Genomic DNA, 65721 nt, shown 5'->3' with positions numbered 1-65721 from the left:
AAAGCTTGACCTTCGCGGGGCATATAATCTCGTCAGGATAAAGGCTAATGATGAATGGAAGACTGCTTTCCGAACAAGGTATGGCCTCTTTGAATATCTGGTGATGCCTTTTGGCCTTTGCAACGCCCCTGCAACTTTTCAACACTTCATAAATGATATCTTTAGAGACCTATTGGACGTCTGTGTCATCATTTATTTAGATGATATTCTCATATACTCCAACACTCCTGAGGAACATAGAAAACATGTCAGATGGGTGTTATCAAGACTCAGAACTCACAAATTATTCGCTAAACCTGAAAAATGTCTTTTCCATGTCAAAGAAATAACCTTCTTAGGTTATGTCATCTCCCCTCATTCAATAGGTATGGACAATGCAAAAGTCGATTGTATCATCAACTGGCCTGTTCCCTCTACAGTAAAAGAATTACAGCGATTTCTAGGATTCGCCAATTTCTACAGAAAATTTATTAAAAACTACTCTGAGATAGTTCACCCACTCAATCAACTTAACAGAAAAAAACATCCCTTCAATTGGAACGAGAAGGCTCAAACTGCCTTCACTGAATTAAAGAGAAAGTTTACAACAGCTCCTATTCTTCAACTTCCAAATCCTTCATATCTTTATGTCCTTGAAACGGATGCTTCGGAATTTGCAATTGGAGCTGTCCTCTCTCAACACAAAACTCCTCAAGACCCTCTTCATCCTGTCGCCTTCTTCTCACGATCATTATCTCCTGCTGAAAAGAATTATCCTACAGGAGAAAAAGAATTATTAAGTATCAAAGTGGCTTTAGAAACCTGGAGACACCTTCTTGAAGGCGCTCAGAATTCTTTAATCATTTATACTGACCATAAAAATCTCGAATATCTTCACTCCAATAAAACACTGTCTCTCGACAAGTAAGATGGAATCTCTTTTTTTCCCGGTTCAACTTCCAAATCGTCTTTAGACCTGGGTCTAGAAACAAAAAGGCTGATGCCCTTTCCAGGATCCATAAAGACACTAAGATTGAACCTCCTTCGCCTAAAGTCATTGGAATCTTATCTTCTCTTATTGACGACATTAAAGATCTCAGTGAAGATGCTCTCGAACTTCCTAAATCAATTAAATTATCTAAGAAAAACGGTCTCTACTATTTCAAAGACCGGATTTACGTGCCTCCATCCTTCAGAATTAAAGTACTCGAATTTATTCATGATTCTCCTCTGGCAGGTCATCCAGGTATAAAGAAGACCCTTGAATTGTCCAAAAGATACTATTGGTGGCCTCGTCAAGACCAAACTATTGAATCTTATGTCAAATCTTGTTCTGTATGCCAAAGATCAAAACATGTTCATCATCAACCATTTGGTCAATTATTGAATTTACCAATTCCTGAACGACCTTGGCAATCCATCTCTATGGATTTCTTGGTAGAATTACCTCCTTCTCATCATCACACTACCATTTTAGTGGTGGTAGACCGCTTCACGAAAATGTCTCATTTCATTCCTTTAAAGAAGTTACCTTCATCCTCTGAACTTTCGAAAACATTTCTTGACAACATAGTTAAACTTCACGGACTGCCAGACGAAATCATTTCAGACCGAGGAACTCAATTTACCTCCAAATTCTGGACTGCTTTATGTGCCACTCTTCATATCCAACGTAAACTATCATCTGCATATCATCCTCAAACAGATGGACAAACTGAAAGAGTCAACCAATGCTTAGAACAATATCTACGATGTTATTGCTCTCACTTACAAGACGATTGGATAACTTAGTTACCTATGGCAGAATTTGCATACAATAACTCTTTTCATACCAGCAGTAAAATGACTCAATTTCTATCCAATTATGGATTTCATCCTTCCTCATTTCCTGCTCAGACAAATTCTTCATCTAATCTCTCCGATTCGAATCAAATCTCTCATATGTCCTCTTTATTCAAGAAATTACATGAGAATCTTGAATTGGCCTCCTCCACTCAAAAGAAGTTTTTTGATACAAAAAGACAACCTTCACCTTCTTATCAAATCGGTGATCTTGTCTGGCTTTCCTCAAAGAACATTTCTACAAACCGTCCATCAAAGAAGTTAAGTTCTCTTTTTCTTGGTCCTTTTCCAATACTATCGATTATCAACCGTAATGTTGTTAAATTAAAACTTCCACCAACTTTAAAGCTACATCCTGTTTTTCATGTGTCCTTGCTGAAGCCTCATCATCCTGACCCTTTCCAAAGGAATGTCACTACTTCTCCTGACCCCATACTAGTCCAGGGTGAAGAAGAATATGAGATTCAAGGTATACTGGATTCAAGGATCCATCGTGGCTCCTTACAATACCTCATCAGATGGAAAGGATATGGAGTTGATGAAGATACATGGGAAAACTCCTCTGACGTTCATGCTGACAAATTAGTTTCCAAGTTTCACAAACGCTACCCTTCTAAGCCAAGTCAATAGCACCCAGGGGTTGCTCATTAAGGAGGGGATACTGTCATGCCTTAATTATAATATCCCCTTACTTCCTGGTTCCACGGAGCTTAGCCACACCTCTTCATGACCCGGTCTCCCTATTTAATCTGACCGCACCAGCTGATCGACGCTGGATTAATGAACTACGTTCCGTACTCACGAACCGGCTGCTACATCGTTGTGAAAGCCTGCTGTTACCGGACCGGACTGGAAGACTTCAAGTTCCCTTCACCTTTCCTCATCCACGGCTAAAGCTGAACTCTATCCATGCAGGATAATCCGCCTCTGAGGAAATCTCGGGAACCAGTGTTCTATGTGCCGGAAGCTAAGTAAAACTTCTCTGATAAGCGTTGCATCTAAAGCTGTTATTTCCTGTCTCCAAAGTCCTTCGTTAAAGCCAACCGTTACAGCTAACTTCAACTCATACTTGTCTCAGTTAGCTGCATCTATCTTTCTTCAGTTAAAGTCTATGGAACAGCTATTGTAACTTCTTATCATCTAATTAATTAATACTACTAAAGGACTCTTGCTGCTTCAGTTACCGTTTACTCCTTAAAGCTACAGTGCATATAATTGTGGACTTCAGTTATCGTTTACTCCTTAAAGCTACAGTGCATATAATTGTGGACTTCAGTTATCGTTTACTCCTTAAAGCTACAGTGCATATAATTGTGGACTTCAGTTATCGTTTACTCCTTAAAGCTACAGTGCATATAATTGTGGACTTCAGTTATCGTTTATTACTTAATGCTACAGTACCTGTAAATTGGAATTAAAGTCAATACCAATTACTTTCTAATAAATATTCGAACTATAAGAAATCTGCAGTTGTGTTCCTTCATAACAAATGTTTAAACGTGACAGACAAATACCAGTCCTAGGGGACCAGGCAGTCTGTCACACACTGCCCCAAAGAAGACACAGCACTGGGCACCTAAACAGTGAGGATACACTATAGTGTTTGTAGTACATGTTTGTATTCCTAACACTATAGTATTCCTTTAATATCACACTGGAATGGTTTGATATAAACTGTGACAATTGTCAGATTTCATTATTTTCAATCTAAAGACCTACTGGTCAATGCAGCTATGGAATTATCTGCTCTGCCAGCACTCTATCAAGTCATTATTTTGTTTGTGGACCTGTCAGCTACAACCATGGCCCACAGGCAAGAGTTTAAAAATGTCGCCAAAACCCTACGTAATCATAAGATTCCTTACCGGTGGGGATACCCTACAAAACTACTAATATGGTAAAACAGAACTGCACATGCAATCCTGGAGCTGGAGGATCGAACTAAGAAATTGGAAGACTGGGAAATATGATGTATGAAAGTGTGGGTGGCCTGGTTGCAACTCCAAGAGTTATTAGTAGAAAGTAGGTCCAGGCACTCAAGGTTTCTTCAAAGAGGCAGATTTATTGAAAACTAAATTCTCAACATTTCGGAAGTCACAGAGGCCTTTGTCAAGCTTGACAAAGGCCTCTGTGAATCCCCCAAAAATTGTGAATTCAGTTTTCAATAAATCTGCCTTTTTGAAGAAACCTTGAGTGTCTGGACCTACTTTCTACTAATATCTACTAAATTAAGTTTTGCCAACCCGATCATCGATGCACCTAGTTTTCACTGTGAGAGTGCGGTATCCTTTATGTTTGAAGCAACTCCAGGAGTTGGCCGCTTTAGACTCCAAAAGTAAGATAAGACCATCCAAACTAGTGTCCAAAAATGGACAAAATTTGTTATCTCTCCATGAAACAGAAAGACAAATGAGAGCATTTTTACTTATTACAAGCATAGTAAAAAGGCTGATGAAGCGTTATCCTGAAAACGGAAATCTAACTATATACAAACTAAAATCCCATACATTACTTTCAAACGGTGTGTGAAACCTTACAACCCTAACGACGTTTAGGAATTAGCCCTTTATTATACCAATCTGTACAATATGGTAAATAATCCCAATTTGCATAAACCCACACAAGAAGAAATACATCTCTTTTTAGATGAGATATCCCTACCAAACCTCTCACAGCAACAAAGCCAGATTCTAGGAACAGATAGGAAAAGCTATCCTTATCCTTTCTAGGCATAAATCCCAAGGACCTCATGGGTTTTCCAATTATTACTATATCAAGCTTTAGCCATCTCTAACCCCTTACCTCACAATTTTGTTTAACCACATTAAGCTCTCTAGCACATTACCACAGGAGATGTTAAAAGCAAACGTAGTACAGAATTCTTCTACTGTTTGTGCAAATTTGAGACCTAAAGCTCTCCAAATTCCAATATTAAACTTTACGCTAAACTATTAGCCTCACCAATAAAATCTTTAGATACATGATATTATTTCAGCTGAACAAACAGGGATTGTCCCAAATAGACAAGCAGGGGATAATACCAGACAATTCATTAATCTTGTTGACTGGGCACAAGTAAACAGCAGGGGTTAACCCCTTAAGGACACATGACATGTGTGACATGTCATGATTCCATTTTATTCCAGAAGTTTGGTCCTTAAGGGGTTAATCTTGGCACTTGACACAGGAAAAATGTTTGATCACTTAAATTGAACATATATGAGTACAACCGTAGGATAGGATTCTCCCCTTCCTTCCTGAAAAGTATTTGGGCGCTATACTCAGGTATGTGTAAAGGGTCTGTGACAATGACTTTCTATCCTAACCTTTTCGTATCACAAATTGCACCTTTCCCCCTTACTTTCTATTTTAAGTTTAGAATCTTTGGTAAGACATACTAAAACACACCCAGGCATTGGTGACCTCTCCACACCAGCTGGAGAAAAGAAAATTACTACCAATTTATTTGCACCTCAGCAAGTACACAAGTTATGATATTGTTTTGATTGAGATCACATTTGTCAGAGATGAATTAAATACCATGTTGAAGAGTCTGTATCATATTCAGAAGATAAGTCAGATATACATGTTTAAAAAAAATAGCAAATACAAAACAGAATGATAACTAATAAACCTTGTGCAGTAAAAACTTGCAGTGAAAACACATTTAATTAACATCAATTAAAAAAGGTAGGAATACAATTTTTTATTTTTATATAATAATATTTGTATATGATTTCTTTTTTGATATTTTAATGTTTTCCAAAAGAATCATTTTAAAAGTTTATGCAAAAATATTAATTTGAATAGCTTATGCCAAAAATTTTAATTGAGGTCGAAATTCGGTTCAGCCGAATGTTTGGTTTATTCGGACAAAACTAATTTTATAACATGACAGGAGGCTTCATATTTGCTTAAGTCTCTCTTTACTAGAACTCCACAGCAGCTCAGAAAAATAACCAATCAGTCATAAAAGGCCCTGAAAGGTTTCATTGATGATTGTTAGAGTGTTCTTCATAGAAATCTCACCCTATATTGATGAAATGTATTTGCTTTATCAATTCTCTTCCTGTAGCTATTTTGTTTAATAGGAATTAGGTATATTCATTACTTTCAGTAAGTGAAACTGTGTTATTCTCTAAACATTACATTTGGTGTCTGAGATTATACAAATAGTAAGACACCATTAATAAAACGTGGCCAGGCTGATTTTTTTAGACCCTATTTTGTTTTAAGAAACTATACATCCCCATAACATAATATTAATGGTATAAACAAAACTGGTTTTCTCACGCGTGGCTGTCATAACTTAACAGATTGGTCTTTCTATTTTATGGAGTGTTTTGATTTTCTGTACTTGTTTTTCCCTTTTATGTTTTAAACAAGCTATAACAGATGTCACCATTTTTTACACTGATCAGGTTTACATGCAAACGTGTTGTGTACGTTTTTTTCAGGTTACCATATTAGACGATATATATTTTCCATGACCCTGCATTGATTTTAACCAACCAGTCACTATAACACCCCTTTCTAAGTTATATGCTTAAGAAGCAAGGTTGGGATGCAGTTTGGGTTCTATTTTATCTGTTCTACACTGAGATTTTTACAACATGGCTTCCCACAGTGACTGTAGGACATTTGGAGGACTACCAAAATTCCTATTTTAGTGTCCTTAGCGCACTTTCTCACTAACATGAGGGTTTACTATATTGAGTGGCTTGTGCATCTATAACCCCAAGATTCTCTATGGATATAAAGGGGGCTCTACACACACAGATTGGCCCCCTGCTGCTGGCAGAACACAACACCTGTGAGGGGCCGACTCTGTTATGACTGTGCCCCATTGATTGGCCTGCTATGTCTGTGACCCATTGATTGGTCTGCTAGGTCTGTGCCCCATTGATTGGCTTGCTAGGTCAGTGCCCATTTGATTTGCCTGCTATTCCATGCCCTTCTGACTGGCCTACTCTATCTGTGCCCTTTGTTCGACCTGAGCTATCTGGGCCCGAAATCCCTTTTGGCCGCAGGCCTGGGAGGATATCGCTGAGTAAAGCCCAGTACCCACTATTGACATGGAGATAGGTGGGTGTCCAGGCAAGCACTACTGCCTTACTATCCAAGAGGACACCAGTATGTAGGCACCTCACTATGATTGGAAGGGTGAAGGCCCTAAACCTCATAGTCTGAGGGGCAAGGTTTTCTTACGAGGATCCCCGGGCGCGACACCACGGTTTACACCAACCCGCGCCGGCGCATCTCCTAAGAGAATTTCGCACAAGCAGGGACCAGTGCTCAGACGCCAACAGGCCTTCAGCTACTAACCATTTAGCTGCCTTCCTGGTATCCATCTTAGGTATTGGTAGTTAGTCCTACGTCACTGCTCCTGACCCTTTCAGATGGATTTACTTTACTTGCTGTTCCGATCTGCTATTTACCTGCTCTACGAGGTACGTATTTACCGTTATTTAAGTTATTTGTTGTTTCTTGTTTTGTTTCAAGCCTTCCAATTGTCCTATCGCTCGGGTCGTCGAGAGGCCTGACTTGACCTCCTCCGACCTCCCAGGCTCTCATGGATTGCGGAGAACGCCTCCAGCTTTCCTCAGGCTACCGACGGTCATCCTGGACCCCGCGCATGCGCACGGGATGCGGTTGGTCAGTTGGTAGTTTCCATCATTGTTTCCGAAGGTTGCATTTTCTCACCGTCCCTTTCTGTTATTAAGGATGGACACGGCCCGAGGCTGTATACTATTCCATCTTCCATCAGTCTGGTTTATTGCCAGTTGATTTCCACCTCAGGTGAAGGATTCAGAGAGAGGTCTCGTGGTCAGTGAGTGACCCACCTCAGGATCTCAGTCTTATGCTGATATTAGCGAATGGCGTACCCCTGCAGTTGGTCACCTAAGGGACACTAGTTTGGGTTACAAGAGGGTGCGGCCCTCCATCACCTCGATCCGAGAATGATAATTTATTTTCACGAACAGAGAGCGAACCCCTCTCATATACAGAACTGGACACTGACTTTGTTATTAGAGGGCGCGGCCCTCACTCAACCTCAGCCCGATACTGAGCTGGATACAGAGGTCATGTTTTGAGTGACACATTCTCGTAGAGAGATCCGACCACGGATGTAGACTCTACTGTTTGGTTATTAATGGGTGTGGCCCGCTCAGGCTATCAGCCGTACGCTGGCACGGATTCGGTCACATTATTAGAGAGCGTGGCTCGCTCATTGACTCAACGCACTATGGTGCCGTCCATTTGTTCATCACACAGGCTTGTGCCTGTACAGGACAATGATGACTGCATAGAGGGGCGTCCCTCCTGCATTCAATTAGATCTAATGACCGTGCTACCGATTTCGTTATTGAGGGCTGCCTGATCATGCAGTATATACATATTTAGACTGGATCCCTCTATTTCACCTTCTGTAATGGATCTACTGGATCCGGATCACTGTACCCCAGAGCGAGAAATACTCACAGAGGTATAACAGGGGGGAGACTCCCATTTATTTACACACACTCCTGGAGACGGTATGGCTAATGGATGAGCCTCAGGTATTACAAGAATGCAGGTTTTGGTATATACTGCGCTATATAAAACAGACAATTGCATTCTGTTTTAGATATCAGGACCATTGCGAACAAACTGCGCAAACAGTTTTCCCATATCAAGATGACAGGAGATATTGAGACCTTCGTGGAGCAAACGGGCACTGCCTTGCTCGGGTAACAAGACTAGGGAAGGCCCACTACCCGGTCTGCAGGTACAACCGTACGCATGGAAAGACCAGAAACCCAGGTTGACTTGAGTTCCCTGGTCATTACAATAAGATGACAGGACTGCTCTTACTCCTCTGAGCACATATCTGAAGGACATGATTCGGAGGGGGAGGGCCCTCCGTCTATACTCTATTTCCCTCACGGGAGCCGTCTTGGTTTGGGTTCTCACTAACCCACTTTTCACTACCATCAAGGAGACCTACGAAACTCTATGGAGGAACCCGGGTGCCTCGACTCCTACACGGACGTCAAAGTCGGCTCGCAACATACAGCTGGAGTACTGCTCAGGATGTGTAGCAGACTCAGATAGGGCTGCTGACATTCTCAAACAGGATACCTTGCCTGCGTATTGGAGAACGTTATGTGTTTGCGGGACTCTCACTCTGTAATACCCTATCTTGTAGGTGGCGTGTAGACCAGGAACCCCTACACAAATTTTGACAGGTCTGGCATGAAACAGGATCGTACTGCTAAGATTATTTTACTCTCTCACTACAACACGTGAGGACTCTTCGTTGTTATACAGGTCCCAATCAATATTGGATCCGTACATCTTATCACTCTTCGACAATGACATATCTGGATGGAAATCTCAACTCCGGTTTACGTTTCCCATCCCTCTGAATATTTCTGGGATTCCCAGAATAGTCGACCACCGTTCCACCACACAAGTTCAGTTTGGGAACCTGATTGGACATTCTTTTGGAGTCCTTTCTCTACCGTGGCCGGGGATGACACAGTCCATTGGGAATATTGGAATCACTTAGGATACGGCTTGTTTGCCAAACTCTTGCCTGGATAATAAATTTACTCTCGGATGAGACATGGTGGCGGTTTCGTCTTGCGGCCCTAAGTTCGCAAATGACCTTCGACATTTTACAACTACAGGAAAATGGCTAATAGGTCAGCTTGGCAGCTCGTGGACGGGCTGCTAGTGAACAGGTCGCAACCCCTTGTACGCTGGAGCTGTGTTTTTGAGTGTTTTCCATATTGGGATGTTTCGTCAGCTGGCATCCTCATCGACCCGTCTACTTACACTTCTCGCAGTTGGAAAGTCCATTTAGGATTGCTCGGATATCTCCTGGAATAGGTACCAGTGAAACAAACAGCATTGGATCTGTTGACTGAGCGTTAAAACAGCAAATACTAAGCCTCCTGTCATGTTATAAAATTGTATATTATGCTAGCTTTAGTGTAACTATAATCTTAATTTTATTAATGACAGGAGGCGAGTATTTCCCACCCGTTCTTATCCCTCCCTTGTTTAATTTTAATAGTTTGGATTAATCAGGTACGTATGCAACTCTGCTTCTTGTCTCTGCTACCTGTCACCTGTTCTTATGTCTGTTTTTCATAAGTAGGGTTGGGATATCTACATATTAAGGTAATTTTGGTTGCTACATTGGGTACTTACATGCTTATTCAGAGTACATTTAATTGGATAATCAACCTGTTCGGTTCAGTTTTTCTCCCGTTTCAGTTTACAGCATATCAACACTAACTGGTGTTTCAGTTCTTCTCAGATGGTGGACATTGTTGTATTCATCATATCTAGGACTTCGTTTCTTCCCCATTATGTTTTCTGCCTTTTATTCTGTTTTGTCGCAGCTTGAAAGAGGAAATGATGCATGGGGAGGGGAGTTTAAAGTACCTAACTTTATTTTTCAGATTGGTTGTTTTTCTGTGCTGCTGTGGCGTTCTAGTAAAGAGAGACTTAAGCAAATACTCACCTCCTGTCATTAATAAAATTAAGATTATAGGTACACTAAAGCTAGCATAATTTACAATTTTCTTTGTCTGTGTGCAAGTCTGACTACATGCTCTTATACAAAGTTATACTTTGAAACTTTGGGTTTAATCTATAAACTACCACTAGATGGCTCCATGCATAATTATATGTTTGCCCATCCCATTTTGCAAAAAGCTGGAAGCTATGCTACTTTGACCCCTTTAGGACAAGATGTTAGTCAAAACATTTGATTTCATTACAGTCCCGGCATTTGATTTGTCAGGAAGAGGTTAATGTTACTGAGCTCAGGAGGCGGTGCAGGGACAGCTAATTCCACGAATGCCATTACAGAAAGGGGGAGTTTATTTGTTTAGAAAATGATCTAAACTGTTAAGCATTAACTGCAGTGAAAAGAATCCAGAGCAGAGAGGAAAGTGATCTAGAACTTGGACAGAGAGAGAACAAAAAGCAGGATTTTTTTAAAGGAGGCACTGACTCAGAATCAACAAAACAGCGTAGATTTCAAGAAGTTCAATGTGAATACTTGAGAACAGTTTACAGTGGACATTGTAATTCAATTCAAATTTATACACTATGGGCAAAGAGGAACATTTGTTAAGTAATGCTTTCGTCCTTGGAGTTATACTTATAATATCTCTTCTGCTGCTGGACTTCATAAAACGCAGGAAGACATGGGCTCGCTTCCCCCCAGGACCTCCTTCAAAGCCATTTGTGGGTAATATGCTGCAGGTAGACTTCAGCAATGCTCACATCGCATTGTGCAAGGTATGTGTCTTGTAGGATTTACAAATCATGTAAATATCTCCAATCTCTATTCGTTGGTTTTCCAGGTTAACCATAATTAACCATGACGATAGCTCTGGTTATCACCACAGCCAGATTAACCATAAGGAGACATAAAGTGCAGAATAAAGAAGGGTACAAACGGATAACCGCCCCAGGGCCATGTGGAATGTTATGGCAAAGCTTGCCCCCCTACAATCGGAACAAATAAATCCACTGTGTTTCGTTAGTTCTACGTTTGTGTTGTAAACATTAAAATATGTGCTGCTTTTATTTATTCACATAAAACAATTGCTTTTTGAGTTATTACCGATTTAATAAAAGTCACCAAAGGTCACACAGCCACCCTACGACAACCAAAATAGAAACCACATTAAGCACTGTGACATATATATATATATATATATATATATATATATATGGTGGTAAGGAAGGAGTCAGTCTGCCTAGTCTTGGATTAGAATGAAGATTTATTTTTGTGGCAGCTGGGCGGTTACACAGGTATCTTAGCAAAAGTGGTAACCCTGCTGTTGCTGGGGACAGGAGCTGGCCTGAGATTGGGTGAAGATCGCGAGCATTAAAAGTGTAGGAAGCTGGGACAGAATAAAATTTAACAGTGTATCAAGATCCAGGAGCTTAGGGATTCCATGGGATTCTCTTTCCTTTCACTTATTTTGTCACTAGGGCACTGTTACTATGTGTAGGCAACCAACAATCTAAGTATGGTTCTACACATTAGATTACTCTAATTTTCACTTTCTTTATTTTTCACCTCATTACACTGGGCATGTTGCCTGGGAGCAGCTAACTATATACTCTTAGACTTAGTACTACAGTCCTGCAAGCTGTTCCAATTCCCCCCCCCCCCCCTGTTTTTTTCACATAATATGGGTACGATATACTGAGAGCCTTAGATATTACAAGTAGGTCTCATTACAGTTATCTAGCCCTCATATGTGTGGGTATGTTTGCAGTTTTGTCCTGTTGATTATTTGCAAGACTACTTTCTAAATCCTGTTTGCTCCATTTAGATAATTCCACAGACGTTAGCTGTGGCCTATAGAGCTTTACAACTAAGTCTGCTCCCAGCCTATAGACCAGTGTTTCTAGTCAATACTTTACTTAGCAACTTGGAGCTAAGCTTATCTGCTGTCTGTAGCTATCAGAATTGACCTACCATGATTAAAGTCTAATATCTGTAGCTTTCTTAAGACAAATCTATAAAGTACCCCATTGACGAAGATATTTTGAGGTGAGCCATTGTGGCTAGATTTTTTACCCAATTCGGGTATTTGACCACCTATTTTGTTATTTTTGCTAAGAGACTCTTTACGTTCATATCATTAATTAATTTGGTAATCCCATCTTTCCTATTCCAGTACTTACTATAGACCTCTGGACTTGGTATCCAGATGGTCTAAGTAAATTCCTTCACTATTCTCTATTTAGGGGTTAAGCCCCAGGACACTTCTGGAGTGTCCAATCTAGGTGAATTTCTGCCAGTGTTGATGAGTTCCATCAGTTGGACCCACCAACAAGGGCAGGGATACATTTCGTGTTCTTGGAGTACAACTGTGTTTTTTTGTTTTTTTTAATTCTTTATTTTCTTGGTGCTTAATTGTCAACATAGCATTGATTGGCATTTTACATAGACATCAACATTGTACATTGCGATGTCAAAAGAATTATGAAGTCATGCACCGTTTTTTTGTTTTTTTTTTCAAGGAACAAAAATAGGTCATAGGATAATCTTGCACAACAAACAAGCAAACATGTCAACTCTATATGCAGATTAACATACATCAGTAAGGCTAGCTAGGGATGAGGGGGACTCAGTAGGTGTTGTCCTTTTCTATCATGTGGGTCTTCATGTGTAAGTGTGAAGATTAATTAATACTCTGTAGGTAGGGTATATGTGCTTCCCTGTTATTTAAGAGCATCGATGGTCTCCCTGTTCTCTATGCTAGTGGGAAGTGTGAGGTATATTGGGGGTTCAAAGCGAGATCTGGGTTGCCTAGTCGCACTAATATATAATGGAGGAGACTTAGTGGTTGTACGCATCTAAGTTGGGCGATAATGGCATTCAGCGTTGTCAATAGGCGGGGGGGGGGGGGTCGGCCTTTAAGACCATTCGAGCTGAGGGTAATAGATGTTATCATGTTTATTGCCTGAACCGCCAGTCTGAATAAAATAAGTCCCAAAAGAAAACCAAAAAGGGTTGAGAATGGTGGGCAACTGTTATATGTCCGTGTGCGCTGCAGTGCGGCGAGGTATTCAGGTGGAGTGGAGTCCACTGTTGATCGCTCTTGCATGGACCGTTGTGGAACAAAGGGTCGTGCTGTAGCCGGGTTCCACTGATGAGGTACCCGCTCCTTTGCCCGGGTTCCCGTGGGAGCCTGAGAGTTCTGTGGTATGTTCAAAGTTGGCAGTAGAGCCGTAGCTTCCTCCAAGTCGCGCACGAACCATCTTTCTTCGTCCTTGAGCACCATGAGGGTGTGTGCCGTGCGCCACCTATATTTAATTCCTAATTAAACCTAAATGTCTCTTTTTCGTCATGACTGATGTGTCTGCATGCAACCACTCTGTACAAAGGGAAAGCTATGTACTTCTCCTTTTTTTAAGGTGGTACAACAGCAAGTCCTCTCCAATTTTCTACAACATTTTGTAAACATTGTCTTTTTCTGGTATTTTCATTTGTCCTTTTTTGAATGATAAGTGGTCGATGAGAAACTTGTCAACCCGTATTGGCACGGTTTCATGTTTGAGGACAGAGTGTTTTAGTTTTTTAAACTCAGCCTCAACACTAGCAGAACTCACAGTGACATTCAAAGTTTTGAAGAAAGGAACCAAAGTGGCAGATAAAGCCATATGGGGGAGTAATTTAAAGTAAAACATGTACATTTTTTCTGTCACCATTGTCAGCAACTAACAACTTGCATTCATCACGCACGTGATCATACATTAAGTTTTTCTTTCAGTTCTGGAATGTCAGTTTCATCTTGAGTGGACCAAGGCACACATACTTCAGTAATTCTTTTCTACAGGAAGATTTTGCATGACTCTGGCATTAGTGGCTTGCCCCCTTCATCACAGCATTCTAATTCACTTAAAGCACCTACAAGTATGGTCTTGAGGAGAACTTTCGCATCAGCATGGGACAGAGACAGGAGGATATTACAGCCCGTATGTAAAATTCTTTAACTCATCTGCCTTTTTTCCTCACACAGTCCCAACTGGTGATTAACTTGATGCAATGGGCAACATCCACTCTGACAAAGTATGGGTGCAGTTTGTAAGACTCCTTTTCCATCAACACTCCAAAGCAATGGTTAACATGTGTCATGATGTCTGAGTATAGTGTAAAAGCGAGGGGAGGGGGTGTGGGAATCACATACTGTTTCTTTTGGCAGAGGAGCACCAGCACATTTCCATTCTGATAGCCAAAATAAAATTGCATTGATATCATGCTTTCCCGACAGCATTTGAACTCTTGGGACATTCATGGCTTCGTCTGGACTTCCAGGAATTAGTCCACTCTCATACAAAACAACTTATCCTGACACACCTTGTGGACTTTTGACTTTTTTGACAAGGGTTCACTATTACTGTGAAACAGACAAGTGGTTAGAAGTGTGGTTTTCAATCTGGATGTCAGGATTCAAATGCTGTCTAAAAGTAAAATATTTTATTTTTATTATGATTTTGCTAATTCAGATTTTTTTTTTTTTAAAAACATCGTTTGAGATGTCACATGCAGTGAATATATTATTTTACACTGCCTAACACATATGAAAGTTAACCTATTCTTTCATGTTTTTGCATATTCATTCCACAGAAACTTGATAAACATATTAATTTTAGTTTGTCCACGTTTCATCAAGGACATTTACTAATTATATTAAGGGAATATAAATGTAATAACTACATTTCACTTGTTTAAAAAATATTAAAAAGCAGAAAAATAATGTAAATTTGCAAGTTAACCTTTTTTCCAAAGGGAAACAAAGTCAATTCACTCTCAAACACTCTTAAGCACAAAACTCTTAAGTCAATTTTTATATTATTTTATTTTTTATTTTGAGACTATCATTTGATTTGACATTGCTGGTACCGCAGGGAAACCACCGTCCAGAAAAGGGTAAGAACCTGGACGGTGGCTAAGTGTAAATATAGCATGTATGTGTGTCAATATGTCTGTGTGTTTGTTTGTGTCAGTATGTATGTCTGTTGGTGTGTGTGTCAGTATGTCTGTCAGTGTGTGTGTCAGTATGTCTATCTGTGTGTCAGTATATGTGTCTGTGTCTTTCAGTGTATGCGTCTGTATGTCTGTCAGACACAAACTGAACGACATACAGACACATACACTGTCTGTTGGTGTGTGTGTCTGTGTGAGTCAGTATGTCTGTCAATGTATGTCAGTATATGTATCTGTGTCTGTCAGTGTGTGTGTCAATATATCTGTCTGTCAGTGTGTCAGTATGTCTGTCAGTGCGTGTATCAGTATGTCTGTCAGTATGTGTGTCAGAGTGGGTCTGTGTCAGTATGTCTCTCGGTGTATATGTCAGCACATGTGTCTAATTATCTGTTTGCTGTCATTGTGTATATGTATGTTGCCAGTTTGTGTATATGTGCATGTTTGTCTCTGTTTGTGTATCTGTATGTAGTCAGTGAGTGTATCTGCATCTTTGTCTGAATGTTTTTTTAGAGTGTGTATGTGTTTGTGTGGCAGTGTATGTGTATATGTGCATACACCTCAGCAGTCAAACACTAAAACTACACACAAATACACACCTGTATTCAAACTTCAACACGTTATACAAGTACACTCCTTCATTGAAACATCAACAATACATACATAAACACCTCTGTGTTAAACATCAACACTACTCAACACCAACTCCACATACACACATACTCCTACATTCACACAAATATATCATATACAAAAACATGATTACATTCAAACACACAAACACTGTTCAGGGCTAAATACAACCCTGCAAGCATGGAAAAATGTAGAGCCACAGCTGTCAAAGCCTTGTGTTGCATGACAGATGGGGTTCTACCTTTTGGCCACCCTTGCGAAAAGAGGCACATAAACTTCTTGCACCAGGGCCCTCTCTACTTTAGTGCCGTCACTGAGATGGGATGTAGGGTGTATTTGCATGCCAGTGAGCTGGAGATGGGGGTCAGGGCCCAGGGGGCCCAAGCTAATGCTTGCCCACGGTCCATTCAATATTAAAGACGGCCCTGGAGGTAAGAAGGAGAAGACTAGCTTGCAGTAGGGATCGCTGACATGAATGTTGAGGAAGGGGATTGGCATCAAGCATGAGACATTGGCCATACATTAAAACTGGCCATACATTTTTATTAGTAGTTACACCATATTTGTTTGCTAGTCAGTCTCTGATTCACAAATTTTTATATTTCTGATTTTTTTCCCGATCTATATGACTCTGATGTTTTCATTATTATCTTTTTTAGCCACTTATTAGACTTCTTGCTTCCCTGCTAATGCTTATTCAGAAGTCTAAATTCCGCATTTTTAATGGGGATCTCTCCTTCAGGCCTATCCGAGCGCCGCTTTTGCTGTGTGCCTTATCTGACTGGTGGGGAGATTAAAGAGGAGGAGTCGGGACGGTACATTTTCCTCCCGTGAGCCCGGCAGTTTGTCTTTACATGGGTTGTTAGCACGGCCTTGGGCCATTATCTCCTAAGTGACAATTCTTCTTTACTTAATAGATTTTATCTTGTATGGCTGCTACACCTATATAAGCAGACTTAATAACTACTAAGGTATGACATAATAAGATAATATGTAATGAACTTATAACTTTGCATGCAATCTTGTTTTTTAATACGGCCTTCAGAAAACCTAAGGTGGGACAGCCATGAACTAGGGTATGGTGCAGAGAGACTACTGGAAATTATTAGTACACTGAGCTGTAGTGGTTATGTTACCAAGATTACCCATTTAAAGACTGAAATAAAAGCTGTATTAAATAAGAGAAAATGGGCGCCAAGAAATAGCACCTGGTGCTGAGAAGCTGTCTGCTTGACAGTCCAAAAAGATGAAGCAATCTTCCTGGTCAGTCCCCAAAGCTGCAAGTGACTGGGGCAAGGGCCATTTCTCAGGTCTTTACCCAGTTAATGTTTTTTCCAATCAACCTCCACACTTATTTAACCCCTTAAGGACCAAACTTCTGGAATAAAAGGGAATCATGACATGTCACACATGTCCTGTGTCCTTAAGGGGTTAATATTCACTGGTATGTGTTGGGTGAGCGGGGTGAAAACATCTCAGTTCTGTAAAACGAATGGTGGTATCTCTCTGAAAGTGTTTTAGCTATAAAAAAGGACAATCTGCAGCCCTACAAGTAAATTATCATCAAATGTCTGCAATGTTTTTTTGTTCTAGTTTTGTGCTAACCTACTACTTATGTCAGAAAAAACAACATATATTAATGATGAGTTACAATTGGAGAACAAAGGGAATTGGGAGCACTTCCAGAACATTTCTCAGAAGTGGCTCTGCTCTGAAGGCCAAAATCTAAACAAAATACAGATTAAGGAATAGCACACACACAAAAAAATTCAGCTTTAAATTTTACAAGGCTAATTAAAATCATAAGAAACAAATATGGGAATTCAGTTACACCATATGGGCCATATTGGGTAAAGCCCACCACTACTACATCATAGTACCAATAACAGTAGGTACCATGTTAATTTAACATGGGTGATAAATATGCTACTGTAATACTTAGCGCTTTACCCCTTAATGACCACATGATGGTCTATGCAGTCATGCAGTGCATGGCTTTAATGCCCCTTCATGGCATAGAATTAATTAAAATAACAAGTAGGATTAAATCCCTGCTAGTACCAAATAGCCCCAGGTATCATACCTATACTATGGATGTATACCTATGACTCCCCTCTGTCAGTTGGGGCCACAATTAGTGGCCACAGACTAACAGATGAGCAATGTGCAGCACTCAAAGTAGTGTAATAAAAATAGACAAAAGGAGACCTTCAGAGACATCTTTTAAAACCATATAATGATGAATAACAAGTTCTCAGATTGAGATGAAAGTCTGAGTTGTATTTCTAAATGATAAAGTGCCCTTTCTGCTTATCACTAGCTGAGTAAAGAATATGGCGATGTCTACAGTCTGCAGTTCCTCTGGACCAATCTTGTAGTACTCAATGGATTTGAAGTTATGAAAGAAGCTTTGCTTAACAAGTCAGAAGACATAGCTGATAGGCCTAATTTTCCCGTCTATGAGGCACTTGGATTTAAAGGCAATAGCAAAGGTAAATTCACTAAATTACAGTGTGACGTTGTCATTACAAAACATTCTGAAGTAAATGCTATTGGTTTATCACAAGATTACATCTATATACATATATGGTAATTTGGCTGAATTTTAGATTGGAAATAAATAAACAAATATGATCATGATATAATGTGCTGAGTATTTTATCCAGGTCTTGTATTAGCCAGATATGGCATATCATGGAAGGAGCATAGAAGATTCTCGCTGTTCACTCTCAGGAACTTTGGGATGGGTAAGAAGTCTCTGGAGGAAAGAGTGACTGAGGAAGCTGGATTCCTGTGTTCTAGATTCCAGTTAGAAAAAGGTCAGTTACCAAACAAACATGAAGTTGACTATCTAATGGAACTATTTTTTCATTGATTAAATGTCCTGATTTGATTAGGAATTTTAGGATATTTTTATTATACCCAAGACATCTGGAAACATAATACAAACAGATCCAAGGAGCCCGGTGAGGTGAACTTTACTTAAGTCCTCTTTCATAAACAACAAGCCCTGAAAGACCATTTTGGTTGTCATATTTTTTTTGACGCTCACCTTGGGATATAGGGAACAAGCAGCTGGTTTGCATTTACCCTCTGCACACCGCTCTGTTGCTTACTGAGTGGTGCACACCTGTATAGTACAAGGTTTTACCCCACTAATATACCAGAAGCCGCGTACCACTAGGGAAGTAAGTGAACATTTTGCAGAGATGTGCACAACATGTAGATGCACATCACTGAAGCACCAGAGAGTTGTGATTTTGATGAGAGCAGGAGGTTGTGTTACAAATTATATTCTGGACTTGCTCCTGCGAGACGAAAATCTTGTTTGTCAGATAAATAAATCTCATAATAAAATTTTGCTGACATTTTGGAAATATGCATTCCAAAAACACAACCATGAGCAGGATATATATTTTTTTAATTTACTTTAGTGTCACATCTGCTATGAGCAGTGGCATCTCTAGGATTCATTTTTAGGGGGGGCACATGGTGGGCCAGGGACAAAAGTAGGGGAGCACATTTAATCCCGCCCTCACCGCAGTTTGACCCCGCCCTTGCCACATGTTAAGCCCCGCCCCCAACACAGTGTGTTGTGGGTTTTTTTTTTTTAATCCCTGGTGGAGAATTAATTATTTTCCACCAAGGATTATTAAAAAACAAACATTTCCCTTGATACAGTCCATACACACACACACACACACAGACTGCTGAGTCCTTACACACACAGAGACGCAGACTGCTGACCATACACGCACAGACACACAGATTGCTGAGTCCATACACACATACAGACTGCTGAGTCCATACACACACACACACACACACAGACTGCAGAGTCCATACACACACACACACACACAGACTGCTGAGTCCATACACGCACAGACACACAGACTGCTGAGTCCATACACACATACAGACTGCTGAGTCCATACACACACACACACACACACACACAGACTGCAGAGTCCATATATACACACACACACACACACACACACACACACACAGAGACTGCTGAGTCCATACACACACACACACACAAACACAGACTGCTGAGTCCATACACACATAAAGACTGCTGAGTCCATACACACATACAGACTGCTGAATTCATACACACACACTGCTGAGTCCATACACACATACAGACTGCTGAGTCCATACACACACACACACACTGCTGAGTCCATACACACACACAGACTGCTGAGTCCATACACACATACACACTGCTGAGTCCATACACATACACTGCTGAGTCCATACACACATACACACTGCTGAGTCCATACACACACACTGCTGAATCCATACACACATACAGATTGCTGAATCCATACATACACACTGCTAAGTCCATACACACATACACATTGCTGAGTCCATACACACTCACTGCTGAGTCCATACACACACACATACAGACTGCTGAGTCCATACACACACACTGCTGAGTCCATACACACACATAGACTGCTGAGTCCATACACACACACAGACTGCTGAGTCCACACACACACAGACTGCTGAGTCCACGCACACACACATACAGACTGCTTAGTCCACATATACACACACACACACACATACAGACTGCTGAGTCCATACACACACACAGACTGCTGATTCCATACACACACACATAGACTGCTGAGTCCATACACACACACACACAGACACAGACTGCAGAGTCCACACACACACACAGACTGCTGAGTCCATACACACACACATACAGAATGCTGAGTCCATACACACACACAGACTGCTGAGTCCATACACACACACTGCTGAGTCCATACACACATACAGACTGCTGAGTCCATACACACATACAGACTGCTGAGTCAATACACATACACTGCTGAGTCCGTACACACATACACACTGCTGAGTCCATACACACACACTGCTGAATCCATACACACATACAGACTGCTGAATCCATACATACACACTGCTAAGTCCATACACACATACACACTGAGTCCATACACACATATACACTGCTGAGTCCATACACACACTGCTGAATCCATACACACATACAGACTGCTGAATCCATACATACACACTGCTGAGTCTATACACACATGCACACTGCTGAGTCCATACACACACACTGCTGAGTCCATACACACATACAGACTGCTAAGTCCATACACACACACACTGCTGAGTCCATACACACACACAGACTGCTAAGTCCATACACAAACACACACTGCTGAGTCCATACACACACACAGACTGCTGAGTCCATACACACATACAGACTGCTGAATCCATACATACACACTGCTAAGTCCATACACACATACACATTGCTGAGTCCATACACACAGACTGCTGAGTCCATACACACATACAGACTGCTGAGTCCATACACACACACATACAGACTGCTGAGTCCATACACACACACTGCTGAGTCCATACACACACACACTGCTGAGTCCACACACACACACACACACACAGACTGCTGAGTCCACACACACACACACACACACACACATGCAGACTGCTGAGTCCACACACACACACACACACACACAGGCAGACTGCTGAGTCCATACGCACACATACAGACTGCTGAGTCCATACACACACACATATAGACTGCTGAGTCCATACACACATACAGACTGCTGAGTCCATACACACACAGACTTCTGAGTCCATACACACACAGACTGATGAGTCCATACACACACATATAGACCGCTGAGTCCATACACACACACACAGACTGCTTAGTCCATACACACACAGACACACACACAGACTGCTGAGTACATACACACACACTGCTGAGTCCATACACACATACAGACTGCTGAGTCCATACACACACACACACACACACACACACAAGCTTCCTCACTAGCAGACAGACAGACACAGACACACACACACAAGTACATTAAGCCTACCTGTCACTGGAGCCTGTTGCTGGTGGTCAGGCAGCCATCTTCCATCCTTTCCAGCAGCATGGTCTGCTGCTTAACGGCGGGGGTGGGGATTATGTGCGGAAGGCGAGGCTTCATGTGGGGGCGGCGCCTGTGCCGGGGAAGCTGCTGGGTGCTGAAAATACCCAGCACTGTTCCAGCTGCTCGGCCCCGCATTCCTTCGGGCTGTGACACACTGTTAAAAACACATGGCCAGCAAGTTGATGGCATTTGGGGGGCACAAGGGGGGGCACAGCATCATGTAGGGGGGGGCCATGCCCCCCTCTGGCCCCCCCCTAGCAACGCCACTGGCTATGAGTAATAAAATTGAATGGTCACTTTAAAAACAAAAACCACTTCAGCTTGCTGTAGGCCCTTGTTAGCATAGATTCTTAAAAGTTCATTAAGGTTTAATGAATGGGAAGATGAATGTTATCCAACCTTTGTAACTTTTTACCCAATACGCAGAGTCAAAACCACCAGTTTAGTAGAGAAAGAAAGAAAGTCCCTAAGCCGGTCCTTAGAATGGCCGGATAAAATAGAAACTACAAGGAACGCCAGAAACAAGCCAAGGTCAAGGGAAGCCAGAAATACACAATAGCAAAGAACGAAACCGAGCCAGGGAAACCAGAATAGTCAAGAGCAAGCTGAGTCAAAACCAAAGAACTATCAAAAGGATACAGGAACACGCTGAGGGGACACTAGAGACACAAGGCACACAAGGAACCACAACAGGGCATTGTTGTAGGGGCAGACTAGGCTTTTATATAATTGGGGTCATGATTATCATAACCCAAAAGGTAAATGTGTGTTGAGCTCTGTTGTTTAGAGCTCTTCTAATCTCATGGCACCGGTACGCATGCACCGCGTCCTTAAAAGGGATGGGCGCATAATGGCCGGCGTCCCTAATTATTAATGCATCCTTTCCCAGCATGGGAGCGGCTATCCGACCGATCCCGATGTCGGCAGATCGGCGGACTGATAAGGTAAGTGGTCGGAGGCTTACAACCTAAGTGTATGGCAATCACATCATGTCACATGCACAAATAGGCAGGATCACGACTAGAGCCATGATATTAAAGTGTGGCATGGTTGCTATTATTTTTCACAACAGTACCACTCATCCTGTGTGCTGATTGGGGGATATAAACTATTTATCTCATAAATAGCTGCTGAATTGTGATTGTAAAGCCAAGTATCTTATTTTTTGTTTGTTTAATGCATTATCTAAATAACGATTTAAGAAAAAAATGGGTAATTTAGACCATATTGTTTCCCTTTAATAGTTGTATTACATTATATTTCAAAACAGAATACAAGAAAGGGGTATTGTTGTGTTTGCCTTATATCAAATGTTAGATATACATTGCATTCCTCATTGAAAATAAATGTTATACTTAAAAAAATTAATAGTGCAGCATTTAAACAAGGTCATACAGTTGCAAGAAAAAGTATGTGAACCCTTTGGAATGATATGGATTTCTGCACAAATTGGTCATAAAATGTGATCTGATCATCATCTAAGTCACAACAATAGACAATCACAGTCTGCTTAAACTAATAACACACAAAGAATGAAATGTTGTCATGTTTTTATTGAACACACCATGTAAACATTCACAGTGCAGGTGAAAAAAGTATGTGAACCCTTGGATTTAATAACTGCTTGAACCTCCTTTGGCAGCAATAACTTCAACCAAACGTTTCCTGTAGTTGCAGATCAGACGTGCACAACGGTCAGGAGTAATTCTTGACCATTCCTCTTTACAGAACTGTTTCAATTCTGCAGTATTCTTGGGATGTCTGGTGTGAATCGCTTTCTTGAGGTCATGCCACAGCATCTCAATCGGGTTGAGGTCAGGACTCTGACTGGGCCACTTCAGAAGGCGTATTTTCTTCTGGTTAAGCCATTCTGTTGTTGATTTACTTCTATGCTTTGGGTCATTGTCCTGTTGCAACACTCATCGTCTGTTGAGCTTCAGCTGGTAGACAGATGGCCTTAAGTTCTCCTGCAAAATGTCTTGATAAACTTGGGAATTCATTTTTCCTTCGATGATAGCAATCCGTCCAGGCCCTGACGCAGCAAAGCAGCCCCAAACCATGATCCCCCACCATCATAATTCACAGTTGGGATGAGGTTTTGATGTTGGTGTGCTGTGCCTCTTTTTCGCCACACATAGTGTTGTGTGTTTCTTCCAAACAACTCAACTTTGGTTTCATATGTCCTCAGAATATTTTGCCAGTACTGCTGTGGAACATCCAGGTGCTCCTGTGCAAACTGTAAACGTGCCGCAATGTTTTGTTTGGACAGCAGTGGCTGTGATATCCTCCCATGAAATCCATTCTTGTTTAGTGTTTTACGTATTGTAGATTCGCTAACAGGGATGTTAGCATTTGCCAGTGACTTTTGTAAGTCTTTAGCTGACACTCTAGGATTCTTCTTCACCTCATTGAGCAGTCTGCGCTGTGCTCTTGCAGTCATCTTTACAGGACGGCCACTCCTAGGGAGAGTAGCAGCAGTGCTGAACTTTCTCCAGTTATAGACAATTTGTCTTACCGTGGACTGATGAACAGCAAGGCTTTGGAGATACTTTTATAACCCTTTCCAGCTTTATGCAAGTCAACCATTCTTAATTGTAGGTCTTCTGAGAGCTCTTTTGTGCGAGGCATCATTCACATCAGGCAATGCTTCTTGTGAAAAGCAAACCCAGAACTGGTGTGTGTTTTTTATATGGCAGGGCAGCTGTAACCAACACCTCCAATCTCATCTCATTGATTGGACTCCAGTTGGCTGACATCTCACTCCAATTAGCTCTTGGAGATGTCCTTAGTCTAGGGGTTCACATACTTTTTCCACCTGCACTGTGAATGTTTACATGGTGTGTTCAATAAAAACATGGCAACATTTCATTCTTTGTGTGTTATTAGTTTAAGCAGAGTGTGATTGTCTATTGTTGTGACTTAGATGATGATCAGATCACATTTTATGACCAATTTGTGCAGAAATCCATATCATTTCAAAGGGTTCACATACTTTTTCTTGCAACTGTATATAAGAAAATACCAGATTTAATGTAGTGCTTTGAAGAAAGTCTTTTTTCTTTAAATCATATTTTATATTATAACGCATCATTAAAAACTGGGCATTCCTCACAAATTAAAGATTAGAATAATTTTGCCAACATGGCTTTATTATAAAATAAATTGATGTGAAACCCTTTTTGCATAGCTTCATCAGGCAGTCATAATGGACAATTTGTAATATTTTGTCTGTTACCAGGCCGTTCTTTTGATCCTCACTTCTTGATAAATAATGCTGTAAGCAATGTGATTTGCTCCATTGCATTCGGAGATCGCTTTGAATACAGTGATGCCAAATTCCAACAATTACTCCATCTCTTTATGGAAGCTTTAAAGGCAGAGTCTGGGTTCCTGGCACAGGTAGTTAAATGCTTGTTTATATTTATACATTTACCTTATTATTATTTGCCTTATTAAGAAGTACCACTGTTTTCCGATGCCTCTGGTGTGTTGGTTATAATATATTATGATACATAACAGACCTATTAAGGAAAATTAATGATGGTTTTGGACACCATATTAAACCACAAGGCTGAATGTAAAGCGATTTACACATTTCTCCAGAAATCTGAGATGCCATTATTTTTCCCTGTTACTTGGTTTGCTATGTTGTAGTTTAAGTTTTTATATTACGTAATATATATATATATAGGCTAGGGTTAGAATGTTAGGGTTGATGCAAGGTTTAGAATTACAGCTATTGTTAGGGATAGTGTTAAGTTATATAGTAATCTTATTTTGTTATGACAGACTGTGGGTACGTGTTAAGGGTTGTGTGAATTGTAATGAGAACAGGGGTGACTGGTTCCTGGCTTAGGACTGAGATCTGACCCATTACACTGTTTGTCCCTTCTCAAGAATAATAAGAAAAACAAGTATAGTAGAGGAAAACCAACAGTCTCTTATTGCACTAGAATTAGGATCTAAAACTTTAGCAAATGAACAGTTTTTGTTGCTTTATACCACTTCTCCAGAACACATAAGAAGGACACATTGGAAGGTAGATCAATGAGGTGTGGGAATATTCCATAGAGCCATGCGTAGTGATAATAATCTTGAAAAGTCCACAAAGTTAAACAACATAATGGTGGTCAGTGGCTAGCAGACTACCATACACAAAACAAATGCTAAGAAAGAAAAAATAGAGATCATGAAATTGAATAGCAAAACAAAGTCCATTGTTCATTCAATTGAGGTTTCATTCTGTCTCGGTTGGGTCACAACTGTAAGAAACGAAGTGATTTTCGAGAAATCTATCTTGTGTGGTCATTATCTGCTTTCTTTAATTGGGAAAAATAATGAATGCGGATTCAGATTTTAAAAATGGTCTGTGTTTGGCAAGAGAAGTCAGAAATGTTTCTCAATCCTTATATTTTGCAACTCAGTTGATCACTGACCAAAACCTGTTAATGACTAGATCCATTGGCATTTTGTCTTACAGATTGCAAATGAAATTCCGATCCTGATGAAAATTCCTTGGTTGGCAAACAAAATACTAGAACCAGAATACAAAATATTACCATTTTTAAATGACTTGATTTCAGAACATCGGAAAAGTTTTGATCCTAATCACATAAGAGATTTTATAGATGCCTATATGCTGGAAATGGAAAATGTAAGTCACATCATACTGTGAATACGTAATGTCAACTCTTTGTGAAAGCACAATGGACCCTTTCAACTGCAAAGGACAGCAGCTAAGTCCCGTCTTATTTTATGCACTGATTCTGCAGGCAACTGGTTATCAAATAAATAAAATGGATAAGTGTACATAAGGAAACACACTTTGGTTAGCATATGGTGATATTGTGCTCAAGAATCAGTGAGATTGTTGTGTTAGTCATTGAGAGGATATGTGTGTCAGTGTGTCTGTCACTGAATTGGGTTATTTGTTCCTATGTACTTTGGATATATAACATCATATCAAGATTCAGTTTTTGTTTTTAAGAAGAATTAATGAATAGCTCACCATTTATTGAGCTCCTTTTGCAAATTCTATTGATGACGTGACATCTCTCCTCCTCCCCACATAATGTTTGCTATAATTGTGTCAGTTGAATTTGATTTATGTGTAATTTATGTATATATATATATAAGAAAGGGAGGTTATCCCGAAAGCTTGTCATTAAAAAATTCTGTTAGTCCAATAAAAAAGGTATTACAAGATACGAATTTTATCTGTTTTTTATATCTATCTATATATATAGATAGATATAAAAAACAGATAAAATTCGTATCTTGTAATACCTTTTTTATTGGACTAACAGAATTTTTTAATGACAAGCTTTCGGGATAACCTCCCTTTCTTAAGTCTGAAGCATTATATATATATATATATATATATTACAATTTATTGGACTGCATTCACTGTTTCTGCCCAAGTTGGAGAATTAACATGATTACCCAAATTCAGTCAACAAGCTACCAATATAATATTTTGGCATAATGAAAGGTCATTTGTTAATGATTAAATTGCTATTTACTGTGGTGAACATGGTGCTGAAGCTTTGTTGCAAAGTATAAAGGCATCAAGCTAGAAAAGGTTTCTTGGAAAATTTTAATTGTTTGACTTGTCTGCACAGTTGCCCCCTATTGCTTTGTATGAACTGTCTGGCAAACCAAATGGGCATATTATAGCAGAGAGGCCTGTCTATCTGAATGGCTGCCATTACTGTAATACTGTTCTGTAACTACTAATACTATAATGTCGTGTTATAAACCATGCGCTGTTCCAGAATTATCAAGAAACAATTTCAGGTTTACATTTGCACAAACATTCGGTGTGCACAACATTTTGGATCAAAATAAAATTTCTGTACACACCAACTACGAAAGATTACAAGGAACATTGCCTGGGGCTTTGCCAAGAGTCTGCATCCAACACAGACTACTACAGCCTAGTCTGAAAGGAGAGAAACTGTTTACTGTTTTGAGTGAAATGTTTTCCAAAGTCCTTCAGTGCAATGGTATCTGAGCGGACTGGTGAATGCAGATAAGAGCAAGCTCTGGATAGCACCTAGCTAAAGGACATAGAATGTTATCTTGAAGGGCGTTTTGAAGTGGCAATGTATTTATTTATTACTGGCATTTATAAATCGGCAATATTTTCTGCAACGCTGATGGTGCAAGGTGCAAGGACCCTGTATGCTCTGTGTTTCAGTAAGAAACTGAGATACAACAGCTTGCTGCTGGACTAAGTCAACCTCCAAAAGCACCTCCAACAGCATCTTTAGACAGCCCAGAATGAGTACATACATTTTATATATTCCTTGCACAGCGGGTCATTAATTGGCTCTGCTGACATTACCAGCCAATGAATAACCAGTAGTATCTGCAATTGGCTTCTGCAGATAAAAGTAGGTTGGCATGACAGGACACTCAGCACCCAAAGGGACACAGGTTGGAGGCAAAGCATTACAAAATAGTTTTACCCCCGATTACTCGGGAATGGTACCAGGGTACTCCTAGCATCATAACCGCTAAAATGAACTGTAGAATTAGTTACTATGTTAAGGCCACCACATCACAAACTCTAAGATACAGAAAAATTACAGAGTCCTGAGATCACCTGTAAATCCTCTAGGAGCATGTGTGTCATGGAAAGTAGAGACATCTAGTTTAAGAGACTGCATCAAAACATCTAGTTTTGAAAAATTAGGGGATCGATTGAAGGTTTAACCCCTTAAGGACACATGACATGTGTGACATGTCATGATTCCCTTTTATTCCAGAAGTTTGGTCCTTAAGGGGTTAAACATACCGATAACTATTGGGGTTGTGTTCCTGACACGCATCTCGTCCAAAATGTTACTCAAGGAGGAGCATTGAATTGGATGATCAGTGTGGAAGCGATGCCTCCCAGGATGCCATTGTGGTAGGATGATCGGGAATGATTCTTGGCACTGGAAAAAGGTAAGTGAAAAGCAGTGGAGGGGCGAGGAGTCTAAATATGGACTAAGACACTCTAGCGTTATACATACATATAGAAAACTTTAGAAAAAAAAATATTTGCAATGTACAACCTTTCTAAAGACTGTTATTTTTCTCTTTATATTTAGATGAAAGAAAATAGTGATAGCAGCTTTAATGAAACAAATTTACTATTGACAACGTATGACTTATTTGGGGCTGGGACAGAAACCACGTCGACCACTCTAAGATGGGGCTTCTTGTTCATGATGATATATCCAGAGGTCCAGTGTAAGTATTATATTAAAAGATTAACTCAGCCTGTCCGTCAATGTCTTGATTGTTACAGCGGCTTCTTCATGAAATGCAATCAGGCCACAACCTCAGAGCAGCATAGATGGTGGGGTGATCAATGGTCTCCCTTACTGTAGCCTATTTAACTGCTGTGGGGCGAAGACCAACAGGGGAGATATCGACCAGCCCCTGCAGGTCCCGGGCTTAAGTAGAGATGTGGCTCTCCCTCACCAGCCAGGCCACCAGGATACTTTACTGTATCAAAGCATTGTTTTGGGTTACTACAGCAATGCTCGGATATATTCCCCTACTATTGACCAGAAATAGTTGTCTGTACCCAGCAGTAGCCAGAGAGTGTGTTTCCTTAGTGTAGACTTTTGGTATCTGACTTTGCCTTGTTTTTCGTTTATCCATTTGTGACGGACCGCCTGGTACCCCGACTGGGTGCCTCCGCAAAGCGATGCTTCCTAGCTCATGCTGAGGACCATAAGCACCATAAGAACCATAGGCACCATAAGCACCATAAGCACCGGACACCATAAGCACCATAACCCCATACTAGGCACCTGCTTAGATGGAGAGCAGGTCCCTACTCAGCCAAAATACCAGGGTGGGACAAAATATAAAGATGGCGAGGGAGCGCTAATGTTCTTCCAGTTCCTCACTGCTCTCTTGTGCCCTGATATAACGCCGAGAGCAGGAATATGTCGTAATTCCAGCTCTGGCATCACTAAACAGCGTGCAAGGGAGCAGTGGTAGGGAGGCTGGCTGGGTCTTAAAACAATAAAAGAAAAGAAATAAAATGAATTCGTAAGTGTGTGTGTAAGAATGTGTAAATCATTGAAAAAGTGTGTCAGTGTGAGTGTTTTATTGAGAGTGTGTGTCTGATATTAAGAATGTGTGACTGTCTGTCATACCTCCTCTTGGCCCACACCGCTCCTGTCCCACTGTCCATGCTGACGCCAGCTCTCCTCTTCCAAGGTGTGCGCTCTTTAGAACGAAATCGCGGGTGCACACACGCAATGACAAGCAAGGGGGAGTGCAACTTCCTTGTCTTCTTTCCCTTAAAGGGAAGTAACCTATTTTACATCTGGGCTAGCACTCAAATTCTATCCTTTCAGTTATTACCCTAATTGGTTCCCTAGTCTATCAGCTCACACTTAGCCCTATTTATACCTCCCTCTTACATTACTTCCTTGCCCTGCCATGGTCTTTTGTAGCCAGAGAGTGCGTTTCTTTAGTGTAGACTTCTGGTATCTGACTTCGGCTTGTTTCTCGTTTATCCGTTCTTCTGGTATCCTTGACCCCTGGCTTTGTAGTACGTTTATGCTTCCCTCTACATTCCTGACCTTGACCTGTCTGACTATTCTATACATTTTGCTGTAGTTATATATATGTTAAGCCCGGCCACTCTAAGGCCCGGTAAAATGTCTTGCTTTGTGTATCGATAATAGCCTTAGTTTGTGTGTTAAGGAGATTTACCTTGACTCTTAGTGAAAGTATTTTGTATTACAAAAAGAGGTTGGGCTTTGTGACGGAGTTCAGAGCATAGGCTAAGTACCTCCATCTATAGTTTTCTTCAAGCAGGAGAAAGTCGCTCTTCATGTATTATAACCCTCCCAAAAACTAGATGACACATAGTGTAGGGTACAAGAACACACTTCATTGTCTACCAAATTGTCTGTTTTTTGGTGTGGAAAAAGGGGGCTCCCCCTTGCTCTCGGGTACCTATTGTCAGCTTTTCTCTCCCCTACCTACCCTCCAAAAAGCATTCTCCTAGGTGTTAAATTGTGGCAGCAGGAACGGTAGTTAGTTTCACCAGGCAGCTGCACTGGACCAGGCCAAGTTAGGTCCCCTTGCTCCTGGAACAGTTTTACAGCTTGGAGACAGAGCGCTCCACCCTGTTTGTGCTTGGAGAGGGGAGAAGGAAGTCAGGGGGGGAAGTTGTAGTTTAGGAGTACTGCACCAGTTAATCCACAGGTATTGTGCAGGATGCGCCACATGCTTATAGTTGGAGTCGTTGCCATAGAAACAGGCACGTCTGAACTGAACATTTGCAAAGGGGAGAAGTTTGTAAAATGAACACTGCAACTGAGGGAATTTTGCACCAAGGCATCTGTGACCCTAGAATCTGCCCTGCCTATGTACACTACACTACAAGCAGCCTCATCCACAACAACCTCCCTAAAACACATGTAATGCTACATCATTCTTCCCTTCCAAAACTCCACAAGCAGCATCCCCACACACAACCTATGAGTAGCATGCCCACACACAAGCTACAAGTAGCATTCCCAGAAACTAGCTACACCACAAGCAGTCACCCCCACACCCTCTCACACTTATTCACAAAATTAGTAATAGTCTCCATTTAATCATACCGCAAACTAGTCACAATAACACATCCAATTGTATATAAACACCAGAGGATCAAAACACTGACTGTTGGCACACACGGGATTCTAAAACCACACAATGCTACACTCATGGATACTGGAATGCTTGGCCCTATACATAGTTACATAGTTACATAGCTGAAAAGAGACTTGCGTCCATCAAGTTCAGCCTTCCTCACATATGTTTTTTGCTGTTGATCCAAAAGAAGGCAAAAAAAAATCCAGTTTGAAGCACTTCCAATTTTGCAACAAGCTAGGAAAAAAATTCCTTCTTGACCCCAGAATGGCAGTCAGATTTGTCCTTGGATCAAGCAGTTATTACCCTACATTGAAAGATTATATCCTTGAATATTCTGTTTTTGCAAGTATGCATCTAGTAGCTTTTTGAACATCTGTATGGACTCTGATAAAACCACTTCTTCAGGCAGAGAATTCCACATCCTGATTGTTCTTACAGTAAAAAAACCTTTCCTTTGCCTTAGACGAAATCTTCTTTCTTCTAGTCTAAACGCATGACCTCGTGTCCTATGTAAAGTCCGGTTTGTGAATAGATTTCCACACAATGGTTTGTATTGGCCTCGAATATATTTGTATAATGTTATCATATCCCTTCTCAGGCGACGTTTTTCTAAACTAAATAGGTTTAAATTTGTAAACCATAGCTGATATGTTCCATCCCTATACAAGGTCAGCAATACACGAAGACCCTTCATCAAGCAACCTATGTTCAAGTGGAAAAGAACTCTGGAATCCCATTCCAGGACAATATCACAAGTGAACATCTAATTTGGCATATACCAATGTTATATACCAACATATACTAATGTTGTTCTGCCTGGGCCTTAACAGATTATCAGAGGAGTGGATATGAATGTAGGTTCAATGGGTGTGGTCTGGCACGCGGTGAAGATGGTGACTTAAGCTTTCTCGACACCAGCGGGACCTTGCGGGCCACACGTCCTCCCACCCTGCAAAATCAATATCCGTGCCATCGAGCCCTGGAACCTCACACACTGGGTACAACGAGGTTACCTACCCAATGTCACAGCTTCGAGATGACCTCCAGGCGATCCACCGCACTTGAAGTCTCCTGAACCACTACAATACGCATGGAGTTAGGCGGAATACGGGGAGACGTTGCGGCGCTTGAGGAGAGAGAATCACCTCCCTGGAAGCCTCTAACACTCGCTAGGAGCACCTCCATAAGACAGCCAAAATAGCTGCCACGAGGCGAGGCAAGGCAACATGCTTTTGGACCTCAGGCGTCAGGTGGAGGACCTTGATAATATGGAGCGATGCAGCAATATAAGGATCCACAACCTGTCTGAAACCTCCCAAGACAAACCTCTGGAGGCAGTCCTGAAAGTCCTCTACAATAATGGGTAATGAGGCACTCGGTGAAGTCCAGCTCAATTGAGCACACAGAGTGCTCCATGCCCCGTGGCTGGATGGGGCCCCCCCGGGACGTCATATGCTGCATCCACTCATTCAGAAAGAAAGAAAGGATCATGCAGAAAGCAAGGGACAGACAGGTCTGGCAGTTCCGAAATGCCTCAGTGAGCCTTTCAGGATCTGTCTCCGATCACTCTAGACGCCAGGAAAGCCCTACGCCCGGTTTCCTTATTTGGACCGCAGGATTGAATACAGGTGGGCATATCCCTTCCGCCTCCAGGCGAGATCAGTTGATACTTGGGCTGTGATCAAGACTTCGGAGGATGTTCTGGAGTTCCTCCGGGTCCTAAGCCTCCCACATACCTCGGTGCAGAATTGGATCCTACACCCCACAACCTTACCGCCAAGGGAGCAGAGAACCGGATCCTGCAGGCGACCGACACTGGTGCGTTCTCTCCAGAGGTGGGATGGGCTACCCCACGTAGATCAGAGAAATGACGGCACTCACAGATTCTGGTCCTGCATATATTTGCCTCAAGCCGGAGCAAGGGGCTACCACCACAGGTGACTGTGACTTGGTAAAATTGTTGGGGAGGGGTGCCAGGGGCTTGGGTTCCATGATCTGCCCTACAGGGTCTATTTTCACAGATGCCCGAATACTCTGCCTAGACTTGGACTTTTGGTCCACGCCCGGGTGTGGGGTGCCGATAATTGAGGAGATCCCTAATTGCTTCCAGGCTACTGATGAGGGGGTACCGTTGGACCAGCGGCCCTCAGGTGGGATCCCATGGTGCCATATTGGGGTGGAGGGACTAAACTGCTAACTGTGGTGACTAATGGGCAGACAGGCTGAAGGCGCAACTGGTTTACTCCTCCTAGTTAATGCCATTTGGGACACTCACTGTGAACTGCAGCTCCACACAGTCTTTTTTTTTTCTTCTGACACTGTCTTCTCTCTTCCTTGGCACCTTCTGCTCCTTTACCTTTCTGCTACTTCCTGCTTATTTTGTGCCCTTCTGCTCCTTTCTCTTTCTGATCCCTTTCTGCTCATTGCAGACCCTTCCTCCTTCTTGCTGCTCCTTCCTGCTTCTTGCTGCCCCTTCCTGCTTCTTCCTGCCCCTTCCAGCTCCTTGCAGCTCCTTGCAGCTCCTTGCTGACCTTTTCTGTACAATGTAGACCCTTCCTACTCCTTGCTGACCCCTCCTGCTTCTTGCTACCCCTTCATACTCCTTGCTGACCCATCCTGCCCCTTGCAGACCCTTCATACTCCTTGCTGACCCCTCCTGCCCCTTGCAAACCCTTCCTACTCCTGGCTGACCTTTCCTGCTTCTTGCTAACCCTTCCTGCGTCTTGTTGACCCCTCCTGCTTCTTGTTGACCCCTCCTGCTCCTTGCTGAAACCCTCCTGCTCCTTGCTGACACCCTTCTGCTCCTTGCTAACCCTTCCTGCTCCTTGCTGCCCCTTCCTACTCCTTGCTGAAACCTCCTGCCTCTTGCAGACCCTTCCTACTTCTTTCTGACCCCTCCTGCCCCTTGCTGACCCTTCCTGCTCCTTGCTAGCCCCTCCTGCTCCTTGCTGCCCCTTCCTGCTCCTTCTACTTCACCCTCCTGCTCCTTGCAAACCTTTCCTACCCCTTCCTGCTTCTTGCTGCCCCTTCCGCTCCTCCTATTACTTGCTCACCCCTCCTGCCCCTTGCAGAACCATTCTGCTCCTTCTACTTTACCTTCCTGTAGGCTGTCCCCCCCTCCCCCCCCCATGCCTCACTTACGTGATCTGTATGCTGTCTCAGCAGTTGCTGGCTGCTGCTGCCCTGCGGTTTCAGTCATGAGAGAGAAGCAGGGATAAGCTGTAGCTTCCTATCCCTGCCTTTCTCTATTCACATAGAAAGGCCAATATTGCAGTTTATTATCACACAAACAAAAAAGAGCACCACAAGCTGAAAAATCACGTGCCCCCCCTTACCCTCCTCCCCCTGCGGATGTCCATGAGTTGGGGTTGGGGTTACTGCTCTACTACATTCTTTTTGGTTACCCACTATGCTGACCATATTGGAGTTCGTTAGCCCCAAATCCCTGAACACATACTCCCTCTCTACTCCCCAACACCCCCTCCCCTCCATAGCTGCAAGGAACCCCAGAACCAAGGTCATGGGTCTTCCACCGACATAACTCACACCTGAGGTCCCCAGACACCTCCTTTACGCTGCTCCACAGCGGGCAGGTTGGAATACGATGTAGCACCATAACTACAACTGGTGGACGCTTTTACAGCCCCCCACAATTCCTTGGGATATTGCCTGGTTGGGGAATCTGTTGGGGGCCTAACAAGTGGCCCAACCTCCTGCACCTGAACGAGTACAATGACTCAATCACCTGACAGCCTCTTAGGCACCACCTCACTTCACTTCACTCATCCCCCAAACCTACATAGTCTGATGAGTAGTGGGGCGACTCACTTAAGTACACTGATCACATATAGCGGACTGTCCCTGCAGAGCTGCCCGCGGTTGTGCCTACTTATAGGAACCAACCCCTCCCCCCCTTTTCCCCCCCTTCTTTTCCCCTCCACCTTCTCTCTTCCCTAAGTGACTGGGAGGTTGGTGAAGACCATGATGCGGAGGTTCGAGGGTAGTTTTCAAGGTCTTATGTGGGAGTTTTCTGTCCTGGAAGGACAAGAGTTCCTAAAATGCCCCATCTTTCCACAATACACACATAGCCCTCCTTACATCTAAAAAGTTTATCTGCATCTGTGAGCTTAGCTAACAGCATAGGCTCAGGTGATTGCTCAGTTAGAGGTTCCAGAAGGGAACTCAAGTATTACTCAAGTGTTAAAGTAACACTTTAAAAAAAAAAATCTCGGGGGCAGGACCTGACCGCAGAGCTGAAAGAACGTTAGCCACAGCAAGTCCTGCCATTTGGGGCAGAAAAAGCTAAATTCAGCCACTGAAACGACAATACAAAAACACACAAAGGTCACCAAGCGAAAGGTAACACTGGGACGCACACGAAGATACCACCCATGCGACTCTTTAATCAATAGGCACCAGACACCCTGGAGAGGCCTACCAGCATGGCTGGCGCAGGAGAGACGGACGCTCTCCTGCCGCCAAAAACAGCTGGAAGCCGGACCCATAGCCCACGTTTCCCCCTCCTCTAGACCAGCAGGGGTCATCCTGGTTCACCCCCACACAATCCCCCTGACAAGCAGTGTTCACACGACACAACCTCGAAGCCCGGAAAACGATAGTGAGGCCTACAAAATGACAGATGGCCCACGCACCGCAGTCACGTGCAGTGCCTGGAGGGAAATGGAGCTCTGACTCGGCAGCATCTTCAGCTCCTTCTGGAAGAAGCTGGAGGCTCTCCTGCAGCCTCTGGAACTGGAGACTCCGCACGATGGTACACCACAAAGCCCGACACCGGAGGTCACAGGGAGGGATGCAGCAAACCCCCCAGACTCCATTCCTATGAAAGGTAGGCACTGGAGACGGGCCACCCCAAGAGCAGAAGCCTGGAGCCACACAGAGAGCAGAAGTAGCCAGAAAAAGGCTTTCAAGGCCAAAGGGACATCCACGATAGGGCACCCAAGACCGCGTGGTCTGCAAGCATAGACCCAGCACAGGCCCTGGAGGGGCACAGCCCACCAGGACCGACTGAGAAGACGACGGGTTTGCTAGGCCCAAAATGGCAGCAACACCAGGCCAACGCCTCCGGAACAGAAACAGCCCGCAACCAGGCCGAGCAGAGGGACCCACAACCGGAACTATGCTCTACCCACCATGCGTGCTTTCTCTCTGCAAGGAGACTATACACCCCTGCATTCCTGAGCCATCAAGACTGAACCGCAGACCAATGCATTGGGATTCCACTGCGACCTTGCATGGCATCGTCTGACTTCCAACTACACATGGGCAGCCACACAGTCAAAGGGACCGTAGCTTCCCACACAGATGCTCATGACACACAGTCTGTAGGGCCCCTCACACACACCTTTGTGAATCTACTGCCGTGTATAGGCTTACCTCATGCATCTACATCCACTAAGCCTCAGAAGAAAGACAAGTGTCCTTAGCACCCAGGGAATCCTCGGGTGGCACTACTCCTACATGAATCAATTACACATTTACACAAGATAACACACATCATTTTGCTCAATCCTGCTGTAAGTTTGCATAACCTGTGTATATGATATCGACCCGCTGAAACCCAAATAAACGCTTGTTTATATTGTTTATATAATAAAATTGTGCAAGCTATATTTATTACCCCAAATGTCGTACTGCTCTGCCTGAGGATTGCCGTTGGGGTACCTCAAGCCTTTATGTAGCAATCTCATGCACTACAAAAATACTAAATATATTTTTTTTAAATGTTCTTATGTACTTCGTGGTGATAACATCATTGTATTTCCCTTGGTACTAACTAACAGTTTCTTCAGCATGATTGTGATTGCCGACATCTAAGTGTTTAACATAAGGTTAAAGGTTACCAGATCCACCATGTATTCAGGGACACATATTACATATTGATTGATAGCAAATGAAAATTTAAATTTAACCTCTTTCAAATTCAACCTCTTCATGGCAAGCATCTTTAGTACTTAGTAGAGCACTATTTTGCTCTTATGAGCTGCGGCAAACAAGATGCATAGACACCAGCTTCTGGCAGCATTCCTAAGGAGTCTTTACCATTGCCTATGAGCAATGGCTTCCAGTTCAGTAATATTCTTGGGTTTGCATGCTGCAACCGCCTTCTTCAAATCCCACCAGAGATTTTCTATGATGCTCAGGTGAATGGGATGGCCACTGCAGAATTTTCCAGGACTTCTCAGCAACCAAGTCTTGGTGAAATTTGAGGTACGCTTGAGATCATTTTCTTGCTGGAATATCCAATGACGGCATCTCAGCATTTCACAGACGGCATGACATTTTCTCATAGAATTTCCTGATACTTCAATGAATCAATCTTGCCTTCTATCTTGGTTTCCAGTGCTAGAGCATGCAAAGCAGCCACACAGCATTACTGAGCCACGAGCATGCTTAACTGTAGGCAGAGTGTTCTTTTCAGCATATGCTTCATTCTTCTTCCTCCCACATACCGCTGATTTATTGGGCAGAAAAGTTCCAGTTTTGTTCTATCGCTCCCACAGAATAGAGTCACAAAACATCTGTGGCTTATTTATATAATTTTGAGCATATTGGCGCCTACTTTTCTTGTGCTTTGGGTCAGTAGTGGTGTATATCTTTCTGGCATGGAATCCATATTTAGTGTGCACCTTACTGTGCTCATTGAAACCCCAGTATCTGTTGCCACCAAATCTTGCTGAAGGTCTTTTGCAGCCACTTGAGTGTTTTTCTTTTCATTCAGAGGTTTTATTAAGGTCATGCAATAGTTACAGGTGGGTGTGATCACACAGATGTCCGAGTACAGTGACATGAAGTTCAGTATGGTATACAATGCAATAACAGGTTGAGAGCGTACTGTGCATACATAGTAAATTACATGTCTAACATCGGTTGCTAAGAGAGTTTTTTTCAGTTGATAAGATATTTATGAGGTTATGTTACTCAGTGGGGTCAAGTTGTGGTTCGCAGCCCTCGCGAGCAGCGGGGTTGGTCTTTCAATTAGGTTTCTGTGAGGCCGCCTGGGGCCTAGCGTTCAGGGGCAAGGTGTGAGGGCTTATGGCAGCAGGGGGGGCAGTTGTCGGGGACCTTGCTGCGTCCGGTACGTGGGGGGGGGAGGTAGGGGATTGGCAGTCTGTTCGTTAGCGTGTGGTGGGGGGGCCGTCTCTGGGGTGTTGTCACGTGTGTGTGTGTGTGTGTGTGCGTGTGTTGGGTGGCGTAGTTGTGTCTCCGGGCGTTAGTGGAGTTGTGTGTGTCCTTCCTATGTCCCGGGGGATAAGGTGTGGGGGGGGGGGGGAAGTGTGTGTATCTTGGTGCGTCGGTTATCTTGTGCAATTACTTGCCTCGGCGTTACTTCGTCCCTGGCGGGCTTTGTGTGGTCAGAGCCAGCCTGAGGAGGGCAGGGGAAAAGTAGGGGGGAAAAGGGTAAGGAGGGGTGGATGGGTTTAAGGTGAGCAGGGTAAGGAGTGGCGGGGTGGGAGTGGGCTAGGGGGGGGTCCGGGTCCCGGTCCCACTCCAGCTCTCCCCGCCCCCGGCCCGGGGTCGGCGGTCGGGGCGGAGGCCAGCCACCTTAGCCAGTGGTACCTGGTGTCGTGATATCTCTGTATACGTCCCGCCGCTGAGAGGATGAGCTCCTCAATACATCTGATGTCCTCCACTCTGGTCATCCATTCTCTCATCGTCGGGGCCGTGGTACGTTTCCAGTGTCTTGGAATGAGGCTTCAGGCCGCGTTTAGTAGGTGCGGTATCACTGATTTTTTGAATTTGTTCATGGGGATTGGGGTCAGTTGGAGGAGGTAGGTTTCAGGTGTGAGTTGTAGGTTCGCTTCCGTTACGGTCTCCAGGGTTGTGTGGATTTCTTTCCAGAAGGGTTTGATGAGTGGGCAGGTCCACCAAATATGGAAGAGTGTTCCCAATTCTCTCCCGCATCTCCAGCATTCCGGTTCGCGGGTGGCTTTCATAACCGATAGTTTCTCTGGTGTGTTGTACCAGTGTGAGAGCATTTTATATCCTGCTTCGTGGAACTTCGTGGCTATGGAGGCCTTATGTATAAGTGTGAACACAGTGGTCCATTGTTCCCCGGTGAGGTCGTGTCCTAGGTTTTTTCCCTTTTTCCCAGTATCTAGTGAAGTATGGGAGAGGTGCATCGTTGGGGGGTGTGATTTGTAGGCGGTAGAGGAAGGAGATTGCGTGTTGTGGGGACGGGGGGTTTGAGCAAATTGCCTCAAAGGTAGAGAGTGTCCGTGATGCTGAGTCCAACCCAGGTATGTTCCCAGGAATCTCGTCAATTGGTGGTGTCTGAAGTGAAATGGCCAGTTATGTGGGTTGTTCGGGACCAGAGGCGTGATCGTGCCTTGTTTGTATATGTCATTTATCCTACAAGGGTACGGCAGTCCCAGTGTCGTGGTATAGCAAGGGTTGTGTGATATGGGGCACAGAGGCGAGAGCTCTGGGGCTAGGTCTTTGTGCGGCGCTATGCGTCTCCAGACTTTCATTGTGGCACGTAGGGTTGGGTGTCGTTTGGTAGTTCGCCGGTCATGGCCTTCGGTAGCCAAGGGAGGAGAGAGAGAGGTATTTGTGAGAAACTTGCTTCTATCGGAATCCAGAGTTTGTCTTTTGGGTTGTGCGTCCATTCTATCAGGCGCTGGAGGTGGACGGCCCGTCAATATTTAGCCAGGTCTGGTAGTCCTAGTCCCCCGTGCTGCTTGGGTTTTGTGAGGGTGGCGAAGTTCAGTCTTGCTCTTTTGCGATACCAGACATAGTCTGTCATTATCTGTCTGGTTTGCGTGAAAAAGGTTTTGGGGATGTGTATTGGTAGGGTTTGTAGGAGATATAGAAGACGTGGGAGTATGTTCATTTTAAGTACGCTGATCCTCCCTAACCATGTGATGTGAGGGAGATGCCAGGAGTTTAGATCCTTTTTTATCCAGTCGAGGAGGGGCGGGAAGTTAATGCGGAAGGTGTCTGAGAGGTCCGCCGATAGCCAAGTCCCCAGGTATTTGATTGCCTCAGAGCACCAGTGGAGGGGGAAGTCTTTTTGCAGTGTGGTTACCAATGCTTGGGGGCATCCTACATTAAGGATTTCCGATTTCGTGAAGTTTATTTTTAGGTTCGACAGCGTGCCGTAAATGTTGAATTGATGCAGTAGCTCTCTGAAGGAAGATGCTGGGTTGGTGATAGTGAATAGGAGATCGTCCGCATATGCAGATACTTTGCTGTCTCCCCAGCTGCCTCTGATCCCAGTGATGTTGGGTTGGGTTCGAATGGCGTTAAGGAACGGTTCCAGGCTGATGACGAAGAGCAGAGGCGATAGTGGGCATCCCTGTCTTGTGCCGTTTCTAATCTCAAATGGATCAGAGAGGATTCCGTTTACTTGTACTCGGGCAGCTGGGTTGGTGTATAGGGACGATATCCATGCCATCATGTGTGGTCCCATCCCGAGGTGTTCAAGTGTGGTCATCAGGAAGGACCAGTCCACCCTGTCAAACGCCTTTTCCGTGTCTGTTGAAACCAGCAGGGTGGGCGATGAATCCCTCCTTTCTGCGTGTATCAGATTGAGTGCCTTGATGGTGTTGTCTCTGGATTCTCGTCCCTCAACAAATCCCACCTGGTCAGGGTGGATGAGGTCCGGCAATAAGGGTTGGATGCGCAGGGCCAGGATCTTGGCAAATAGCTTAAGATCAGCGTTTAGCAGGGATATCGGACGGTAGCTAGTGCAGGAGGATGGGTCCTTTCCTTCTTTCCGTATTACCACAACATGGGCTAGGAGCGTGTTGGGGTCCAGGGAGCTTCCGTTTTGGATGGAGTTATATAGGGTTAGCATATGGGGAGTGAGGACATCCGCAAACATCTTATAGTATTTCACCATGTATCCATCTGGTCCTGGGCTCTTTCCTTGTTTAGCCAGTTTTATGACTAAGCGTATTTCTTCGCTCATGATGTCTTCCTCCAGTTTGGATATGGCTTGAGGCGTAAGCTTGGAAGTCAAGTTCTGCGCGATATATGCTTTCTGGCGTGCTGTGAAGGTCTCCTCTGCAGTGTTCGCGCTTGAGTTGTTCGGAGGTATGCAGTACAGGGAGGAGTAGTATTGTTGGAAACCTTCGGCTATGGCTTTTGGTGTGAGCAGGGGTTTCCCCACTGTGGAGATCTTTTGTACGTGACTCTTGAGCCTCTGCGTCCTCAGTGCCCTAGCAAGCAGTTTGCCGCTTTTGTTTCCAAATTCGTAGAATGTTTTCTTTGTAAGTTGGAACTGGAATTGAATCTTTGATTGGAGGCATGAGTTGAGTTTCGCTCTGGCCTCCAGGAGTTGTTTGTGGGTGGCGTCGTGAAGGGTGTGTTTGTGTGTTGCTTTCAGTTGGGTTATCCGGGTGACAAGGTGTGTGATTTCTTGTGCGCGTGATTTTTTCAGGCGGGTGCCATGTTTGATAAGGATCCCTCTAATGACACACTTATGTGCTTCCCAGATGGTGGGTTGTGTGGATTCAGGTGGCTCATTGGTGAGGAAGAAGTGCTCTAGGGCGTTACGTATTTCTGTCTGAATTAGAGGGTCCTCTAGGAGGGATTCATTTAGCTTCCACGTCCATTGCGATCTGAAGGGTTTGGGATTTTCGATGGTAAGGATCACCGGTGCGTGGTCTGACCAAGTCATGGGCATTATGCGGGCCACTATCAGTGTGTCTAGGTCCCTGTGTTGGGTGAAAAAGTAATCCAGTCTCGAGTAGGTGTCAGGATCGGGACAGGGATCCAACACGCAGAGTACAAACAGGTGGTAGGTACGTATACCGGACCTTAGAATGGCCGGACTTAACGTAAGGAGTAAGTAGAGAATGGTCTAGGAACAAGCCGAGGTCGAGGGAACGAGAGGACAGGTAAGCGAGAGACAAGCCGAGTCAAAGGGTAACAGAGATAAACAGGGTAGTACAAACAAGCCGGGTCAGAACCAAAGAGACAACTAGAATACAAGAGCACTGAGTGACTAGACAGGCTAGAACCACGACAGGGCAATGAGCAGATGCAGAAAGCCTTACTTTATACCTTGATTCTAGAGGGTAATCACGCCCCCGTGGAGTCCTGATTAGTGCTCGGGACTTGACTGACAGGTCGACCCGGGTTGGCGTCATGACGTCGACTACTGAGCGTCGCGTCATATAAGGAAGTGGATCCCTTGCGGTCGGCTTGTAAATGGCCGAGAGAACCGCGAGGAACGGAAGAAACAACCCCTCTGGGAGGATAAATGTCTAAGTCTCTCACCTCCTCTGAGGTAGAGACTACAGGTACCCTGACAGTACCCCCCCTCTCAGAAACGCCCACCGGGCGGAAGGAACCGGGACGAGATGGAAAACGGGAGTGAAAAGCCCTGCGGAGGCGAGGAGCATGTACATCCTCCTGAGGTACCCAAGTCCTCTCCTCAGGACCATATCCCTTCCAGTCAATAAGATATTGTAACTTCCCCCGGGAGATTCGAGAATCGATGATGGAGTTGATTTCATACTCCTCCTGACCCTCAACCTGAACAGAGCGAGGAGAGGATATAGTGGAGGAAAATCTGTTACAGACTAGCGGTTTCAGTAAAGAAACATGAAAGGAGTTAGGAATGCGTAAGGCAGCTGGAAGAGCTAGGCGATACGCAACTGGGTTAATTCGAGTCAGAACCCTGTAAGGGCCAATGTAACGAGGAGCGAATTTCATAGAAGGAACCTTCAAACGAATGTTTCTAGTACTCAACCATACCCTATCACCTGGAACAAAAACCGGAGCCGCCCTTCTGTGCTTATCAGCGTGTTTCTTGAACAACATGGAATTATGTAGGAGAATTTGTCGAGTCTGATCCCACAACTTCCTCAAATTGGCAACATGAACATCAACCGACGGTACCCCTTGGGAAGGAGAAACCGAGAAATGGAAGGATGAAAGCCATAATTCATGAAGAAGGGACTGGAACGAGTAGAATCACAAACGAGATTATTGTGTGCAAACTCCGCCCAAGGAATCAAACCGACCCTATCGTCCTGGTGTTCAGAAACAAAACAACGCAAATATTGTTCAATCTTTTGATTGGTACGTTCAGCAGCTCCGTTAGACTGAGGGTGATAGGTAGAAGAAAAATTCAATTTGATGCCTAGTTGAGAACAGAAGGATCTCCAAAAACGTGAAACAAATTGGGAACCTCTATCGGAAACAATTTCGGAAGGTATCCCATGTAAGCGAAAAATCTCTCTCGCGAATATCTCCGCCAATTCAGGAGAAGTCAGGAGTTTAGTTAAGGGCATGAAATGAGCCATCTTAGTAAACCTATCAACCACCGTGAGGATCACAGTCTGTTTTTTAGAAACAGGCAAATCTACAATGAAGTCCATAGCCAAACAGGACCATGGTCTCTCAGGAATGTTCAAGGGATGTAACAACCCACATGGAAGCGTATGAGGTTGCTTAGTCTTCATACAGACCTCACATGCTCCGATGAAATCCCTAATATCCTTCCGTAAAGAAGGCCACCAGAAATCTTTAGAGATCAAGGAACATGTCTTGCGAATACCCGGATGCCCAGCCGCCTTACTGTTGTGAAAACACTGTAAGAGTTCCAGTTGGTGTTCAGGAGGAACGAAATGCCTTGCCCCAGGAGTCTGTCTAGGCGCCAGATGCTGCAACTTCATGATCTGACCAAGCAACGGAGAGTGAATCTTAAGACTCGTGTTGGCGATAATATTGCACCTGGGTACTATAGAAGACAAAACCGGCTCAGATATCGCAGAAGGTTCATATTGTCGAGACAAAGCATCGGCTTTAGAATTCTTAGAACCAGGTCTATAAGTGAGCACGTAATTGAAATGCGTGAGGAATAAAGACCAACGAGCTTGCCTGGAGGACAAGCGCTTGGCCTCCCCAATATAGGACAGGTTCTTGTGGTCTGTCAAAATAGTAACAGGATGTAAGGTGCCCTCCAATAAATGTCTCCACTCCTTTAAAGCCATGATAACTGCTAGTAGTTCCCTGTCACCAATGTCATATCTGCTCTCAGGGCCTGATAGTTTCTTGGAAAAAAAAACACATGGATGTAAGGGCTTATCCACACCTAACCTTTGGGACAGGATAGCACCTATACCTGTCTCTGAGGCGTCTACCTCGAGTAGGAAAGGCAGAGTCGTATCAGGGTGAACTAAAATTGGTGCAGAAGCAAACAGTTCCTTGAGTGTTTTGAAGGCAAGAAGGGCTTCAGTAGACCAGTTCTTAGTGTCAGCCCCCTGTCTGGTCATATTGGTAATAGGAGCTATAATTGAAGAGTAACCCTTAATGAAGCGCCTATAATAGTTGGAGAATCCAATAAACCTCTGAATGGCCTTGAGGCCCCTGGGTAAAGGCCAATCCAAAATGGACTGGAGCTTATCCGGGTCCATCTTAAACCCTTCCCCAGAAATCACATAACCAAGAAAGTTTATCTGGGATTGGTCAAAGCTGCATTTCTCCAATTTGCAGTACAGGCCATGTTGAAGAAGCTTGCGCAATACCCTTCTGACTTGTCTGTGGTGAGTCTCAATCTCTCTAGAGTGTATAAGTATATCATCCAGATATACAATAACGCAGTCATGTTGAAATTCCCTAAGAACTTCATTGATCAGGTCCTGAAATACTGCCGGTGCATTACAGAGGCCAAAAGGCATTACTGTGTATTCATAGTGCCCATAACGGGTATTGAACGCCGTCATCCACTCGTGTCCCTGCTGAATTCTCACCAAGTTATACGCCCCTCTAAGATCTAACTTGGTGAAAATCTTGGAGCCTTTTAGACGATCAAAGAGCTCGGTAATCAAAGGAATTGGGTAGGCATTTCTAATGGTTATTTTGTTCAAACCTCGATAATCAATGCAAGGTCTTAGTGTACCATCCTTCTTTTTAACAAAAAAAACCCAGCCCCGGCAGGAGAGGAGGATCTCCTAATGAATCCTTTTTCAAGGTTCTCACGAATATACTCCTCTAAGACTAAGTTCTCTTTAGTGGACAAAGGATATACATTACACCTGGGGGGCATAGTACCAGGTAGTAGATTAATTTTACAATCAAAAGACCTGTGTGGAGGTAAAGTATCAGCATTCTTTTTGTCAAATACTGCCTTTAAATCCAGGTACAGGGGCGGTATTTGTACCTCTGTAGAATAGGTAGAATTAATCGGTGTGTTAACTGCGCAAAGCGGTGACACTGTCCGTAAGCACCTGTCCTGACAACCCTGACCCCATGAGATTATCTCCCCTAATTCCCAATCAATAATAGGGTTATGTTTTTTTAACCAAGGGTACCCCAGGACTATGGGAACAGAAGGAGAAGAAATAAGCAATAAAGATATGTCTTCCTCGTGTAAGATACCAACAGTTAATTTAACGGGTATGGTTTCACGGAAAATAACAGGCTCAACTAAAGGTCTACCATCTATGGCCTCAACGGCCAAGGGTGTCTCCCTTAACTGGGATGGGATAGCGTGTTTGGTAACAAAAACTTGGTCGATAAAGCTCTCAGCAGCTCCGGAATCTATCAATGCCATAGTTTCTAGTACTCCCTTCTCCCAAGTTAAAGAAACGGGTAGCAGAAGCCTGTGATCTTTATAATTAAGATTAGAGGACAAAATAGAAACACCCAAGGCCTGTCCTCTAGAGAAACTTAGGTGCGAGCGTTTCCCGAGCGATTAGGACAATTTAGGCGTAAATGACCTCTGACTCCACAGTACATACACAACCCCTCCCTTCTCCTGTACTGTCTCTCCTCTTCTGAGAGGCGAGTATTGCCTATCTGCATAGGTTCTGGAAAAAGTGAGGTTGTGGATTCAGAACTTTGAAATGAAGGAGCTAGTTTAAAGGAAGGTCTACGGTTTCTCTCTCGAGTGTTCTGCCTCTCTCTTAAACGTTCGTCAATGCGAGAAATAAAAGAAATTAAATCCTCCAAATTTTCAGGAAGCTCTCTAGTAGCAACCTCGTCAAGGATTATGTCTGATAACCCGTTTAAAAATACATCTATATAAGCCTGTTCATTCCACTTAACCTCTGCCGCCAAGGACCTGAACTCTAGTGCATCATCCACAAGTGTTCGGTTTTCTTGTCTAAGGCGCAACAGTAATCTAGCTGCATTGACCTTTCTACCTGGAGGGTCAAAAGTTCTTCTGAAAGCAGCTACAAAGGCATTATAATTATATACTAACGGATTATCATTTTCCCACAATGGATTGGCCCATCTCAAAGCTTTCTCAACAAGTAATGTGATAATAAATCCAACCTTCACCCTATCTGTAGGATAGGAGCGGTGTTGTAATTCGAAATGGATACCTATTTGGTTTAAGAAACCACGACACTTCTCTGGAGATCCACCATAACGTACAGGTGGAGTGATACGGGAAGAAGCACCTACAGTGGCTACCTCTAGACCTGAACTCACAGGAGAGATAGAAGTATTACGCATCTCCTCTGGTTGATTACCAGAACGAGATAGTAACGCCTGTAGTGCTAGAGCCATCTGGTCCATTCTGTGATCCATGGCGTCGAACCTAGAGTCAGAAGGACCAACCTGAGTGTTTGTACCTGCAGGATCCATTGGCCCTGTCGTAATGTCAGGATCGGGACAGGGATCCAACACGCAGAGTACAAACAGGTGGTAGGTACGTATACCGGACCTTAGAATGGCCGGACTTAACGTAAGGAGTAAGTAGAGAATGGTCTAGGAACAAGCCGAGGTCGAGGGAACGAGAGGACAGGTAAGCGAGAGACAAGCCGAGTCAAAGGGTAACAGAGATAAACAGGGTAGTACAAACAAGCCGGGTCAGAACCAAAGAGACAACTAGAATACAAGAGCACTGAGTGACTAGACAGGCTAGAACCACGACAGGGCAATGAGCAGATGCCGAAAGCCTTACTTTATACCTTGATTCTAGAGGGTAATCACGCCCCCGACGAGTCCTGATTAGTGCTCGGGACTTGACTGACAGGTCGACCCGGGTTGGCGTCATGACGTCGACTACTGAGCGTCGCGTCATATAAGGAAGTGGATCCCTCGCGGTCGGCTTGTAAATGGCCGAGAGAACCGCGAGGAACGGAAGAAACAACCCCTCTGGGAGGATAAACGTCTAAGTCTCTCACCTCCTCTGAGGTAGAGACTACAGGTACCCTGACAGTAGGATCTGTGTGGTGCCGAATAATAGGTATAGTCCCTATCTGCATGGTGGATGATACGCCAGGAGTCTGCAAACTGGTGGGTTGAGAGGAGAGTCCTTATGCCCCTCAGGACATGGTCCGGTATCCTAGACGTGCCTTTCGATGTGTCCATTCTGGGGTCCAAGGGGGCATTGAAGTCCCCTTCGAGTATAACTGTGCCTTCTCCGAATGTTTCCAGAGTTATGAGGGCAGCGGCCAGGAACGTTCTTTGGCCCTTATTTGGGAGGTACAGGTTTGCGAGTGTGATTTTGGGAGTCGCCTATTACCCCTTTGAGGAAGAGGTATCTGCCTTCCGTGTCCTTTTCTTCCGCTTCCAAGTGGAACTGAATATCTGCTGAAAATAGTATGGCCACACCCTTGGATTTAGTCAAGGGGTTGTGTGCAAAGTAGCCAATGGGGTAATGTTTGTTGGAGAACTTTGGGGCCTGGGGTGTATGGAAGTGGGTTTTCTGGAAGAAGGCGATCGACACTCCCAGCGCCTTGATCTCTCGTAGCGCTCTGGCCCGTTTATGTGGGGAGTTGAGGTCCCTCGCGTTGATCGTGTAGAGGTTGAGGCCAGTCTTGTCGTATCTGCCCGCGCCAGGGGCGTGGAGAGCGGGAGGGGGCGAGCTCATTTTGTGGAGCTACGTCCGGGCCGAAGCCGTTGGCGGGGTAGGGAGGGCAGGGGGAGGTATAGGCAGGTGGAAGTATCTGGGTTCTAGGAAGGTAGGAAGGGAAGAGAGGTCCGCGGGGTTATGGAGGTAGGGAGAGGGGGAGCAGATGTCAAAGAAGTGAATGGTGTGGAGTAACTCCTATGGGTGTTGTCGGGTCGCCGGGGCGATGGTAGTTAGGGGTAATGTGCCGCTGGTAGGTGGGAGTCTAGGGACGTTTTCCCTTGTGTCCACCTCACAGGTTGCTGGCAGTAAACCCGTGGGGTTGTTGGCGCCAGGGGGAGGGTGGGTCACCCTCTAGTGACTTCTTGTTGGACGGTGTGTCACAGTTGGTCCACTTCCGAACCTAGCTGCTTCCTAGTTTTGGTGCTTAGAGGGTTGTGGCACCCATGTAGGGCGGGGCCGTGGGGGTGGTCTATGATTCGTGTGAGCGGGCTTCCATGTCTGCCCCCTCCTGGGTCGTATCATGAGGTATGCGTGGTGAGAGTATTCTAGGGGGTTTAAGGGAGAACATCATGCAAGGTAAAAACACTCTGTATATAACATCATCAAAGAGAACATTTGTAACATTCAAAACATTTTTAAAACAATGTGACCGTGCCCGTATGACGTTGGGGTCATCCTGTGGTGTATGTCGTTAGGTTGCGTTATGTGGGTCACCCGAGGTCTAGAGGTACCCATCCCGGGGAGTGAAAACGAATAAATAAATAATAATAATAAAAAAAAAGGGGGAAGAGAAAAAAAAAGGGAGGGGGAGGAGGGGGTCATAATGCTATCTGGAGTACATCCCGGGTTTAGCTGGGGTTGTCTCTTTGAAGCCGAAATGCCCTCCGTGTGGGTAGTCTTGTATCTTGCTTGGTTATGAGTAAGTCAGTGAGTGACCAGTGGTGGTTGGTGTCCTTGTGGGGCGGCAGTTTCGTACGGTCAGTCGGTGAGTTCGTTAGAGTCTGTAACTGAGTGATCCAGTTCAACTAGGGTGCTCGTCTTGGGTTCAGATTCCTAAGGCATGGCGGCAGTCTGAATGTTCATCCTGTCATGTTTAGTCTTTGTCATCTGAGTGTCCCTGTGGGTTGTGTTTAGTGCTCTCCAGTGGCTGGCAGTCTCAGTGTCTTGGGGCGAGTACTTATCACATATCACATATCGCCTATTCGAATTTAGTTTAGCATTTACAGTCCGTTTATAGGAGTATAGACAAATAGCTTCAGTCCAGTTGTAACCCAGATTTAACATTGCAATCATGTTGAAGCCCAGTGCAGGTGTCCCTGTTCCCTGTATTTCTAGTTTGTCACCAGTGTGTGGTGTGTAGCAATGTGTCGTGTAGGTGCGAGGGTGAGTGTGTCTTTGGAGATGGTGTGTGAGTGTTGTCTCTGTGTGTGCTGTCATGTGGTGTTGTATCTGAGGGGGTTGTGGTCCCCTGGGGTTTGTTTGCGCTTCTGGTCCTCTTCCCCATTGTTTTCGTTCAGGTACGGTATCATGGTGTTCAGTCTTTAATGTTTGCGGATGGGGGGGGGCTCCAAAAAAAGGGGGATGGTGGACGATGTTCAAGAAGGGGCAGTTTTCCAGACCATCGTGGGGAGGCGAATCCAGACTCGTGTCGGGCGGTTCATGTGTGAGGGGGTGAGTATGACTTAGACGTTCGGTGGGCTAGTTGGCCTTCATGGTGGTGAAGCATGTTTGCCCGTAGGGAGCTGGGTGATCCTCGTGGACGGTCATAGGTTGTCTTCCAGGCGTGTTGCTGTTGCGCTCAGTCCCTTGGTGAGCAAGTGGTGACCAGGAGGTCAGCAGGAGAGGAGGAAGAAGAGTAAAGAGAAAAAAAAACAAACACATAAAACAGTCCAACTGGGGCTGCTTCTCTGTCTTTGTTATTACCATTCTCCCCCAGTGGTAAAAGAGAAGAGGAGAGGGCCAGGGAGGGTACCCGTTTCTTATGCCCCCACTGTACAGGTGTATGTGAGGTAGTAATTAGGGTTGATGGTTTGCAGGGGTTGCGTGTGCCATCTTTGGCACCAGTAGAGTGGAGTAAAGTCTCTGGATGAGGAGTTTCTACGGTTGTGTCTCAGGCGGGCTGGGTCCTTCCAGTCACAGGTTAAAGGTAGGTGCTCGTCGACTTGGGGAGGTAGACGGGCAGTACCCTCTCTATTCCTCCGGTTCCGCTTGCTGGAGAGGAGCAAAGTCGGTGTTCGGTCCCTGCTGGATGTCGCGGCGGTTTGGTCTGCCTGTGGCACATTTGTTTACCGGGCAGTTGGTCCAGTCTAAGATGGGGGTTTGTGGGAGGTCCAGGGCCTCCTGGAACGTCTGGACATCCTGAGGTGTCCGGATTGTGGCTTCAGTGTTGCCTCGGCGGGCCGTAAGGGCAAATGGGAATTGCCAGCGGTAGCGAATTTGGGCCTCCTGCATGGCGGCGGTTATGGGTCGCAGCGCTCTTCGGGCCTGCAGGGTTAGGTGGGAGAGGTCATTGTACAGTTCGACCGTCTGCCCTTCGTGTCTCCATGACCTTTCCACCCGGGCTTTACGCATAATATCCTCTTTAATTTGGAAGTCTGGGATGTGACAGATTATGTCCCTGGGAGGGGCGCCCAGGGGTGGTCTAGGCCTTAGTGCTCTGTGTGCTCTGTTTATGGGGATGCGTGCTTCCCTAGGCCGGCCCAGGTTACGATTAAATAGTGGTACCAGGATGGCCCTCGTGTCTTCTGGGGTATCTGTTTCCCTGCAGCCCCTTACCCTTATGTTGTGTCTGCGGCTGCGGTTGTCCAGGTCCTCTATATGGAGGCGCAGATTTTGGATCTGTTTGGCGTGTTATTTTGTGGTTGTGACCGCGGGGCAGTGCAAGTCAGGGCCTTGTGATTCCAGGGCTTGCACCCTGGTCTCCAGCGCTGTGAGGGAGGTGCCCAGGGCTGAGATCTCTGTTCGCAGCGTGTTTTTAACCTCTTCCAGCAGAGAGTGAAAGTCTTCTTTTTTTGGCAGGGATGCAAAAAGGGCGTACCATACCGATGCTGGCGGGTTAGGCATGCTTTTGTCAGTGGCGGGGCTTTCTTCCAACAGCGTGGAGCTCGGTGAGGCGAGCGCCATATTGGAGGCCTCATCCTGCGTGAGGAAGTCGCCCGGAGTTTGCAGGTAACTCCTGATCGAGGGGTTGTTCCCTTGCGTTCTCGGTGTGGAGGGGGTCATTTGGGCTTGCTTGGTGCGTCCCATGGGTGCCGGTTTGCGCTGTTTAGCTGTGCTTTAATGCAGCCGGGAGCGGAGCGAGAGAATTAGGCAGCCATTCTCCTTTGGCACCAAGCTACGCCCCTCCACTTGAGTGTTTTTCATAACCATCTCATATCCTTCTCAGAAATCTGGTTGCAGCTATTGATAGCTTCCTTTTTCTACCCCAACCAGGTAGTGTAACCACTGTTCCTTTAACTTTGAACTTGATAACAATGCTTCGAACAGTGTCTCTAAGAACATTCAGTGTCTTTGCTATCTTTTTATATCCTGTTACTTGTTTCTAAACGGCAATGATCTCTTCTCTTAACTTTGTGGACCATTCTTTTGACGTAGCCATATTTCAAACATGCAGTCAATCATGACATGCAACAAACCCCTAGGCAGTTGCAACACCTGTTGCAACTAATGAAGCCCTTGATTTGTTCATTGCAAACAGCTGGAAGTCCATTTTGCCAATAAACCTGATTTTTTTTTTTTTTAAATTCTTTATTTTTGCAGTGCGTATATTGGTTACAGGCATACATATGGTACCCCAACGGCATTCCATATGCAGGTTTCAAGACATTAGTTACAGTGGGGGGTAGATAGACAATGCACTTTTTTTTGTTTTGTACATATCACGTTATTATAGCAAGCTATTAGGTGACGTTTAGTGGCATAACATGTGAGGTCAGACTTACGAGTAGGTTATATATTCTAATACAACATTAGAGTATTATGCATTTGGTGCTCCAGCTGTTTGAACCGCTAGTACAATCAGTTAATGCTGTAGGAGCATAAAGACAAGCTTGGCTAAGAATTACAATTTGCTGTACTGGAGTTAGCATGACAAAGTTAGACGTTTGCTGTCTATAGTCATATGAGTGTTTGGTCTCTGATGAGTCGTTTGGTCTAGTGAGTTACGCTCTATCTTGGTCTACCCCAGGCGCCCCCACAGAGCTTGTGGAGTTTTGTGTGGTTAGTCGCTGTCAGGTCTGGGGTCTATGAAGTTAACACTGATGGAGGTATTTGTCAGGGCTTATGTGCGGCATCTTTGTCTGAATTGGCTTGTTTATACCAGAAGTTGTCAGGTTGTGATGTCAGGTAAGTCAGAGTGTGTGTGACTCAGTGGATACCGTTTCAGTGTTTGCAGGTACATGCAACGCATTTATGAGATATACTAGTGGTAGGACAGGATTTGTGTGTATAGTAGTTTTGCTAACAGTAGCTGTCATGTGTGGTACAAAAGATGTTATTAGGCATTAAGCAGCTAAGACAAATGGTGTTAGTATGGCATAACATATCTTATAATGAGAAGAAAACATAGAAAAAAAAAAAATATATGAAAAAGCATGAAACTGTGAAGTTGATACGTGTGAGAGTCCGTTACAGCCTATGCCTGATCGATGTTGATCCCGTATCCAGGGAGAGTGTTCATGGGTTTGGGAGCGTGGGGTCGGTCTATTCCTGACCAGCGTGTGGTAGAGCCGCAATGAGGCTGGTGAGTGGGTCTGCGTTGGCACCATGCCCAGTGAGTGTGGGTGTTGGGCGGCTGCGCGGGCGCTGGTTTGCTTGCAGGCAGGTGAGTAGGTGATCGCTTTTCAAAGGTGAGAGGCTGTAGTGGGGCTTGTAGGCTTAAGTAGGGTGTTGTGCCAGGTACCTCTTTCCAAATGCAGCAGTGAGTCTGCGTTATGAGGCTAGTTCAGTGAAGTCTCACACTTCTTGCTCCCCATTCATTCTCCGCCGAGCTTTGGTTGTATGTACCTGGGTCTGCACGTTGTTGTCAGCCGGCCAAGCCCTGGGGTAGGTTGTCATGATGGTCGGTTAGTGTTAAGTGGTCTCTCCTGCGTTCGGCTTGTTCGTGCTTACTGGCCGCGCACATGGTTGACGTGCGGCGGCCATCTTGAGGGGCCCTTCCCTGTAAGCCCTCTGTGGTAGAACGGTTGTTTGGGCCCAGGCTAGCGTATCTGTCGCAGCCCATGGAGACCGGGATAACCCCCCCGGTCCAGAGGGGGGGGGGAGACGAGACGCCGGCCGGAGACCCGGGAGAGCGGCCGTCCCTGCCCGGCTCAAGCTCCAGCGAGCTTCAGGCCTCGTCGGGTTACTTTGGATGCCAGTCCAGGGTGTGAGAGGTATCTCCGTGTGCCCCATCGGTTGGAGGTCCCGGTGGGCACCAGTATGGACCTGTGGTTGCCTTTGGCTCCTAGTTGGCTCCGATTCTTCAGGCCCTGAAGCGGGAGCTCAGACAGAGCACGTCTGATCCCGCCGGCGGTCAGGCCCCGCCCCCAATAAACCTGATTTTTAATGAAGCTTGAATAATTTTGATTACAACTGTATGTGGAATTCAGAAGGTATATATGATTAAATAGTTAGGTAATAAAGAATCCTGCAGAAACTGCAGAGCAACCCTTTTCATGAGTTTTCATAAATACGAAAAAAGTATATATGTCTCTGAAAACATGATGGATATGGTAACCCTAGGTATAGGCCATATTAGGGATGTAGGTACAAGTTCACTTAGTAGATAAACCCCAGTATACACTGGTGAGTAACTACTACAGTTGAATGCTGAGACCTAGTATGGATACCTTAACCACTGTGTCACTGCAAAAAATAGCCGCCACCTGCGGTTAAAAGAATAAACATTAAGTGCCTATTGAATAAACAACAGTGAATGCAGGACTCTGTGGAAAGGTATTTTGTACTTGAATATATTATACAAAGTGGCAATATTCTGAAGAAAATGTATCAGCTAATTGTATCCTTTCTTACCATATAGTGGTATGAAAAATATAGAGTAGCTGAATAGATGATCTAGTAGAGGTATTATTAATTCAATAAACCAATACACTAGAAGATGTAGTAAGTAGAAATAACAAAGTATCCCACTGTGGTAGAAGTTAAAAGTGCTGCATTAATCATGTCATGTGACCGACAGGTTGCTTTAAAATATAGAAGATTTTATTCGCATTAATACACTGTCTAAACACATTCACATTTCAATAAAATAATAATTAAAATTCCCAATTCTGAAGAGCAGTGACTAACTGGTTAACAGCCTGAGTGTCCCAAAGATGCAAGTAACTCTCTCACCGGCCGGATGAAAATCGAGTATAGGACCTCCTCGTGCTGTGTATAAACTTGCTGCCAGCCGCGTGCGTTCCACTGCGGCTCTGGATGCGTTCCAAGCCTGCTCTCCTGGAAATCGATACACACTGCCGCCTTAGGGCAGCACGAGGAGGTCCTATACTCGATTTTCATCTGGCCGGTGAGAGAGTTACATACCTCTACTAGATCATCTATTCAGCTACTCTATATTTTTCATACTAGTATATGATAAGAAAGGATACAATTAGCTGATACATTTTCTTCAGAATATTGCCACTTTGTATAATATATTCAAGTACAAAATACCTTTCCACAGAGTCCTGCATTCACTGTTGTTTATTCAATAGGCACTTAATGTTCATATTAGGGATGTGCATGGGCAAAAAATTCGGATCGGCACTTCCGAAATTCAGGACTTTGGCACTTTGGCACTTCGGTTCGACAATCCGAAATTCGGGACTTCAGCAATTCGGTTTGGTTCTGCACTTCCGAAATTCGGGACTTTGGGGCTTCCGCACTTCAGCAATTTCCTAACCCTACCCCTAACCTAACCCTACCACTACCCCTAACCCTATCCCTAACCTATCCCATAACTTTACCCCTCACCTAACTCCTAACCCTAGTAGGGGTAGGGTTTGGAGTAGGGCTAGGGCAAGTGTAAGGGTTAGATTCCTGTCATCGTTCCCTTAATTTTCCCTCACTCTCCTGTTTTGCCACTTTTCATAAATCCGAAGCACCTCGGCACTTACGAAATTCGGCACTTCAGCAATCCACTTCGGCAATTCGGTTCGGTTCGGCACTTACGAAATTCGGCAATTCGAACATTCGGAAGCGTCCGAATTGCCAAAATTCTGACAAATTTAAATTCGGACCGAAACGAATTGCACATGTATAGGCCTTATTTTAAAATACACAGAAATTATAAAAGTAGTATTGTAAAGTATGAGGATGGTGGGATTGTGCCATGAATATTGAATGTATAATTTTAATTTCTCTTTCAGTGAAAGTCCATGAGGAAATTGACAAAGTGATTGGAAGAGAAAGAAAGCCTACAATGGGGGATGTGCTAGAAATGCCATACACCAATGCAGTGGTTCATGAAATTCAACGCTGCGGGGACATTGTGCCTCTGGGTTTTCCACATATGACCTACAGGGACACCGAGATAAAAGGATATTTCATACCAAAGGTAATTTCAGCATTAAATCTCTTCCAGAGTTTTATTAAATTTTCTTGAAATATATAAATATAAACTCTGATATTTTTGCATTTATCCGTATTGACATAGCTAGCATCTTGTATGGCTTCTGGAATGGAAGCAAACATATGGTCTATGTCTTTAACGGTATAATTTCTATTTTCCAAGTATGACATTCTGTTTATACAGCCCCAAACATGTTACACCCACATTGTGTAAAGAAAGGGTTCTGCGTTTGTATATTGTACTTATCTTCCACGTTAGGATATTTAGGTCCTCCGTAATAGCAATCAAGTTTTTTTTTTTCTTCAGCTCTCCGTGGGGTCGCCAAAGAGAGTTCAGAGTTGGGTGATCCAAAGGGCTGAAGCCTCTGGGTCCTTACATTCCGATCTCTAGGTGAAAGCATGGCAGGGTAAAGATGCCAATTTTGGACAAAAATCAGGGGCAGGTCGAGAGACTGTAAGAAAGGGGTACATCCCCTGGTACCTCGAAGGCTGACCAAGAGTCCACATATTGAGCATGGAGGTTAAAAGAGTGATCCCATCTATAGACAATACCACTTTCACAGAGAATGGTAGTCGTATGTGTGTAAGGCTCGCCTCGCCTCCAGGGTCATTACTGAGAGCTCTTGGCAGGAGTTTTGCAAAAGCCACGATGGACATTCCTGTGCCTTGAACATTGTGCACTCTTTCTGACCAAAAGAATGAACACATCAGATGACAACACTGGGTATCCCACTTTGTCAAGGTGAATTACCCAGAATTTGGTTAAATAGGGTTTGGTGGGTTGCCTCCAGGGTCTCCTTGGGATCTGTCCACAGGTAAGGATGTTGCATCTTAGCCTTTTTTCTACAAATATTTGATCTGCAGATCCAAAAGCATATTGCTTTACTGGGTAGTCAACAATTCTGCCACCAGGTGTTGCTGATCAGAGTGTTCGGAGTTTGCTTCCAGGACTGCAACTCTCTCTCCTAGGCCTCAGATGTCACTGCGGATATCTGCCATTTTTGTCATATCGCACCTTTAATCAAGGACTTTAAACTCTCTTGGTAAATATGTGTAGATGTTCCAAAACTCGTCTTTCAGCTGCTCCACTCCTAACACAGCTCCATGGGCCAGTGGGCCTATTTCTTCTGGGTTGTTGGGTGCAGGGGATGGCAGCGCCACATGGGAAGAGGCTGCATGACCGGTCAGGTCCATAGGGGTTGACAAGAAGTTGTCCATAGGACCAGACCTTGGGGTACCAGCTGAGTGGTGGGATGGATGAGAAGTGATAATCTTCCAATTACAGCCAATAGTGGCTGAGTGTAGCAGTTAATGCCCGGTCAGGCACTCACAAGTTCCGTGTTTATGCTGCCATTTTGCTTACAAGCCAGGCCATGCCCCCAGCATGGAATTTCTGTGTTCATTGAAGGTAACTTACTTAATTGCTTACAGAATGCAGATGATATTGCAAAATTTGGGAAATCTTTGTGGAGGTAACACAGGGTGCAGATGTGAATCTGGAGAAAGAACAAATGCAAAAAGCACAACGAGGAATAATGACAAAAAAAATCTATTTGTTTATTAGTATATAACAAACTTGATTTAATTTCAAGGGGAACCACTACTTTTTGGGAAATTACACCGCTGAATGAAACGTTGAGAAACACCTGTAGGATTTAGCAATTGACTTCACAATCCAATTCAGCACTGGCAGAGACAGAGCAAAAAAGGAGCTGATGGAGGAAAAACAAAAATATTGTTTATGTTTCTCCTCTTATCTTTATCATAAGTATTTTATTATTGTTTAATTATTTATATAGTGCCAGCAAATTATTTATGCTCTTTCTTTGCTGACTGTTAGGTACAAAGGACCTAATTTAATTTTTCTGACTTCACAAGCACATTTGTAAATTATGGGGAAATAATAAACATTATATTACACATCATGGTTTCTCTTTGATCTTAAACATATTGCTTGCCTTTTTTTTAAATATAAAATGTAAGCTCAATCTCAGACTAAAACAACTAACATCCCCTAATGTAGTTGACATATGGAGTTCTAGTCTGCCCACGGACGTATTAGCCGGAGGCAAACAAGGCATTTGCCTTGGGCGGCATTTTCCAGGGGGCGGCAAAAAAAGCTGCCCCCAAATGCCCAGGGCAAATGTCCTGTTAGCTAACTGCCAATCCGGGCGGGCTGCACGTCCTATAAGCTGTCTGCTCAGCTCCCTCGCGTGCCGCAGAGTGATGCTGGGAGCCTAGGGCAGCACAAAACCAGGATACACCACTGAGTCTGCCTCCCTGTGGCACAAAGAGTCGCCTGCCAGTATCTCTGGGGCCCCACTCTAATCATAGATAGGGGCCCCGGGTACATGGTGCAAAACCCCCATATTGACTCCTCCACCTGCTTTTCAGAGTGTATTTCTGGAAGGGTTTGTGAAATAGGCTACACTTGCCCCCCAAATGCTATTTAATTCATAGGAAGATTATCCTTTTGCCTTTTGTTAAGGAGAGCCCTAGTAATCACTGCCTATCGCAGGAAGATTTCAGTCCAAAATGAGTGTTAATCTTTCCACATTTAGTGGGTATGTCATACGTTTGTGTATGAAGATATAGATAAAGTGATTCATTATAATACATTCTCTGTATGCTGATGTTTATTTTAAAGGGTACCACTGTCATTACCAACCTGTCATCTGTGCTGAAGGATGAAAAGGTGTGGAAGAAACCATATCAGTTTTACCCCGAGCATTTCCTGGATGAGAATGGCAAGTTTGTGAAACAAGAAGCGTTCATGGCATTTTCTGCAGGTAATTTTAAAAAATATCTAGTGCAGGCAACCTGTGTTGTGCTCATGCTTTGCTAGTAATATGGCTGCAAGAGCATTGTGAGAGATGTAGTACACAACATATAGAGTGCCGAAAGTTGTAAACCCCAGCTCTAGTGAATGTACGCAATATTAATGTAAGATGATATTAAAAACTGTGGATATGTTCAACAGTATTTGTGTATTTATAATGGGAATAGTAACCTTCTTTATCATTGTTAAATGTAAATAAAACTGTTAAACCAAAATAAACCTGAGCGGTGGGTGGGGGCCATAAAAACAATGCAGGGGGGGGGAACCTATTGTCCTCCCCCTCCACCCCTGAGCGGCGGTTGGGGGCCCTAAATGAAAATGTCCCATCCCCCCAAGGTGCCTGTAAAAAAAATTTTACTTACCATTTGATGTCTTCTTTTTTCTAAAATCTTCATTTTTCAGCCCCAAAAAAGGCCAAATAAAAACCACAATACCTGTCGAACTTGTAAAAATGAAATAAAAAACCAGAGCGCAAACAAAATCAGACAAAAAAGAAAAAACCCAACGCAAAAAAATGAATCCATCTTCACCCGGCGAGGGCACGGCGCAGACTGAGCTCTGCAGGGCGGGGAAAGGCTTATAAAGCCTTCCCATGCACTGCAATTTGACTCAGAACACTCTGATTGGTTGGATTTCAAGCCAACCAATCAGAGTTCTCTGTGTCATTTTACACAGCGTGGGGGCCGGGGGGGAGGACAATAGGTCCCCCCACCTGCCGCTCAGGGGTGGGGACCAGGGTGAGGACAATAAGTCCCCCCCCTCATTGTTATAGGGCCCCCACCTGCCGCTCAGGGGGGAGGGGCCTTCAGTTTAATAGCCCTCACTCACCTGGTACAGGTGGGGGCTCAGGAGGGGGGACACTAGGGGGCTTTTTTTTTTTTTTTTTTTAACAGTGAGCAGCCAAGGGCTGCTCACAGTTTAGTAGACATGCTCCTCCTCGCGGTATAGCAAGTAGGGGCAGAATTTACTAATACTAAGTAATTTTTACTTAGTATTAGTAAATTTGGCTGAAAGACCAATTTAGGCCTTTTGGTAGATAGCTCCCTAACACCGTGAGAATTAGGGAGTTATCTACTAAGCGGCTGCTTCATTCGAATGAAATTCCAATACGAACAAAGTCCCAAATTGCGTCCTAACACGAATGGAGAAACTGTTCTCATTCTGTTAGGACGCAATTCGGCAGTTTTGCTGGCGTTCTGTCTAAATGACAGGACGTTCGGGAAAAGTGAAAGGAAGCGTTGTGGGAACACGGAGGAAATTAAGAATTATGGGAAAGTTTCTCTGACATCCCGGAAATGAAGCACACTTTGCTCCTCCGCTGGTCAGAGATGGTCAGGAGTAGAAAACTTCCATAAGACAAGTAGTCCAAACTTTGTCTTATGTTTTAAAGAAAACTAGAGCAGACAGGAAGAAATTAAGAACAGATCCTGACAAGTGGAAGAGAAGAGGAATCGATTAAAGGACCACTCTAGGCACCCAGACCACTTCAGCTTAATGAAGTGGTCTGGGTGCCAGGTCCTTCTAGGGTTAACCCATTTTCTCATAAACATAGCAGTTTCAGAGAAACTGCTATGTTTGTGAATGGGTTAAGCCTTCCCCTATTTCCTCTAGTGGCTGTCTCATTGACAGCCGCTAGAGGCGCTTGCGTGATTCTCACTGTGAAAATCACAGTGAGAGCACGCAAGCGTCCATAGGAAAGCATTATGAATGCTTTCCTATGTGACCGGCTGAATGGCACGCAGCTCTTGCCGCGCGTGCGCATTCAGCCGACGGGGAGGAGAAGAGGAGGATCGGAGGAGGAGAGCTCCCCGCCCAGTGCTGGAAAAAGGTAAGTTTTAACCCCTTTCCCCTTTCCAGAGCCGGTCGGGAGGGGGTCCCTGAGGGTGGGGGCACCCTCAGGGCACTCTAGTGCCAGGAAAACGAGTATGTTTTCCTGGCACTAGAGTGGTCCTTTAAAGAGAGATAAGTTCGGCATGACAGTGCCACTTTAAGACAATAAGAGCCCTATTACAAATCAAATATAAGTAAGAAAAATACATTACAGTAAATACTGGGGAGATTAATAGAACAATAACATGGCATGAGAAGGAATCCATATCCTACTACAATGTGAACTAAAAGTGCAATAATAATACTATGCACAAAATAAATAGAGAGATCTCCCTAACAAGTGTGGAACAAAGTTAGGGTAAAGAACAGGAGTAAATGAAGCTCATTGTGTATCAAAGACTGATGTAAACACAGGATTGAAAGAGACAGGAACACTGCCAAAGAGGGAAGCACTAAATTAAATCCCCTAACAGGATATCAATGTGAATTTTGCACTCTAAGTCCTCACACTAGCATTCAAGCTCCCTGTATCAGCTGTACATTCGAGGTTGATGCAGATAGTCCTCTTTCATGGTGACACAATAGTCTGAGGTTCCATGGTGTTTACTTTGCTCTTTCTATGAAAGTGTTTCACTTTGTTGGGCTTCGCCAAGATAGAGGCTTTTTTATGAATTAGACTAAAGGATCAGGTGCCACATACTCCCAAAATATAAGTGCTGATTCTTCTAAAAAGAAAAATAATAAACACTAATAACAAAAATAAGAATATATAAGAAAATACAATTCCTTTAATAATAGTTATAGACTTGACACCAATATCCGTCCAAATGTAAAGTCCCAATTGGAAGTGTCTAAAGGCCACCATGAGCTATAGTAAGTCACAACTTGAGGAATATAAATTAGAGGCCCCAGTCAAACTGTATCAACCACTATAAGGAAACTCCTCTTACAGAATAAACTGGAGTCACTCCAAATGGTGTTGTCACTGATCTGGTACTCAAATAGGTTATTGCAAATAAGCCAAAGATGTTCCAGTCCCGAAGGGTATCCGTGCCCACTCTACAAGGTCCAATTCTATCTCTTGGGCTGCAGAGGCTGGTGTTCTGGCAGGGAGCATTTGTAAAGCCGCAAATTGGTCTTTGCTTAAAGGACCACTATAGGCACCCAGACCACTTAAGCTCAATGAAGTGGTCTGAGTGCCAGGTCCTCCTGGTTTTAACCCTGCAACTGAAAACAAAGCAGTTTCAGAGAAACTGCTATGTTTTCATTGAGTGTTAATACAGCCTCTAGTTGCTGGCTACCTGACAATTTATACCGCAATTCTCAGTGTGAAAATCCCACTAAGATGACGCTGACATCCATAGGAAAGCATTGACAAATGCTTTCCTATGGGCGGTTTGAATGCGCGCGCCGCGCATGCGCATTCGGAGCTGACGTCTGCAAGGGGAGGAGAGGTCACCAGCACCAAGGGAGCCCGGCGCTGGATTAAGGTAAGTGGTTGAAGGGATTTTAACCCCTTTAGCCCAGCGGGAGCAGGGCCACAAGGAATGGGGGGACCTAATAACCCTTTAGTGCAAGGAAAACGCGTTTGTTTTCCTGACACTATAGTGCTCCTTTAAGGCATTTGTCCCTACAAGGTGGGTAGCTTAAAATAAATCATTCAAGTTAAGTTAAATCAATATAGTGTGGTGAAAGCAATTACTAATAACATATACACTGAAGAAAAGTATAAACGCAACACTTGTTTTTGCCCCCATTTTTCATGAGCTGAACTCAAAGCTCTAAGACTTTTTCTATGTACACAAAAGGCCTATATCTCTCAAATATTGTTCACAAATCTGTCTAAATCTGTGTTAGTGTGAACACTTCGCCTTTGCCGAGATAATCCATCCACCTCACAGCTATAGCATATCAAGATGCTGATTACGGTTACAGCATCTAATCATTGGGACTTTGTATCCATTTCTCTCCCTCTCGGCTTCATTAATTGCTACGTTTAGCCCTTTGTACTAACTTCTCAGAATAGCACTACCTAGCAATATTCTGGCTCTTGTACTTAGAGGTGAGAATTTAGTTCATGTATGTTATGAGTCATTGTTTTTATTACATTATATTTATTTTACTTAATATATTCACTTGAGTGATTTCTTTTAAGAAGATTTCAATTAAAAGTTGATTTATTAAAAGAGGCTGCTTTTGTCTGTAGGGGTTTTCTTGTTTTCCCTGGCATTTTTTCTTTGGTAAATCTGTTAATGTTTAGGGGTAACCCCCCAGTTTGTCGCAGCGGCCTGACATACTCTCCTTGACTTATCTCTTTTTCCAGAGCAGCAATTGTGCCTAAATTTTGTGATTGGATTTCATTTGCTAAAATGTGTTGATTAGTGAATAACCCTCTGCAGTGTGACTTGCCGAGAATTCACAGTGAATTTCAAATTTGCGGACGATATATCTACATTGGGGAAAAAATCTCCCCAAATTTTTGGCTTACAATTTGAAATCCCCTTATTGAATAACCCTGGCAGGCTAATGCTGGTTATAAATACATGCCAACTGCAGCAACAAATTCTCGGCTTCCTCAGCCAGACAGACAGTTTTACCCAGCTGAGGAAGCTGAGAATTTCGGCAAAACGCATCTTGGGAATAGTTAAGATTACCCTAGCTAGATATTTTTAAACGGACCTATTGGCATTTTACCCCTGAGCTAAGCATATAGCTCGGGTAAATGTGAGTGGTTCCATATATATACGTTCACTCTCACTTTATACCTACTATTTTACACTATTGGAGTCCTTCGTTCTTTTTTCTTTTCCTAGGTTTTATGTGAAATTTTAAGAATAACTACTCGTATTGTAGTAGTTAAGTATAGTCTACTTATTTACCGGAGATCTTAATAAGCGCTACACCGTTCCGTTTTTCTTGATATATATTGAAAGTTCTGTTTAGTTTATATTTAGGTGCCAATTGTGCTTGAAAGCTAATATGAAGAATGTATATGGGATTATGTGAACCACTGAAAATCAATATTACAATCAAAAACAATGTATTTATTTTTAAAGGTCGGCGGGTCTGCCTGGGAGAGAGTCTTGCAAGAATGGAACTTTTCTTATTCTTTACATCACTCATGCAGCAGTTTAAATTCGAGATGCCCGACAACGAACCTCGTCCAAGGGAGGATGGCCAACTTGCATTTACACTCAGCCCACATCCTTACAAAATGTGCGCTGTATCAAGAATGTAGCTTGATAAAGTAAAAATCCTTATAATTCTCTATAAATGTGGCTACATATTTTGCAATAATTAATGTAACAACACAATTGTTTGATTATATAGGACATCTAGCTCATAGGAACTTCTAAAAAAAAAACTGGTTAACTGTTTTAAATGCTGCACTTTTGAGACCATTTTTTAATTATATGGTTACAATGTACTAATTAAATTAACATTTGGATTTGTAATTGTATGAATGAGTGTAGGACTGCGCTTTAGAAAACGGGTAGGACTATGAAAGACAGAATAAAGAAAATGAAGATGTAGGTAGGCAAAATATGCTGCACAAGTCTATGAATTTATCGATATGATATTATCCATAACCAAATGAATCTACCTATATACACACTTTGCTTCTAAACATTATTAAAGTAAAGGGTATCATATTGTAATATCCTTTCCACATTATATATCAGTGCTAAAAATTGTGTTACAGTTTGACATAAATAAAGAATAAAAAAATGTATCTATCACATTAAATAGAGGAAACGATTTTTAAAAGAGTGTTTAAAGATCCATAGGAAAGTGTTAATTCAATGTTTCCTTATGGAGTAACTGCAACAAACCTACAAAGATGTATTTTGGAGCAGGCACTGTTTACAGTCATGTATCATTCATCTGCAATGTTAACCTCACAATGTACATCCACAAGTGCCAAGATTATACAAAGCCAATCTGTACTTTCAATCACAAGATATGAACTGACTGAATTGAGATGAATTGTTGCAATGCTGACTTCAGTGGCTGGATTCTGTACTGGTGACATCACAATGTATATCCACACACAGGAGATCATTCACAAGATTGTTGTTCTGCTTATTTCACAGTGCATGAAGTTGTTAAGGTAACTGGAGGCCCCCAGCACTGCTCGGGTAGCAGTGAGCAGGCATCAGTGATCTGCTGAGAGCATCAGCTGACACTATCAGCCTTTCACAAGCTTCACATTGAGAGAAAATATACATACATTTCATGCCTTTACGTGCAGTGGATGGCCAGTGATAGGCCGACAGCGTCAACTAATGCTCGAGCGAGTCACTGTCCCTGCTCACTGCTTGCGCTCTCTCTTCCGAATTTGCCAAAGCAAATTGGGAGAAGGAGGGACTGGCACCCAGGGATGCATTCAAGAATGGTTCAACTCTTAAAAGATAAGATATTATAGATTAAATTGTTATGGTGCCCAGAGGAGTGAGCTATTTGTGCATTGACTCACAGTGGCCATATTTGAACATTTTTATCTAATAATACATTTTCACTTAATGAAGCTGAAAGCTGTTATTCTGTAATGTGGACATCAGGACAGATTAATTTACACGAGGTCAGTGGTATGTGTCTGTAATGGTGACCTAACAGTGCACATTTACTCACAGGAGTTCAATGGTAGGATTCTGTCATTATGACCTCATTATACATGTCCTCTAGCAGAAATTAAAAACTGTTATTTTGTAATAATGGTGTTGCAATACATATGCACTTGGGCAGTGGCAGAATTACAAAATGCTGGCCTCACAATGTACATCAACAACCTTAAAGAGCACCATTGAAACAAAAACTAAATCTGCATCCTATTAAAGCATCCCTGTGTCCCTGGGTGGAAGATCTGCCATCATTTAGGATGCGCAATAGTTTGATGATCTCAGCTAAAGTGAAGAGCACACTCATAGGACTTAAAAATAAACCAGATGCACCATTTTAGCATACATTCTCCATTTCAGTCCCATTACCAAATATTTCTTAATATGTTGAGGTAGTTGGACAAAATCATTGATTATATGCAAATGCATAGATATCCAAATGCTTAAAATAAATTCACTCTTTTGTTTATTTTTAAGCCATA

At 43.6% G+C, this 65721-nt stretch overlaps 1 protein-coding gene across 1 annotated transcript; it reads left to right on the top strand.

Moving 5' to 3' along the window:
- Positions 1-10706: 10706 nt before the first annotated feature.
- On the top strand, positions 10707-64731 carry LOC134568077 (cytochrome P450 2D15-like). The gene is made up of 9 exons (XM_063426362.1): positions 10707-11121; positions 18285-18456; positions 18631-18783; positions 25202-25362; positions 26444-26617; positions 29061-29202; positions 55750-55937; positions 58599-58740; positions 63677-64731. The coding sequence occupies exons 1-9, from the start codon at positions 10930-10932 to the stop codon at positions 63856-63858; spliced, it is 1506 nt and encodes a 501-aa protein (XP_063282432.1). The 5' UTR covers positions 10707-10929; the 3' UTR covers positions 63859-64731.
- Positions 64732-65721: the final 990 nt, after the last annotated feature.

Source organism: Pelobates fuscus, chromosome 7, assembly GCF_036172605.1.
Source record: "Pelobates fuscus isolate aPelFus1 chromosome 7, aPelFus1.pri, whole genome shotgun sequence".
Classification (NCBI taxonomy): Eukaryota; Metazoa; Chordata; class Amphibia; order Anura; family Pelobatidae; genus Pelobates; species Pelobates fuscus.
The sequence above is the reverse complement of the archived record's forward strand: the minus strand, read 5'-3'. Positions and strand labels throughout refer to the sequence as shown.

What these genes read in the sequence shown, in the direction of transcription:
- LOC134568077 (XM_063426362.1), top strand. Translation starts at nt 10,930, where the DNA reads ATGGGCAAAGAGGAACATTTGTTAAGTAATGCTTTCGTCCTTGGAGTT. An exon ending in ATATGCTGGAAATGGAAAAT is followed by an intron (nt 26,618 to 29,060) that starts GTAAGTCACATC and finishes CTTTATATTTAG; the next exon opens with ATGAAAGAAAATAGTGATAG. An exon ending in GTTCATGGCATTTTCTGCAG is followed by an intron (nt 58,741 to 63,676) that starts GTAATTTTAAAA and finishes TTATTTTTAAAG; the next exon opens with GTCGGCGGGTCTGCCTGGGA.